Source organism: Triticum dicoccoides, chromosome 7A (genome assembly GCF_002162155.2).
Source record: "Triticum dicoccoides isolate Atlit2015 ecotype Zavitan chromosome 7A, WEW_v2.0, whole genome shotgun sequence".
Classification (NCBI taxonomy): Eukaryota; Viridiplantae; Streptophyta; class Magnoliopsida; order Poales; family Poaceae; genus Triticum; species Triticum dicoccoides.
Window position 1 is genome coordinate 269,185,740 of NC_041392.1, and position 72,089 is coordinate 269,257,828.

General features: G+C 45.0%; 2 protein-coding genes and 1 long non-coding RNA gene across 18 annotated transcripts; 1 reads left to right on the forward strand and 2 right to left on the reverse strand.

Moving 5' to 3' along the window:
• The first annotated feature begins 26,518 nt into the window (after window positions 1–26,518).
• On the forward strand, window positions 26,519–27,574 carry LOC119333450 (NKAP-like protein). The gene is made up of 2 exons (XM_037606337.1): window positions 26,519–26,662; window positions 27,005–27,574. Exons 1-2 carry the CDS (start codon window positions 26,519–26,521, stop codon window positions 27,437–27,439), a joined length of 579 nt encoding a protein of 192 aa, XP_037462234.1. The 3' UTR covers window positions 27,440–27,574.
• Window positions 27,575–28,978: 1,404 nt separating this feature from the next.
• LOC119328813 lies at window positions 28,979–34,708 on the reverse strand. 16 transcript variants are annotated; one of them, XR_005159160.1, is made up of 7 exons: window positions 34,585–34,708; window positions 34,353–34,480; window positions 33,850–33,993; window positions 33,236–33,371; window positions 33,059–33,137; window positions 31,464–32,950; window positions 28,979–30,808 (listed from the first exon to the last, which is right to left on the reverse strand). It is a non-coding gene; the product is annotated as an uncharacterized LOC119328813 (long non-coding RNA). The 16 variants fall into 16 exon arrangements; XR_005159163.1 differs by having other exon boundaries at window positions 31,464–32,417; window positions 32,730–32,950; window positions 34,353–34,587; XR_005159171.1 differs by having other exon boundaries at window positions 31,464–31,755; window positions 32,330–32,950; window positions 34,353–34,587.
• Window positions 34,709–42,118: 7,410 nt separating this feature from the next.
• LOC119331768 (mitochondrial import inner membrane translocase subunit TIM8-like) lies at window positions 42,119–43,930 on the reverse strand. The gene is made up of 2 exons (XM_037604937.1): window positions 43,760–43,930; window positions 42,119–42,593 (listed from the first exon to the last, which is right to left on the reverse strand). Exons 1-2 carry the CDS (start codon window positions 43,793–43,795, stop codon window positions 42,408–42,410), a joined length of 222 nt encoding a protein of 73 aa, XP_037460834.1. The 5' UTR covers window positions 43,796–43,930; the 3' UTR covers window positions 42,119–42,407.
• Between the last annotated feature and the right edge of the window lie 28,159 nt (window positions 43,931–72,089).

The following is a 72,089-nucleotide window of genomic DNA, read 5'->3' on the forward strand; positions in this document are numbered from 1 at the left end:
CACCCAAACTTGATGCCAAATGGATGATGCATCACCACGATGACCTATCGATGCTCATGATTGCGCCTCATGGTTGCGGCAGGTGGTGAAGCTGATCGATTTTCAATGAAAAACAAGTTGTCTTCCATCAGTTCTCTTTGCTTGTTACCCACAAAGATGATATCCTTCGTCAGTTCACCTTGGTTGCATTGGAGACATGATCGTCTTTCACGTTGGTGTAATTTTATCACACAATTGGCAATGAACCAAATGTTTCCTCAAAGAAGGATCGACGTTATTGCTCCACGCTATTGCTCCCCGGCAACGGCGCCAGAAAAAGGTCTTGATAACCCACAAGTATAGGGGATCGCAACAGTTTTCGATAAGTAAGAGTGTCGAACCCAACGAGGAGCTAAAGGCAGAACAAATATTCCCTCAAGTTCTATCGACCACCGATACAACTCTACGCACGCTTGATGTTCGCTTTACCTAGAACAAGTATGAAACTAGAAGTACTTTGTAGGTGTTTTTTGATAGGTTTGCAAGATAATAAAGAGCAAGTAAATAAATGGTAGGGGCTGTTGTAAGTAAAGAAGCAATAAAGTAAATATAGCGAGTGTGGAAAAGTGGTGGTAGGAGTTGTGAAGTTTCCCCTAAGCAATTGACTACTTTACTAGACCGATAGCAAGTATTATGTGGGCGAGGCCACTGCTAGCATGTCATTCCTGACTTGGAATTCTATGCACTTATGATTGGAACTATTAGCAAGCGTCCGCAACTACTAACATTCATTAAGGTAAAACCCAACCATAGCATTAAGATATATTGGTCCCCCTTCAACCCCGTATGCATCAATTTCTATGCTAGGTTGAACCTTCTGTCACTCTTGCCCTCTAATACATAGACCTATCAACATACAACTAACCCTATGGTGTGATCCACGTGCGCGCTCATATGATGGGCACCAAAGGACAGCAACATAACCACAAGCAAATTAAATCAATCATATCAATTCATCAACCACCAATAGGACAACGAAAATCTACTCAGACGTCATAGGATGGCAACACATCATTGGATAATAATATGAAGCATAAAGCATCATCTTCAAGTAGAGGGTACAGCGGGTTGCGGGAGAGTGGACCGCTGTAGATAGAGGGGGGAAGGTGATAGAGATGTTGGTGAAGATGACGGAGGTGTTGGTGTAGATCGCGGTGATGATGATGATGGCCATGGCAGCGTTCCGGCGCCACCGGAAGAGAAGGGGAGAGGGGGCCCCTTCGTCTTCTTCTTCCTTAACCTCCTCCCTAGATGGGAGAAGGGTTTCCCCTATGGTCCTTGGCCTCCATGGCATGGGAGAGCCCCTCCGAGATTCGATCTGTCTCTCTGTCTCTCTCTGTTTCTGCGTCCCCAGATTCTACCCTTTCACCGTTTCTTATATTCCCGGAGATCCGTAACTCCGATTGGGCTGAAATTTTAACACAATCTCTATCCGGATATTAGCTTTCTTGTGGAGAAAGAAGGGCACCAACCGCCTTACGGGGTGGCCACGAGGGTCAGGGGCGCGCCTGCCCCCCTGGGGCGCGCCCCCCTGCCTCGTGGCCCCCTCGGGCACCATCTCACGTGGATTTTTCTTCCCAAAAATCATATATATTCCAAAAAGATCTCCATCAGTTTTTATCCCGTTTGGACTCTGTTTGATATGGATATTCTGCGAAACAAAAAACATGCAACAAACAGGAACTGGCACTAGGCACTGGATCAATATGTTAGTCCCAAAATAGTATAAAAAGTTGCCAAAAGTATATGAAAGTTGTAGAATATTGGCATGGAACAATAAAAAATTATAGATACGACGGAGACGTATCAGCATCCCCAAGCTTAATTCTTGCTCGTCCTCGAGTAGGTAAATGGTAAAAAAGATAATTTTTGATGTGGAATGCTACCTAGCATAATCTTGATCACATATCTAATCATGGCATGAATATTAAGACACGAGTGATTCAAAGCAATAGTCTATCATTTGACATAAAAACAATAATACTTCAAGCCTACTAATAAAGCAATCATGTCTTTTCTAAATAATATGGCCAAAGAAAGTTATCCCTACAAAATCATATAGTCTGGCTATGCTCCATCTTCACCACACAAAATATTCACATCATGCACAACCCCGATGACAAGCCAAGCAATTGTTTCATACTTTTGATGTTCTCAAACCTTTTCAACTTTCACGCAATACATGAGCGTGAGCCATGGACATAGCACTATAGGTGGAATAGAATGGTGGTTGTGGAGAAGACAAGAAGGAGAAGATAGTCTCACATCAACTAGGCGTATCAAGGGGCTATGGAGATGCCCATCAATAGATATCAATGTGAGTGAGTAGGGATTGCCATGCAACGGATGCACTAGAGCTATAAGTGTATGAAAGCTCAAACTGAAACTAAGTGGGTGTGCATCCAACTTGCTTGCTCATGAAGACCTCGGGCATTTGAGGAAGCCCATCATTGGAATATACAAGCCAAGTTCTATAATGAAAATTCCCACTAGTATATGAAAGTGATAACTCAAGAGACTCTCTATATGAAGAACATGGTGCTACTTTGAAGCACAAGTGTGGTAAAAGGATAGTAACATTGCCCCTTCTCTATTTTTCTCTCAGATTTTTGGGCCTTCTCTTTTTTTGGCCTCTCTCTTTTTTTATTTTTTTTATTTTTTCGTCCGGAGTCTTATCCCAACTTGTGGGGGAATCATAGTCTCCATCATCCTTTCCTCACTGGGGCAATGTTCTAATAATGATGATCATCACACTTTTATTTACTTGCAACTCGATATTACAAGTCGATACTAGAACAAAGATATGACTCTATATGAATGCCTCCGGCAGTGTACCGGGATGTGCAATGGTCTAGTGTAGCAATGACATCAAAAAACGGACAAGCCATGAAAACATCATGCTAGCTATCTTACGATCATGCAAAGCAATATGAAATGAATGCTCAAGTCATGTATATGACGATGATGGAAGTTGCATGGCAGTATATCTCGGAATGGCTATGGAAATGCCATGATAGGTAGGTATCGTGGCTGTTTTGAGGAAGGTATATGGTGGGTTTATGGTACCGGCGCAAGTTGTGCGATACTAGAGAGGCTAGCAACGGTGGAAGGGTGAGAGTGCGTATAATCCATGGACTCAACATTAGTCATAAAGAACTCACATACTTATTGCAAAAATCTATTAGTCATCGAAACAAAGTACTACGTGCATGCTCCTAGGGGGATATATTGGTAGGAAAAGACCATCACTCGTCCCCGACCGCCACTCATAAGGAAGACAATCAATAAATAAATCATGCTCCGACTTCGTTACATAACGGTTCACCATACGTGCATGCTACGGGAATCACAAACCTCAAAACAAGTATTTCTACAATCCACAACTACCCACTAGCATGACTCTAATATCACCAGCTTTATATCGCAAAACTATTGCAACGAATCAAACATATCATATTCAGTGATCTACAAGTTTTATGTAGGATTTTATGACTAACCATGTGAATGACCAGTTCCTGTCATCTCTCTAAATAGATATAAGTGAAGCAAGAGAGTTTAATTCTTTCTACAAAAGATATGCCCACGCTCTAACAAATATAAGTGAAGCAAAAGAGCATTCTACAAATGGCGGTTTTCTATGTGAAGAGAAACAGGCAATCCAAACTTCAAATGATATAAGTGAAGCACATGAAGCATTCTATAAAGCCATACTCAAAAGACATAAGTGAAGTGCATAGAGCATTCTACAAATCAACCAAGGAATACCTCATACCAGCATGGTGAATAAAAGAAAAATGAAAACTAAAAGCAAAAGACGCTCCAAGATTGCACATATCGCATGACAAAACGAATCCGAAAACATACCGATACTTGTTGAAGAAAGAGGGGATGCCTTCCGGGGCATCCCCAAGATTAGACGCTTGAGTCTCCTTGAATATTTACTTGGGGTGCCTCGGGCATCCCCAAGCTTGAGCTCTTGCCCCTCTTCCTTCTTCTCACATCGAGACCTTCTCGATCATCGAACACTTCATCCACACAAAACTTCAACAGAAAACTCGGTAAGATCCGTTAGTATAATAAAGCAAATCACTACTCTAAGTACTATTGAAAACAAATTAATATTTTGTTTTTGAATTGTGTCTACTGTAATATAACTTTTTCATGGCTTAATCCACTAATATAAATTGATAGTTTCATCAAAACAAGCAAACTATGCATCAAAAACAGAATCTGTGTAAAACAGAACAGTCTGTAAAAATCTGAACATTAACCAAACTTATGATACTTGAAAAATTCTACCAAAATTAGGAAAAATAAAAAAATTATAGAAAGACAGTGCAAAAAGAATCAGAACCATTTGACATTCCAGCTAAAAATGTAAAATCGCGCACTACAGCAAAAGTTTCTGTCCTGCACCATACAAACCATCAAGCAAATGTAAACATCCTAAAGGCAAACCTTGCACATTATTTTTATAATACAATGGAATTGTACAAGGGGATAATTATTTTTATTGAAAAGTTTCTGTAATCAAGATTCACAAAGTTGTCATGAGCATGAACAAAGTTCAAGGAGCTCTCCCACTTCAACAATGCTTGTCTTTCTCACTTTCACTCTCCTTTTTTGAAAAAGTTTTGGGTTCCCCTCTTTATTTTTGTTGTTTTTAAAATATATGAAAGCACTCAACAGAAATAAATGACTCTCTAAAACTTCCGGGTTGTCTCCCTGGCAGCGCTTTCTTTAAAGCCATTAAGCTAGGCATATAGTGCTCAAGTAATGGATCCACCCGGATCCCAAGGTATATCAAAGCCAATTTTAATTAACAATGATTTGTAATTTAGTAGTGAGCACAAAGTAACATATATCATGCAACAACGAAGTCTAACTCTCTTCCTATGCATCGGCATGTCATAAAAGAACAATTCATGCACACAAAGTAAAGTCCAATGCATAGTATAAACAGTTTCTTGCAATTTTATCATGTGGAAAACATAGAGAGGTGGAGATATAGTTCCTCTCTCATAATAATTGCAAGTAGGAGCAGCAAGCACATGCATATTATATTCATCAAAATCATCATGTGTAATGGTAAAAGGCAACCCATCAATATAATCCTTAATAAGTGCAAACTTCTCCGATATAGTGTAGTCAGGAGAATTCAAAAAGATAATAGGACTATCATGCGTGGGTGCAATAGCAACAATTTCATGTTTAACATAAGGAACTATAGCAAGTTCATCTCCATAAGCATAATTCATATTGGCATCTTGGCCACAAGCATAGCAAGCATCATCAAAAAGGGATATTTCAAAAGAATCAACGGAATCATAGCAATTATCATAGTATTCATCCTTCGGTAAGCATGAAGGGGAATTAAACAATGTATGAGTTGAAGAGTTACTCTTATTAGAAGGTGGGCATGGGTGATCAATCCACTCTTCCTCCTTCTGTTCTTCGCTCTCCTCCTCATCTATTTCATCCAATGAGCTCACAGTTTCATCAATTTCTTCTTCCATAGGTTCCTGCAAAATATTAGTCTCTTCTTGCACATCGGAGACTTTCTTAATAAGCGCATTAATATAGGAATTATATTCATAATTATCATAGCAATATTTTAGAATAGCTAAATTTTCAGGCCTATAAACATCATCATCAAAAGCTTCATACTTTTCAAACAAAGATTCAATTTCATAAGCACCCTTAAAAGCAACAAATTCTTCTATTTGTTCCACATCATAGTAATCATATATAACATTAGCATAAGAAGCTAAGGTTTCATTATCATTAAATTCACATGAAAAGGGAAGGTGTGGAGCCTTCATCCTAGAGCAACAAGTATAATCATATCTCAAGCATAGTTGCCTAGCATACCTATACAATATATAAATTTGATCCCATAATAGTTCCCCTTTTTGTGTCAAGCGATAATCCCTAAAGTATTCCCGTTGATCCAACGTTACTCCCATTACCATATTGAATGAGGTTTTCTCAGGATTATCAAAGTGGTACATAATATTTTTCACATATTGAGCATCGAGGGTTTTAGGAGGTTCCCCATCTCCATGAGTAGCAGGTACACCTAATTTTTTTGGTATTTTGTGTTCCATATCCATAACTAAATATAGTGAACAACTAAGAACAACAAATAAAAATTACTTAGTGATAAAGCAAACAAGCACACATGAGAATATTCACCCCACGCTATTGCTCCCCGGCAATGGCGGCAAAAAAAGGTCTTGATAACCCACAAGTATAGGGGATCGCAACAGTTTTCGATAAGTAAGAGTGTCGAACCCAACAAGGAGCTAAAGGCAGAACAAATATTCCCTCAAGTTCTATCGACCACCGATACAACTCTACGCACGCTTGATGTTCGCTTTACCTAGAACAAGTATGAAACTAGAAGTACTTTGTAGGTGTTTTTGGATAGGTTTGGAAGATAATAAAGAGCAAGTAAATAAAAGGTAGGGGCTGTTGTAAGTAAAGAAGCAATAAAGTAAATATAGCGAGTGTGAAAAAGTGGTGGTAGGAGTTGTGAAATTGCCCCTGAGCAATTGACTACTTTACTAGACCGATAGCAAGTATTATGTGGGAGAGGCCACTGCTAGTATTTCATCCCTGACTTGGAATTCTATGCACTTATGATTGGAACTATTAGCAAGCGTCCGCAACTACTAACGTTCATGAAGGTAAAACACAACCATAGCATTAAGATATATTGGTCCCCTTTCAATCCTGTATGCATCAATTTCTATGCTAGGTTGAAGCTTCTGTCACTCTTGCCCTCCAATACATAGTCCTATCAACATACAACTAACCCTATGGTGTGATCCACGCGCGCGCTCATATGATGGGCACCAAAGGACAGCAACATAACCACAAGAAAATTAAATCAATCATAGCAATTCATCAACCATCGATAGGACAACAAAAATCTACTCAGACATCATAGGATGGCAACACATCATTGGATAATAATATGAAGCATAAAGCACCATGTTCAAGTAGAGGGTACAGCGGGTTGCAGAAGAGTGGACCGCTATAGATAGAGGGGGGAAGGTGATGGAGATGTTGGTGAAGATGGCGGAGGTGTTGGTGTAGATCGCGGTGATGATGATGATGGCCACGGTAGCGTTCCAGCGCCACCGGAAGAGAAGGGGAGAGGGGGGCCTTCGTCTTCTTCTTCCTTGACCTCCTCCCTAGATGGGAAAAGGGTTTCCCCTCTGGTCCTTGGCCTCCATGGCATGGGAGGGGCGAGAGCCCCTCCGAGATTGGATCTGTCTCTCTCTGTTTCTGCGTTCCCAGATTCTACCCTTTCACCGTTTCTTATATTCCTGGAGATCCGTAACTCCGATTGGGCTGAAATTATAACACAATCTCTATCCGGATATTAGTTTTCTTGCGGCGAAAGAAGGGCACCAACCGCCTTACAGGGTGGCCACGAGGGTCAGGGGCGTGCCTGCCCCCTGGGGCACGCCCCCCTGCCTCGTGGCCCCCTCGGGCACCATCTCGCGTGGATTTTTCTTCCCAAAAATCATTTATATTCCAAAAAAATCTCCGTCAGTTTTTATCCCGTTTGGACTCCGTTTGATATGGATATTCTGCGAAACAAAAAAACATGCAACAAACAGGAACTGGCACTGGGCACTGGATCAGTATGTTAATCCCAAAAATAGTATAAAAAGTTGCCAAAGTATATGAAAGTTATAGAATATTTGCATGGAACAATCAAAAATTATAGATACGACGGAGACATATCACCCCCTTTATAAGTAGATGGAAGCACATGGTGTTGTTGCGCCCACTCGCCCCTGGGACTGTTTATGCTTTTTCTTAATCTAATGCTGATGGTAAAACTAAGCAATGCCACTCCAAGAATTAACTACTAAACTATTTTAAGATAATTTCTCCGTTAATATGAATCAATGCAACCATTTTAAAAATGCTACTGTCCTATACTTTGTTTTCCATCAAGATAAGGTAGATGCTTCTTTTTGTGGCCGCATGATTCATCCTCCTTTATTGGCAGTAATTGTTTCCTTTTTAGCCTCTGTTAAATCAGGAATATCTATTCAACGTGTTGCTATAGCAAACTTAAATGTCACACCGGTGACTTTACTTGATTTTAGTGCAACTGCACAAAACGATATTGGATTTCCTATTCGTGTTGGCAGATTTGTACGTGATCTTGTGTGCATCATGACAGGTTTGGTACTTGCCTTCATCCACATGATCGTGCAGTGTGTTTTGAGATGTTGTGCTACTTGTATTGGTACTGTTTTAAATAAATGTTGAATTGAAGCTATTGTATTTTTTCTTTTCCCATTAAGTAGTGAACAAAAATGGGACCAACCCAGACATTATGCTTGTTGCTTTGTTACAACAAACTCTTCATCACCCCCTTTATAAGTAGATGCAAGCACATGTTTTTGTTGCGCCCACTCTCCCCTGGAACTATTTATGCCTTTTGTTAATCTAATGCCGCTGCTAAAATTAAGCAATGCCACTCTCAGAATTAACTATCGAATCTTATTTCAAAACTACAACACTTGTTAGGGATTGGCGGGATTACCATTTTTGTGGCCACATGTTGCATCCTCCTTTATTGGCCAGTAATTGATTCCTTTTTTGCCTTTGTTAAAACAGGGATATCTATTCAACTTGTTGCTATTGCGACATTTTGCTTCGCTTAATTTTGGTGGAACTGCACAAAATGAGATCGGATTTCCATATATGTGTTGAGATCTCTTTTAGATCTTCCTTAGGAGTTGTTTTGAATCTTGGTCTTGAAAGGTCAGTACTTTCCTCAGAATTAACTACTTAATCTTAGTTCAAAACTGCAACACTTGTTAGGGATCGACGGGAGTACCATTTCTGTTAGGGATCAGCCGGAGTACATGTTTAAGAAATGTATTGTTTAGATAATGTCTCTGTTATTATATATCAGTTACAGTGTTTTACAAATGGTACTATCCTGCTTTGTAGTTCTTTCTACATGTTTAACCAAGGTATTGTTAAGATAATGTCTCTGTTAAAATGAATCAGTCGCATTGTTTTAGGAATGATACTTTTCTGCTTTGTCGTTCTTTATACATGTTGAAACAAGGCATTGTTAAGATAATGTCTCAGTTAATATGAATGAATCACACTGATTGAGAATTGCTACTCTCCTGATTTGTTTCCCATTAAGATAAGGTAGATCAGTAGATGTTTTTCTTCTGGGAGTACAAATCATCAACCATTATTTCTCAGTAATTGTTTCCCTTATTCCTATTGTTGCTTACAGGGATATCAAAATTAAAGGTCGGTTTTATTCCGACTTTGATTTTAGTTGAACTGCACAAAAGGAGCCAATGTGTCTAAGGCAAACTGCTGCATTAGTGGGTCCAGTTGGTCTTACCACTTTGTAGAAAGAAGCAGTCACTGTTTGCGCTACATTACACAAGGAATAATCGAGAAGCTTTACAGAGTATTAGTAGATGCTGGTGACATGACTAGTCTGCAGAGAGCATAGGAAACTCTACAACACGTGGAGTGCACTGGGCAAAAAGTGCCCAAACAAGTACAGGAAGCCAGGACAGGACTCTAAATATGTCAATGTCATTCTAAGAAACAATGATGGGGCATCTGGGTATGGTAATCTGTTTGCCGTACTTTCAGTTTGTTAGTCCACCAATTGGTGGGTTAATGCTGGGGCCAATATTCATGTGTGTCCTACTGTGTCTTTGTTTTCTTCCAGCATATAAATACGATATCCACGGGGATGCTCAGCTTGATTTTAGTGGAACTGCACAAAATGTCCAGATGGTTTGTGTCCTCCATAATACTTCATCATGCACAATACATCGAATGGTTTTCTAATCATTCGTCTTCACCTTGAGCCACCGGACTATATGTTTGAATGATGCTGCCAGCGTCGGCCATTAAGAAGGGTAAGAAGAAAGACAAAAAGAGAGATGGCTGCTTTACTTCTGGTTCGGAGGAACACTTGGCAAACAAGTGCCCAAGCAAGTACCAAGAAGCCAGGACAGGACTCCAAGTTTGTCGATGTCACTCTAAGCAACAATGATGGGGCATCTGGGTATGGTAATATGTTTACCGTACTTTCAATTTGTTAGTCCATCGATTGGTGGGTTGACACTGGGGCCAATATTCATGTGTGTGCTGATGTGTCTTTGTTTTCTAGCAGCATATAAATACGAAATTCACAGGGATGCTCAGCTTGATTTTAGTGGAACTGCATAAAATGTTCAGATGGTTCGTGTCCTCCATAATACTTCATCATGCACAATACATCGAATGGTTCTCTAATCATTCGTCGTCACCTTGAGCCACCAGACTATCAGATGACAAACTGATGACAAACCCTGCCCGTTCCACAATCATAGGCATTACATATTTTGAATGTGAAAAGCTTGTCAAAGTTGACATTAGTTTAATATATTGGAATTGGAAAACCTTGTCAATTTTTGCTCATTGATGTTAGCCAGAAGACATGTATTTGATATTTTGAGTGGGACGCCCTTTGCTGTGAGCAACGTCGATCGTTTTTTCCTATTCCTGTCTTCAGTTCAGAAGTAAATATATACTCTGTTGAGATGCATAGTCACATGAATGTTGACTTATGTAAGATATTTTAAGAGTTTGTTCTAAATATTGTCTATGTAATGTCAGGCCTTGTGTTTGATTGCAAAGTTGAGCTTGGAATGTTGTAGCATGCGGCATCACGAGCTGTTCATCGTGCCTTCTGAGAATAATGCTTCGTATTGTTTTGCATGTCGATCTAATGCCAGTGATTTGCTTGTTAAGAAGATCATCCTCTTTTGTTGTTTCCGTGCTTAAGAAGTTCATCGTCTTATGTTTCATTCATAGCGTATACGACAAGTCGGGTAGGTTAGACGTGAAACCATATGATCTTCCGACCAACTCATCATCTTAGGCCGTGATTGGATCGTCGTTTTCCAACCAAAACCACTTGTAAAACTGACGCTTGTAAATAAAAGCAGATGGTCTCAGGCGAAGCGCTTGGTTGGTCGATTTCGACTAGTAAAATGTACACCAGTCTCTCAAATTACACGCGTAACCCGCCGGTTTTACTTATAGACCTCGGACCCTCGGTTTCATTACGCCTGTATTTTATGCGTTATTTCCGATGACGAGTAAATTACACTTGTATCTTAATACATGTGTGAAATAAACCAGAGCTCCCAAGCGCGGCCTTACCGTTTCATGCCGTCTCAATCTCTCGAAGGTGCTCATAGGTGTCCGATGATCCTGGCTTCCTGAATGAGCAGCGGGCATTGTATTAGACCATCCATAGGGCCCGCGAGGCCCTCTCCATCGTCCTTAGAGTTATTGCGCTCGCCGTGGCGCCGAGCATTGTTAACATGGTCATTGAACATGAGGATTCAGGAGATGACTTTATTTAGACTGGATGACAGTAGGGACCCACTAGGGCCATAGCCGTACGTACGCAAGTGCCTCCTTATTATGTACAACTATTTTTTTGCTTCCTCCTAGTTTCCTGACATCACGGTCCCACACCATTGTCAACCTATGTAGTCAATATAAACAAGAGAATTGCACAAGGTGCGGCCGACAGCTGGGACCAAGCAGCTCGAGCAATATTTGTGTTTTTGAGGCGTGAGCACTGCAGAGTTTTTATTTGCGATGTTTTTGTTGTTGTTCAGAGGAGAGCAGGGTATTAACTGGGCGGGCTGTGGCCCATCTAGCCCAGGACAGATATCCAGCCCAGATATTAATTTTTTCAAGATGAAAATTGCTAGCCCGGCTATATGTTTTTTTGAGGAATACCCAGGCATGGTCAACTTGTTATTCTCCACCACGCTGGGCTGCAAATCTTTCCTAGGAGGGATGCATTAGGCTTAACAGGAAAATGGGCTTTAAAAATAATAAATGGGATGTAATTATAAAAACTGGGCAGTAACTATAAAAAAATGCACCAAACACGAAATTAGTTTATAAAATATTATTTATGGATTTTGAAAATCTTAATTTTTAATTGTTGTGTGTGCAATGTTTCATTGGATTTTTACGTAATACAAATTTATATTTAATCTGACTAGAAATTTCGGGATAAAAATATTTCGGATCCCATCAAAATGTGGGAAATTTTATTGAATTCTGTCTTGAACGGTTGGTTGGAATTATTAATCATTGTCCTAGCTAGAAAATGGGTTGTACTTTTAACAAACTATAAATGGCTGTAGTAAATTCCATTAGAATTTGAAAATGGGATGTACATTCTTACAAATCGCAAATGGGCTATAAGTTCTCTGCCACACACTTGTGGGCTTACTAAGTTGATGCGTCCCCTAAAAAAAGAAGTTGACGCATATGCAAGGCTTTGTCAACTTATTATAGTCAACACACGGTTCTAGCAGCAGTGGCCATTGGATGTCTATCCAACGGATGTCGTGCTTCTTCTTCAATCTCAGATATTCTAGCTTCGGCCGCCCAAAAAATGATTCCTCCCGCTGACATCTGGGGCGCACCGTTTTGGAGGCTGACCTGTGGGCCTACTAAGTTCACGCGTACCAAGGGCTTTATCAACTTAGTCAATATAAACGATTCTAGCTGCAGTGACCGTACGATGTCCATCCAACGGCCGTAGTGCTTCTTCAACCTCTGGTCTTCTTGCTCCAGCCACCCAAAGCAGCGCTGGTCGTGCCGCCTGCTCCTGCCTCCCGTGGCTGGCTGTGCTGCCGCAGAGGCCTCACCGCCCCCTACTACTCCCACCGCTGGCCAGGCCATCCCTCCACTCACCCACACCCCCTGTTATTCTGCGGCGATGGCAGCCTCACACCATAGTCGAACCAGTGAACCCTCGTACTCCTCTCCGCCCGGGCTTCCATTGTCGCGTCTTCCCCGGCTCCGCATCGTCCCCTTCCTAGGCCTCGCCGTCGTCCACCGTCCTGGTGCTCTCGGCGCGGCGTGGTCAACATGGTCAAGGAACGACTTCCATCGGAAGAGTAATATACGTGGAGAGACTGACAGCTGGGTCCATGGCGGCCGCAAGGAAGTGCCTCCTTATTACGCGCAAAATAATTATTCCTCCACCTGACAGTAGGGACCCACCAGATGGACCATCGTATTTCACAAAAAAATGTTTCCCCCTGACTGCTGGGACCCACCAGCTACATCTTCGCACGCAAGGAAGTGCGTCCGGGCAAAAAAACGATTCGCCCCCCAGACTGTTGGGACCCACCAGCTACATCTTCGCACGCAAGGAAGTGCCTGACAGTCGGGACCCACCTGGTCGAAGCGTACGTAGCATTGTCATTCTGGTCGCGAACGTGTACATATATACTGGTCCATGTAGAGGCGTGCACGTGTCGTAGTAGAGGCGCGCATGTAGCATGTACACGTACGTACAGGGGCCAGTGTGCAACAAAGAAAATACGGCCACATACGTACATACGGGCATGGTCTCGAACTCCTACTCGCGCATACGTACGGCCAGGGCTCATGTACATGGTTGGGTCAGAACAGAGAAACAACGTCATCGTCGTGTTCATGGGGAGTCAACCGGCTGGGTCGGAATGGAATGCGTCATCGTGTTCATCAGGGGGTCTTGGACTGAACAGCCGATGGAAACGAGGCCTGGCGTACCGCACAACGGAGGAAACGGCCTTGTGTTCGACTGGACACATTCGAAACAGGATCATGTTCATCGGGAGGGGTCTGGTGTACTACAAAACGGAGGAAACGGGCCTCCTACAGTCGAAATGGGGTCATGTTGATCGGGAGGAGTGTGGTGTACCGCAAAACGGAGGAAACGGACTTGTGTTGGAGCGCTACGGTCGAAACGGGGGTCCTGTTCATTAGGAGGGGTGTGGCGTACCGCAAAATGGGACTCCATAGGATACTGTTCATCTCCACCGTCAACCCCCTCCAGCCTCCACGGGCTACTATTCATCCACCATTGACCTCCTCCAGGCTCCACCTGCGACTGTTCATCCACGGGCTCCTGTTCATCCAGCCTCCACCATGCGCTACTCTACCGGCTATTGTTCAACCAGCCCTCTCCACGGGCTCCTGTTCAACCACCCCTCCACGGGCTACTATTAATCTAGCCCTCCACGGGGTGGTCCTGTTCATCCAGCCCTCCACGAGGTCCTGTTCATCCAGCCCCAACCGGCTCGATCGATCGGGGTCCTGTTCATCCAGAGGCAACACCACGGGGTCCTTTTCATCCACCCTCACCGGGAACTATTCATCCAAACCCCCCCCCCCCAGCAACACTCACTTTTCATCCAGAGGCAGCATCGATCGGCTTCAGTTAGCAGCAATAGCGAAGGAATCACTCGGGTTCAGTAACGTAGCTAGTGCAATCGATCGGGTTCAGTTGGAGCCCAACGCCTCGCTCGGGTTCAGTTAGAGCCCAACGCCTTGCACACGTGCGTACGTGTATGAGAAACGTGCATGCACGCTCGGCCCCCGACCACCCACCGTAACCAGGAACTCCCTGAAATTTTCCTTGCCCTCGCTTCTACCACGGTTTTTTCCGTCATGGACGGCCCAAAGAATGTCATGCAGCTGCGTCTCCGGCCCGCCCAGGACGAAAAGCCCATTTTCTATCATGATTTTTTGTCATACAAGTAGGAGCCCACCACATCTATGATGATACCGGGTTTTGTCACAATTATCGTCATAGAAGTGTCATAAGTATGACAGAAAAAATTTCGTTCGGCCCAAAATGTCACGGATGTGTCTTTTTTTGTAGTGTATTGCGTCGCACACAGTTTTGTCGAATGGTCTCTGATCGTGGTGTCGCGTTAGCAGCATCCTGCAGTAGTGAATCGATGAGCTCGCTTTCCTATTTGCTGTCAAGCTTAGCCCCTATGACAGCGTGCCTCTCTGGGTGCTCCGAGTCCAAGGGGATCTTCTTTGTTTCTTTGGCCGGCTGGAAGGAACCCTGGGGCTCTGACTCCTTGGGATCTGGCGACAGGTCAGACTGCTTGCTGGCCATGGCCACAACCCGGTCCAGGAGCTTCTTCTCGGCAGCAATCACAAGGGCTCGGCTAGCCGGCTGCTAGTAGTAGCACAGGCGGCTGACTTCTTGTTGTCGCCGGCTATAGTGATAATGCCCTTGGAACCCGGCATCTTCATTTTGAGGTAGGCATAGTGTGGCACCGCCATGAACTTGGTTAGAGGCGGTCGGCCTAGGAGTGCGTGGTAAGGGCTCTCCAGGTCAACCACCTCAAACCAAATTGGCTCGCAGCGGAACTGATCTTTGTCTCTGAAGAGGACATCTATCTTGATCTTGCCGATTGGTGAGCAGGAAAGGCCAGGTACAATGCCATGGAAGACAGTCCGACTGGGCTAGAGTTTTCTCTCTTTGATGCACAGCTTCTCCAAGGTGTCGCGGTAGAGGATGTTGATGCTGCTACCGCCGTCTATCAGGACTCGGGAGAAGCGAGCAACTCGCGTATCTGTTGAAAAGGTGGCATCCAGCAGCAGGGCATAGGAACCCGGAGAAGGCATCACCTCTGGGTGGTCAGCGCGGCTCCAGCTGATGGGCCCTTTGGACCAGTGCATGAAGTCTGCGGCTTCGGAAGTGACAGCATTCACCTCACAGTGTTGCTGACGCCGGCTGTGCATGTCGTCGGCCACACTGGTGAAGACGACATAGGCTCCGTGTTCTTCGAGGAACTCATCTTGGATGGCGGCAACAGGTCGGACCACCGGCTGCTGAGAGGCGGAGCCAGCTGGCCGGCGGGTGGAGGCGGCTGTCCTTCGCCCTTGGCAATTCGGGTGAGCCAGTGACACTTTCGGGTGGTGTGGTTGGATGGCTTCGCGCCGCTGTGGAACTTGCAGGGAGCATCAAGGGTTTGCTCATAGGAGCAGGCGGGCAAGCAAGCGGGCTTGCCGCCCTTCTAACTCTTGGGGTTGGGCTGACCCTCCGGCTGCTGATCTTCAACTGTTGCCACTTGCCGGCTGGTGGAAGCCGGCTGCTCGGCCTTGCGCTTGTTGTCGTTCTGTTGCTGTCACCGGCTATTGTCACCGACCGGCGTTTGAGGAGCCGGAGGGAGCACTTTCCCAGATGCATCCACTCGGAGCTCCGACTTCATGGAAGAGTCGGCAGTGGCGTACTTGTCTGCTATGATCAGTAGTTCGTCAAGTGTAGTCGGCTCGTCGCAGAGGAGTCGGTGCTTGAGCAGGGTGCCCTCTCGGCACCCGGCAGTGAAGTACTCTATGGCTTGCACCTCGTGCACCCCTTCGCAGGAGTTGCGCAGTTCGGCCTACCACATCAAGTACTCGCGGGTGGACTCGGTCGGGCCTTGGACGCACGGAGAGAGCTGGTGGGGCTTGGGCGGACGCTTGTAGGTGCTGGTGAAGTTGCGGATGAAGACTTCGGTGAATTCCAGCCAGGTGTTGACGCTATAGGGCTTGAGGCTGTTCAGCCATGTCCGGGTCGTTCCCTGGAGCATGAGCGGAACATACTTCACGGCAATGCGCTTGTTACCATTTGCTATGTTGAAGGCAGTGGAGTAGTCAACCAACCAATCTCCCGGCTTCACGGAGCCGTTGTACTTGGGAGTGTCTCGAGGGAGCGAGAACCCTTTGGTAAAGGGCTCGTCATGAATGCGGGGGCCGAAACAAGGCGGGATGATTGCATATTCTTCTTCTATCGCCAGGGATCAAGCCAGTTGGTCAATCCGATGGCGGGCATTGTTTTCTCCGACTCCTTCATGAGGGCCTAGCCGGTCTCTGAGAGTCGGGTGCTCAACAGCCGGTGCGGAGACGCTTCTCTCCTTGAGCGGGGGAGGCCCCGCTGTTCGACTGCTCGAGGGCAGCCTTCTTGGTCGCGTTCGATGGTGATGCGTGTCCGGCTGCGGCTAGCAGCCGGCTCTTGGTCTCTTTGGTCACGGGCGCCGCCTGTTGGCGTCCGGGAGGTCGTGCCGTGTTCTCAGCGGGGAGGAGGTTCCCGGCATGCAGGCTGGGTTCTGCCACACGGCGGCCAGCTTCTTGCTGTGCGGCCGCGTCGAGGAGCTGCTGGACGTGCTCCATCATGCAGCGTCGCTCGTCACCCTCCAGGTGATCTAGTTCGTCTACTGCCGCCTGGGCAGCACGCAGATTCTCCAAAGGCGTGGCGTAGACGGGGCGGTCGGCTCCCAGCATGCTGGTGACGGTTGCGCCACGCTGCCGAACGGTGCCCATCCAGCTCGGCTCGCCAGCAGCCGGTGTGCCGTAGACGGCGTAGTCGATCTCACGCTGGTAGGCTTCGCTAAGGCATCTCATGTCTGCAAGCTTTTGGGCGCTTTCCAGGAGCGAGACGCGGAAGGCTTCCAACGCCGCTCCATCCGCGTTCTCCGCAATGGGCGCGAATAAGCCCCGCACTGCCACCTGCAGCGGGTCACGAGCAGCCCCATCGGAGGCTCCATCGTGGCTAATGACCAGCACCTCCATGACGGTGCTGGTGCTGGCGTCGCTGGTCGCAGGAGGGAGCGGGTCATCGATGACCACCACGTTGGCGGGGAAGGAATCGGGAGATGTCACGTCAAAGTCGATGAGCATCGGGTCGATGGAGCCAATAGACTCTATGTCTAAGGCGGGCTCGTTAGCAATGTCGATCTTGCCAAGGAGGTCGACGAGGCAGCTTTCGGAGCAGGCTGCTCCGAGGTCGGGCGCAGGCTCGTTGGAGAGACGGATCCCGCCGATGAGGTCGGCGAGACTGCTCGCGGTGCAAGTGGCTTCTGCGCCGCGCAGCGTGTCGACACAGACGCCATCGGGCGTGCCGGGCTGGCTGTGTTCGCTGGGAAGGAAAAGGGTTCCCGTCCATAATGTGTTTCCGTACGATGGTGCACCTTGCCCCATGGTGGGCGCCAAATGTCGGGGTTGTGGAGCTAATCATCAAGATGGACAAGAGTACGTCACTAGGCTCTAGAAGCGGGAGTGAGCGAGACCGCATACGCCTCTGAATCTTACCAAGGTTCGGGGATCTCCTAGGAGATAACACCCCTAGTCCTGCTCTGCGGGGTCTCCGCATGATCACTATCTCAACAAGGTAGCTACAAGCTTGCTCCTTGAGCTGTTTGGCTAGAGGAGGAAGAAGAACAAGGCTAGCCCTACTTCGCTCTCTCTATCTGGGTGTCTGTGTTCCAAGGTTTTGAACCCTTTCCATGGGTGACCTGGGGGTTTATATAGTCCTACCCCCCAGGGGTACAATGGTAATCTGGTCGGGTGTGGGACCCGGCCGTCAGTCTCTCTAGACGCCGGCTTCTCTGTCGGCTGCTGGGGCCCACCGCTTGGTGGGTCCCGCCGGATGTTGTGTACTCAGCCGATAGGCCGTGTCTGCCGCTTGCGGGTCTGGTTAATCACTCTGCACTGTAGCCTTGCTACTGATGATGGATGCTTTGTCGGGGGAAGCATGGCCACAGTACCGCCGCCTTGTGGGTGTTCACTGTAGCCATTCCCTGCCTCTTCTGGTTAATGGCGCACAGACTTTGAGGGGGGAGGGGGCCGCCTGCTAGGAGGCGGCCTGCCCTCGTTGCCGCTTGCTGGGGTTTTGCTGCCTTCTAGGGCTCGCCGATAGGTAGGGCCCGCCGTTAGCGGGCCGTGCCGATAGGCCATCATGGGAGCGCAACTCCCTATGTAGTAGGTGATGTCATGGGCCGCATGGCTATAGTACCCCGCTGGGTGGGGGCGTCCGCCAGGTACGCCCGTATTGTAGCCGCGCTCAGCCCTGGATTCGGGGGCGGCATGTTGCACTGTAGCCACGCCCCGTCCCATCGCGGCTATGTGGGTGCAAACTTTGAGGGCACGAGGGGTCGCCTGCTAGAAGCCGGCCGCCTCGTGGCCGCCTTCTGGTATTCTGCCGCCTTCTAGCAGCCGGCCCAAGAAGGCAGTCGTTCGTCCGGGAGGTGTGAGGGGTGCAGTCGGCCCCGATGTCTTGAAATACCATGGGGGGCTGATGAGGCTACCCGTGGTCATTTACTCTGACACTCACATAAAATATAAGATTGAAACATAACGGGAGCATCATGAAGCATGTGACAAGCACATTTAAGTCTAACCCACTTCCTATGCATATGGATTTTGTGAGCAAACAACTTATGGGAACAAGAATCGACTTGCATAGGAAGGTAAAGCAAGCAAAACTTCAAGATTTTCAACATGTACAGAGGAAACTTGATATTATTGAGATACGTAGAAGCATATGTTCCTCTCTCATAAAAAATTTCAGTAGCATCATGAATGAATTAAACAATATAACCATCACACAAAGCATTATTTTCATGATCCACAAGCATAGAAAATTTACTACTCTCCACATAAGCAAAATTCTTCTTATTCATAATAGTGGAAGCAAATTCAACAAAATAACTATCATGCGAGGCATAACAAATTGAAAATTAAAATCATGATAACAAGTTTCATGGTTATCATTATTCTTTATAGCATACATGTCATCACAATAATCATCATAGATAGCTTTGTTCTCATAATCAATTGGAACCTCTTCCGGAATAGTGGATTCATCACTAAATAAAGTCATGATCTCTCCAAATCCACTTTCATAAATATTATAAGATTCAACACCCTCCAAAATAGTGGGATCATTACTTCCTAAAGTTGACACTCTTCAAAACCCACTTTCATCAATATAATCATCATAAATAGGAGGCATGCTATTATCATAATAAATATTCTCATCAAAACTAGGGGGACTAAAAATATCATATTCATCAAACATAGCATCCCCAAGCTTATGGCTTTGCATATCATTAGCATCATGGATATTCAAAGAATTCATACTAACAACATTGCAATCATGCTCATCATTCAAATATTTAGTGCCAAGCATATGAGGCAACCTCAATTCCATTTTTTGTAGTTTTCTTTTATAGACTAAACTAGTGATAAAATAAGAAACTAAAAAGATTCAATTGCAAGATCTAAAGATATACCTTCAAGCACTAACCTCCCCGGCAACGGCGCCAAAAAAGTGCTTGATGTCTACTACGCAACCTTCTTCTTGTAGACTCGTGTTGGGCCTCCAAGTGTAGATTTTTGTAGGACAGTAGCAATTTTCCCTCAAGTGGATGACCTAAGGTTTATCAATCCGTGGGAGGCATAGGACGAAGATGGTATCTCTCAAACAACCCTGCAACCAAATAACAAAGAGTCTCTTGTGTCCCTAACACACCAAATACAATGGTAAATTGTATAGGTGCACTAGTTCGGCGAAGAGATGGTGATACAGGTGCAATATGGATGGTAGATATAGGTTTTTGTAATCTGAAAATATAAAAAACAGCAAGGTAGCAAGTGCTAAAAGTGAGCGAAAATGGTATTGCAATGCTAGGAAACAAGGCCTAGGGTTCATACTTTCACTAGTGCAAGTTCTCTCAACAATGATAACATAATTAAATCATATGGCAATCCCTCAACGTGCGATAAAAGTCACTCCAAAGTTCCTATCGTGGAGAACATAAGATGAAATTGCTTGTAGGGTATGAAGCCACCTCAAAGTTATTCTTTCCGATCAATCCATTGAGCTATTCCTATAAGTGTCACAAACAGCCCTAGAGTTCATAGTAAAATAACACCATATGACACACATCAATCAACCCTAATGTCACCTAGATACTCCAATGTCACCACAAGTATCTGTGGGTCAATTATTCGATATGCATCAAACAACTTTAGATTCATAATATTCAATCCAACACAAAAAATCTCAAAGAGTGCCCCAAGATTCCTGTCGGAGAAACAAGGACGAAAACGTGCATCAACCCCTATGCATAGATTACCCCAATGTCACCTCAGGAATTCGCAAGTTGAGTGCCAAAACATACATCAAGTGAATCAATAGAACACCCCATTTTCACCACGGGTATCCCACGCAAGACATACATCAAGTGTTCTCAAATCTAATACAAGTATTCAATCCAATAATAGTGAAACCTCAAAGGTAAAACTCAATTCATCACAAGAAGATAGAGAGGGAGAAACACCATATGATCCAACTATAGTAGCAAAGCTCACGGTACATCAAGATCGTTCCAAATCAAGAACATGAGAGAGAGAGAGATCAAACACATAGCTACTAGTACATACCCTTAGCCTCGAGGGTGAAATACTCCCTCCTTGTCATGGAGAGCGCCGGGATGATGAAGATGGCCACCGGTGATGGTTTTCCCCTCCGGCAGGGTGCCAGAACAGGCTCCCAATTGGTTTTTGGTAGCTACAGAGGCTTGCAGCGGCGGAACTCCCGATATAGGTTTATTTCTGAGGTTTTTGGGATTTATAGAAGGTGTTGGCATCGGGGACAAGTCAAGGGGGCCCACGAGGCGACGACAGGGCAGGGGGCGTGCCCCCCACCCTTGTGGTTGCCTAGGGACTCCTCTCCGATATCTTTTCATTCCAGTATTTTTTATATTTTCCAAAAATATTCTCCGTAAATTTTCAGCTCGTTCCGAGAACTTTTAGTTCTGCACACAAAAAAACATCACCCCGGTAGTTCTGCTGAAAATGGCATCGGTACGGGTTAGTTCTAATCAAATCATTCCAAAATCATATAAAATTATTTTAAACATGGCATGAATACTTCATAAATTATAGATATGTTGGAGACGTATCACGCCAGAACCTGAGAGCACTATTGTCATCCTCAAGCATTGTGTGTAGCTAATGTTGAGTGCATCATGACTGGATCTTTTCTACCATGAATTACAATGTTTAGTCGCTGCTTGAACTTTGGAGGTGCTCTGCATTTATGTTTTGCGATCTCAGAAAGGGCTAGCGAGATACCACTATTGTCATATTATATCATGGTTGTTTTGACAAAGTGTTGTTGTTTGTGATATCTTATTATTGCTCGCTAGTTGATTATGTCATTGATATGAGCTAATATAGTTTTTAAGATTTATTGTTGACATGGTTAGTTATAATCTTGACTGAAAACCTGGGTGTTGTTTAAGCTTATTTATGTAAACAAGAGCAAAAGAGTTCTTAAAAGTTTTCTTTTTTCACTTTCAGTTTATCAACTAAATTGCTTGAGGACAAGCAAAGGTTTAAGCTTGGGGGAGTTGATACGTCTCCGTCGTATCTACTTCTCCGAACGCTCTTCCTCTTGTTTTTGACTCTAATTTGCATGATTTGAATGAAACTAACCTGGACTGACGATGTTTTCAGCAGAACTACCATGGTGTTGTTTTTGTGCAGAAATAAAAGTTCTCGGGTTGGAACAAAACTTTGCGAGGATTTTTTATACAATAAATAAGAATTTCTGGAGCCAAGAACCACCGGAGGGGGGCACCTGTGTGGGCACAACCCACCAGGGCGCCCAAGTGGGTTGTCCCCACCTAGTGGCCCCGCAGACCTTAACCCTGATACGATAAAATCACATCTTTGGAGAAAAAAATCAGGGAGAAAGAATTATCATGTTTCACGAGACGGAGCCGCCGCCACCTCCTTTTCTTCATCACGAGGCCAGATCTGGAGTCCGTTTGGGGCTTCGGAGAGGGCGATCTTCGATCTTCGTCATCACCAACCCTTCTCCATCGCCAATTCCATGATGCTCCCCACCGGGAGTGAGTAATTCCTTCGTAGGCTCGCTGGTCGGTGAGGAGTTGGATGAGATCTATCATGTAATCGAGTTAGTTTTGTTAGAGCTTGATCCCTAGTATCCATTCTGTTCTGAGATTGATGTTTCTATGACTTTGCCATGCTTAATGCTTGTCACGTTGGGCCCGGGTGCCATGATTTCAGATCTGAACCGTTTATGTTATCACCATTATATCTATGTTCTAGATCTGATCTTGCTAGTTATAGTCACTTACTACATGTTATGATCCGGCAACCTCGGAGTGAAAATAGTCGAGACACTTCTGAGTGATGATCGTAGTTTGAGGAGTTAATGTATTCACTATATGTTAATGATTTGTTCCGGTTCTCTATTAAAAGGAGGCCTTAATATCCCTTAGTTTCCAATAGGACCCCGCTGCCACGGGAGGGTAGGACAAAAGATGGCATGCAAGTTCTTTCCATAAGCACGTATGACTATTTAAGGAGTACATGCCTACATTATATTTATGAATTGGAGCTAGTGCCGTATCGCCCTAGGTTATGACTATTATATGATGAATATCGTCCAACGAAAATCACCAATCCAATGCCTACGAATTTCTCTCATATCGTTCTTGCTAAGTTACTACTACTACTGTTGTTGTTATACTTGCTACAAAATCATTGCTATCACTGTTACTGTTACTATTGCTATTGCTACTATTATCAAAACTATCATACTACTTCGCTACATATCACTTTGTTGCAGATAATTAATCTCCAGGTGTGGTTGAATTGACAACTCAGTAGCTCCCCTTGTGTCGAATCAATAAATTTGGGTTGAATACACTACCCTCGGAAACTGTTGCGATCCCCTATACTCGTGGGTTATCTGGATTCCCAAGGCACCCAAGGGCAATATTCAAGGAAGACCCAAGCGTATAAGCTTGGGGATGTCCCGAAAGGCATCCCCTCTTTCGTCCTCAATACTATCGGTAACCTCACTTGGAGCTACATTAAGCCCTTTCTCTATGTTTTATGGATGATATTTGTTCTAAAAATATGCTTTGAGTACTAGCAATCATAGAAGAATGAATGATAATTGAGTATGTGGAGCTCTTACTTAGACTTTGTTGAAGATAAGTTGAATTGCAATTGTTTGGTGACTAAGGACATAGGTTGTTAAGTTTCAAGAGAATGCATTGTTTGAACCATAACATGTGAATTGATTGCTACTTTACCTTGATAATTTTTATAAGAAAGAGTTGTTATGATGCTAGGAAAAGTGATTGAAATTATCATTGATCAAACTTATGCACTATGCTAGCATTCACACTTCATAAATTATTTCTTTTATCATTTACCTACTCGAGAACGAGCAGGAATTAAGCTTGGGGATGTTGATACGTCTCCAACGTATCTATAATTTATGAAGTATTCATGCATGTTTATTATAAGTTTTGTACGATTTTGGTGCACTTTTATATGGCTTTTATATGACTTTCATGGACTAACCTATTGACCTAGTGCCCAGTGCCAGTTGTTGTTTTCTACTTGTTTTTTGTTTCCAGAAAATCCATATCAAACGAAGTCCAAATGCAGCGGAACTTTTTGAATATTTTTTCTAAAAGGAAAGGGACCCAGGAAATTCGGGAGAGTATCAGAAGACCCGCAGGGGCACCATAAGCCACCAGGGCACGCCCTGGTGCCTTGTGGGCCCCAGTGGCACCTCTACATGTGATTCCAGCGCAAAAATTCATATAAATACAGAAAACCCCAGAACTTCGACCTCTCCTCCGCAAGCCTCTGTATCAAGGAGATCCATCTGGAGCTCTCTTTTGGCACCCTGCCGGATGGGGAAATTATCACTGGAGGCCATCTTCATCATCCCGGCGGACTCCATGACGAGGAGGGAGTAGTTCACCCTCAAGGTTGAGGGTATGTACTAGTAGCTATGTGTTTGATCTCTCTCTTTTCCTCTCTCTCTCGTGTTCTTGATTTGGCACGATCTTTGATGTACCACGAGCTTTGTTAATATAGTTGGATCATATGGTGTTTCTCCCTCTCTATCTTGTTGTGATGAATTGATTTTTTACCATTGAGGTTTCACTATAATCAGATTGAATACTTTTATGGATTGGAGAACACTTGATGTATGTCTTGCACGTGGATACCCGTGGTGACAATGGGGTGTTCTATTGATTCACTCGATGTATGTTTTGGCACTCAACTCGTAGATTTCCAAGGTGACATTGGGTAATTTATGCATAGGGGGTTGATGCACGCTTTCATCATACTTTCTTCGTTTGATAAGAACTTTGATGTGATTCTTTGTCGCACATTAAGGGATTGTTATATGATTCAATTATGTTAGCACTGTTGAGAGATTGCACCAGTGAAAGTATGAACCCTAGGCCTTGTTATCAAGCATTGCAATACCGTTTGTGCTCCGTTTTATCACTTGCTATCTTACTGTTTTTATATTTTTCATATTACAAATACCTATATCTACTATACATACTACACTTGTATCACCATCTCGTCGCCGAACTAGTGCACCTATACAATTTCACATTGTATTTGGTGTATTGGGGACACAAGAGATTTTTGTATTTGATTGCAAGGTTATTTGAGAGAGACCATCTTCATCCTATGCCTCCCACGGATTGATAAATCTTAGGCCATCCACTTGTGAGAAAATTGCTACTGTCCTACAAAACTCTGCGCTTGGAGGCCTAACACGAGTCTACAAGAATAATTGTGTAGTAGACATCAGAGGGCAAGAGCAAGAGGATTGATAAATTTTAGGCCATCCACTTATGGAAAAATTGCTATTGTCCTACAAAACTTTGCGCTTGGAGGCCTAACACGAGTCTACAAGAATAATTGTGTAGTAGACATCAAAGGGCAAGAGCAAAAGACAACCGTCACGCCTCTCGAAAATCACTACGACTGATATCTATGCTTGTGCTAAAATTACGACATAAGTTCAGTAGCTCCTAAATACAAAAAAAAGAGTGTGTCCATCCTTTGGGGGTGAGCCTTGGATTTAGAACATTAAATAAGAGAAGTGGTTTACTTATTCAGAGTTAACAAAATCACAAAATAGTATATCTAAATTAATTATTTAATTAATGCAATATGATGTTGATGCTATGATTATGTGATGCATATGACGCACAAATAATATAATGTGCAAATATATCTAGTGTTTTATTCTTGGGTTGTTACCCCCACCCTCGAACATGAACTCGTGGATACCACCCAACACCCCAAATCCTGCCCCAGCCCTCGTCAACATCTCCAAAATATACTGTCATGTCTACCTCTCTCGCATGCAAATGGAAAATAGCAGATCCAACACACCGCGGGGATGTAGCTGTGGATTTTGAGAAGCTTACGTGTTGTTTTGCAACCTCGATTCCATGGTTTTGCATGCCGAGTACCGACTTGTGATCGCGTGCGCCAAATATGCTTAGCCCCATGCTTCTCCTCCGCTCTGGCCTCCTGCGGATGGCGCACATACCCAACTTCTCCCTCCGCTCCTCCGTCGCTCTAGCCCATGGGAGGATGGCTCACTAGCCCCGTCTTCAGCCTTACTCCTCAGCTTAGAGCGCGCGGCACGGTTAACCGTCACGCCTCCTGAAAATCATCACCCCCCACCCCTGTGTGCGTGGACGGGGTGGAGTGAGACGCTGCTCTGACATGATTTCATATCAAACGGTTGTAATTATTGGTGTACGCCGGGAAGTGCCAATTAGTGCACCTGCACTAATTAGCATTTTGGAAAGGAAAAAAATACTTTTGTTCGCTCAGAGAAACAAATAACTCCGAGAAACTCGACCCTGCCTTAACCATAGCCTGTACAGATCGCAACGCCAACCGCCGACCCGAGAGGCCGATCTCCGCCTCCCCCTAAACCGAAAGAAAAACAATGTCCGCCATGCCGCGCCTGGAGACGCAGACGAAGCCCGGCGTCCCTTCGGTAGCTGGCTGCGGCGCGGCCGCCTCCCGCGGCCGACGTCGCCACCGATCTCCTAGTCCCCCTCTCCATCGCCACAACGAAGCTGATGGCGCAGACCATGGGGTATCAAATTTAAGCGAATCGGAGGGTTCCATGACCGACAGCAGGCACCGACGCCGCCGTAAGGGTCGTGGACGCAGCAGAAGTGGCAAGAGAAGCCGCTGCCGTCGCGGTCGATCGCGTGGCAGCAGTAGCGATAGCGATGTTGACTCGGAGACCTCCTGCGAGAGCAGGAAGAGATCAAGGAGAAGCAGTCACAATCGCTCGAGTGGGAAGAAAAGCAAGGGATCCGATTTCTGCGGCTCCGGTAAACACGATCGCGCCGCCAAGGGCAATGTCAAGGCCGGCGATGAGAAGAAGGACGCGATCGAGTTTAAGAATATGTCCGCGTCGACGAAGCAGTAGCCGGCTCCGGACGACGGCCCGGGGCCGCTGGTCGGGCCACTGCCGCTGCCGCTGCCCCACGTCGATGTCCAGGTCAAGTACGGCGGCGCGCTCCGGCCGGGGGAGGGCGACGCCATGGCGCAGTTCGTGCAGCAGGGGAAGCGGATCCCGCGGCGCGGCGAGGTGGGCCTGTCCGCCGAGGAGATCCAGAGGTTCGAGGAGGCCGGGTACGTGATGAGCGGGAGCAGGCACTCGAGGATCACCGCCGTGCGCCTCCGGAAGGAGAACCAGGTGTACAGCGCCGAGGAGAAGCGCGCGCTCGCGACCTTCAACTACGAGCAGAGGGCGATGCGGGAGAGCAAGGTCAGGGACGATCTCAGGCGCCTCGTGGACAGGACGCTCGGCAAACTCGCCGAGACAGAGCATGACCCGTTCGCCATGCCTCCTTCACGTTAGGTAGCGATCGAGTAGCAACAATTTGATTGACTTCAATCAATCAAATTCAAAAATAATGACAGTTTGATTGGCTTCGCTGCACATCTTGCCCTCAAACGTAGTATCTGTAAAGTCTGCATTATGTCATCCATACTTTCAGTGTCTGCATAAATCATCGTCAGGTATTGAGCATCTTAACTGTCCCTGTTTCATTGTTTGGTACATATAGCCTCACGTTCGTTGGTTGGTGAATTAGTAGCATTTTGTGCTTGGCCTTCAGTACATGCAACATTCAGGTCAGAATCAGCACGTGATGTTTCTAGACCTACGTATTGAAGCATTACTGCACAAATGCTTCTTTACATTCATCACTCGATTCCTGTCAAAAGTTATCAGTCCAGCCGTCCAGGAGATATGAGATTTGTCAAAAGTTACCCATGGTTGCACTGAAGAAAGCTACGAAAGGATCGGAAATATGTTGGCTCTTGCTTTATTATGACAAGTTCTCTGTGAGTCTTTTGTTTCTGACAGATGTCTGTATTTGGGCTTCTATTAGCTTCCAGCTGGATGGCCCAGCGTACATGAACTTTATGCCGCATCTAGCTGCATGTCTTCTAGTTCTAGCTGGGCTACACGGTGTACAAAATTCGTGTCAAATGCATGCCTGAAATCGTAAATTTCAAACGATCGCTTCTTCATCTTAGAAGAGGACGGTTGCTATCATATCCTTCAAAGGTTAACTAACGGTGATATCGCTCAATCGATGGACGACAAGTCTGTTCAACCCCGCCAACTGCATGTATACATCACAGTCGTCCATCTCAGTGAGTCACGACCGATGTTGGACACCTCAGTAGCACAAACCATGACTCCGAGGCAGTCCCTATTACCCTCCCCAGCCAGTGAACGACGGGGCTCTGTCAGATTTGGGGAAGGTGTTGGTGATGACAGACATTGCACCTGCGGAGGCACACACACTTATCAATGGGCTAGCACTCAGAGCATCTACAGCCGGACTTAAACGAATCTAACCCCCTAAACGCTCGCGGGCCTGCCCGGTTAGTGACTGGAATGTTCATTTTAAGCCCCTACTAATCCGTACATGCAACCACGGTCCTCATATTCTTCATCATATATCCGGTTATTTGCAGGTGATTGATGAAGATGAAGAAAGAAAGAAAAGAATGAATAAAGAAAAAGAAAAGGATGGTCAAGGATGGGCCGCGTCCTACATAGCGGACAGGCCGGGCGCGTTCGCGAGCCCTTATATTCTCTCTACATTTATCCTCAACTAGATGACCCGTTGCGCCAATGGCGCAAAGGCCGAGAGCAATGCAAGTATTGAAAGAGTGTACATAAATATATTTAAGGACTGATTGGAACACATGGATTATTCATGATACATAGTGTTGTAAGAAGCTTACGATAGATTATTTACAATGCTATTAGGAAGGAAGGTTGATAGGCAGAGATACATCTTGTGCTCACTAATTTAGTCTCAGAAGAGTAAAGTAAATGAATGTATGTTCATAGAGAAGGTACTGAAAAGAAGAACCACAGTGGGCAAAAGCAAAGATGCAACATAGATAAATAAGCTCAACGCATCAACATGGATTTCATACTTATACATGACCATAGTGCAGTTCAAAAAGGAAAAAAAATCTAAGGCAAAGCTATAAACAAAGAGCTTCGCATCTTATTCAGCCAGCATAGGAGAATAAACACAACAGCCACAGAACCAAGTCGTAATGGTGAAGCTATACATATACAGCTTCACATGGCATCAGACAGCTTAGCAGGCTGAATATGATGCTCATGGGGATCGGACATAGTGACCGTAGTCGTCGTCCATGTCTTGATGACAATCATCAGCTGAATCTTCATCAGAATGCCCCTATAGAATGGATCAGGCACTTCATCATCTGAGTACATGCCTTTTTCCTCTAGGAACTGAGATGTTGTGGTTGCAGTGTTTTGAAGTGCGACCACTACATCGTGAATCTCCATGAGAGCCTGCTTCAGATTAGAAACAGACATTGAGGCAGCAGGGTCCAAGGCTAATGCCAGCAAGGCCATGAATTTTGTTTGATGTAGCACACACTTCCTCCACATAGTTGTATGCTTCTTTAGTTATCTTGTAGCTTATTTACATTGTTTTTAACAAGCAAGACACATAGGTAGAGATGCATCATATAGACACCTTTGAATTTGCTATATATAATTGGTAGTGTCATGACGAATATGTAGTAGTACCAATACAACTGAGGGGATACATCAATATTAGTAAGTCCCTGATTACATTTAGTATACGCGGCAATGAAAAGATGCGTATAACATAGATGCTTACTATAGTCTAAGGCCCGTGCATGTCTTAATCTTCAGAGCAAGAACAAAAGGGTTAAGAAATCACTAAAACTAAATCTGGACTACGCTGCAGATGAAACAATGGTATTTGCTTTAGTGGTCACATAGGCATGGCAGTTAGGTTAGATGCAGCAAAGGTAATTAGAATTTAGAAACAGTCTTTCATTCTTTCTAGGCGTTGTTCTACTTACCATAAACAAAAAGGTTGGAAATATAGATTGATTACATAGGCAAGCAGTGAGCTGGCGCTGACGGGTACCCTCCTTAGCTACAGCTGCAATCACCACAAAGTGGGGCTTCATGAGGGCAAATGTTCTCCTTAAAACCCGGTACCAAAGCTCTAAGGAAGACTGCTTTGCACCCTGTCAGCACCATCTGAGGTGGTGGATCTGTAAGAGAATCAACAATATGACAGGAAATGCTATCAATTGCAAGATCAACATATGTCTTAATTTGCTTACGATCTAATAGAGTAATCAAATAAAATCTCAGGTAACCACCTACAGAAAACAAAGGGCATTTAAATCCTGAAACCTGAAGATGTTAGATATACATGGTGTTCTGCCACATATACCATGAAGGAAAATAATAGCACAGAAGTAGAAGTTATATTCTAATGCAATACATGTACTTTATGTGTCCTGAAAATATAAATAGAAAAACAACATGGCTGAGAAATATACACCGTGCACGTTCAGATATTCATGCTTAAAGGAAGTGCAAGGTATACTATGGAATCACACAGCCTAAATCCATCTTCGTCTAGAAGACTGCATCAATAACCATACATCAAGAAATTAATGGAAAGGGGGGTTTGCCCGGACGACAAAAAATTGTGTGACAGGCGGCATTGAGTTTTTATATTTCCAAGCCAAAATATATTACAAACAAAAACATTAGAGACAATCGCCATGAAGAACTAAGCATCTATATGGAGTGGGGTGAGAGATGGACCCTTCAACATTTCATTGCCCACAGTTATCCCTGAATGACATGCATTCATTCTTCATCCTGGAAGCACCGCTGCTGCACCAAGTTGTCAAACGTCAATGATAAATCAAATACATATTTATAAATAAGACTGTTTAGATATGTTGATCCGGCAAAATAATTAAATGGATGGTCATTATTAGGAATGCTTCTTGGGGCCTGCTAATGAATGGAAAGCTATAGTACATAGGAGTCTAAATGCTACAAAAGATTCTTTCTCTGGGAACATCAGATTGCCACAAATGTATACTTTTTTCCTTCAGCCTGCTTATGTTCTGGTATTCATGACAAGCAAGTGACCTGCATTTTCACCCCTAGTGTGGTACCATTTTTTATCAGCTATATTAAAAATGAACTATGTGGTTAGGCTCATGATTGCCAAGAACAATTACTACCTTGCTAGTGTGACTATCGACCTATGACAGACCAAACTATACTTTAGTTGTTTCTGTTTATCTAGGAACTTTAGGTATTGCATTTGCGATAGACAGGTATTAATAACCACATAAGATTGACAAACAAATATAATATCTTGGCTGTATCATACATTTTAAAGGTTAGGTACCTAGCAGCATTCTAATGGGGAGTGCTGATTTTGATCCATTATCAGGTGATTCAAGAGATTCCTAAAGAACCAAGACCATACAGTTTGAGACCAACAAAGCAGTACAAAAGAACAAACAGAAGGTACCTCTCGTGGTAATGTCTTGGTATGCCGTCGATTGGTGGCACTCGAGTTCGAACAATTCCATCTCTCTGCATAATTGAATACATCATTTCAGCTAAACTGAGCATGTTTCAGAAGCCCAGGATGCTGTCACCAAGAGCATCCTTTTGCAGTTCACGTCATCGACAAAATATCAATATTCCTTTCTCTTTCAATGTATCGTCAGGTAACCTATCTTATTTCCCCAAACTAAGATTGTCTGACTACCTTGCTATCGCCTACTAAAGGCACTGTTATGTGGATTTAAACGAACTGCCTGCAGTACATAAAAGTTATATCAACTCACATACAAAAAAACTTAAATATCTATTTCATGAATACATTAATATTTCCCTGGAGTAAAAAACCTAAATAACCAGTTCTAAATTTAGCTGAAACTTAAACTGAGTTACTGAGTCACTCATTGTTCTGTTCATAGCTTTTAAACCACTTAACCGATCTCAGTAAATAAACTATTTTAAGATACCCATAGAGAATTTCCTACAACTTTATTTAAGGTGATTGGGACTGAAACTGTCTCTAACTTGGTTGAACATAGGTAAATAGATCTTCTCACAGCCTCGCTATTACTAAACAGTAGCACCTTTTCTGGCCTAACTCCTAAACTACCAATCAAATTTCAGTGAAACCAGCACCATTGGAAACATAAAAACAAGAGCTACAACTGTTGTTTTAGGAGTAAATTGAAATTCCGCACAGATTATGCCCATAATTTAAAAGAAACTTAGTGCTAAAATATACTACCTAGCAGCTACGAATCTGAATATAATTCTGCCTTATCTCAGCACCTGCTTGTGTTTGCCACAGGAGAAAAGAAACAAAATACGGACATCATCTGCAGCTTGCTGTGAGCAGATGCCAACTCCAACGGGGCTGAACCCGGGCTTCGTCTTCCTCCTTGCTGGTCTGTGATGCAAGCTTACATAGGCAAGCATCTAAGTGTTACAAATATACTTGTGTATTTCTACAGGGAGGCAGACCTAAAGTTTTTGTAGACATGCACATAATTAAGGGAGGTTTATGGCTGATTCAGTTCAAGCAAGTCGCCTTTTTCCATACTTGTTTAGAAGTGTAAATACTTGTTTAAACGTTACTACAATCCTCAGGGGAAATTAGCTATGCAAACCAAAAAGATGACAAATTTAGAAGTTTGTAGTTATTACCAAAGCAATCACCAGAAAGATCAATTTGTATGTACTGACAATTTTAGAAGTGTGTAGTTATCCTTACTCGGATGTACAGACAAGAACAACTGAAAGGCATCGCTATCCCATGAGAACCAATCAGTGTGCTTTGTATGATAAAAATGAAAGACTGCAACTTTCATGACTAATGTCCGATATGACAAAAACCAGTCTGGAATTTGGTTGTTCGTGGGCTCCCCTGTTTTTTTTGTCGACCTCAGCCACGGATCAGTCCCCACGACACACCCCATGGCACAGAGATGATACCTGCATATGGCAAAGCGAACGAATCAGCACATGGCATAGGCTAGTAGCTGCAAAAGCCAATTGCTAAAGGAACCCACATTGGGCTCCCCTGATGTGCAGCTTCACTACCTGGTGCAGTCCATTACTGATGTTTGCCGCATTTCTTATAAAAGCATCTTGGATGAAAAATCCACTGGTTTGAGCGCATCTACAAAGAGAAACACAATAATAAAATAACCATGAGTGGATGGTGTGGGCTAGTTCTAGTTTCTTGATCAAACTAAGATAACGGTGATGGAATCATACCTCTTATTCTGCTATGATAACATATACGCTAGATCAGTTGTTAGAATCCACACGTAAAACATCATGGAAGTTTCTTCAATATGCAAGTAGTTGGTTTGGCCTGGTACAGAAAAGTCTTTCGATTTGTGTCGTGCTCCTAAGAAAAGACAGAATATGATTAAGCATATAACAAAGTCCTATGTATTTATTTTTTTTGTGGACAAGTACTCTACTTATTCACTGACTCAAAAAATAGGACAGTATGCTTCTCAACATTTCCTTGTGTAAAGCAAAACTAACCAAATCCTCTTTTTACTTTCTTAATTGACTACAAATTCAAATGGTACATTTAAAATGTTGTTGAACCATTTCCTTTTGGCAGGCGTATGCTGAAAAAAAGTATTTGAATGTATATTTTTTGTGCACACTAATCACCACTCAGAGAATATGTTAAAAAGGCCCATATAAATTAGGGAAATTGGGACATGGTACACCAAGTAACTGCCCAGTTCTTGCTGCTTGACCTCACTCACAGGTCATACAATAAGGGAAATAAGTAGATACAGTCAAACACTACTCCTTAACCACCATATTTCACTTTGCTTAAGATTTATAATTAAGTAGAATAAACTTACAGCAAAGCAACATATCAATGAAGCTAATTAGAGCCTCTTCTTGGTAGTGGCCCATAGTCACTCATGGCATTATCATGTGATCATGTACGGAAACCCACATCCGAATAGAACAAAAAAAATCCTCCACCACCAGAGGAACCAAACCTATGAATGTATTAACAAAGAATAGGTACACATCAGATTGACCTCAAACTTTAGCTCAAAGCAAACACGACATAAAACGCAATAAAACATGGAGGCATCGTCCAATGGTCACTCATGGCATGATCACGTCTACAGAATTCCACATCCAAACAGCAGAAAAAAACATCCACATCCAGAAAGCCCAAATCTATGAATGAAGTCACACTGAATTATAGATCAGATCAACCTCAAACTTTGTCTCACAGCCTAAAGCACATTAAAACATGGTTGCATCATCCAGGCAAGCCATCTGATGGAACATGGGAAGACCTCCACATCCAAAAGAGTAATTAGCTATGAGGAAAGGGGATTGAGCTGACCTGGGTCATGGGTGCAGAGGGACTGAGAAGGTGTTGATAACCTGTTGATCCTGCAAGATGTGTGGGAATCCCACAAGAATCAAATGCCACAGGGATCTCCTCCTACTGGATCCAGTGCCAGCAAATCCCTGAGATGATGAACACCATAGGGATAGTAGGCAAAGGGAAATACAGAACAGATTAAGCGGCCGGTGTTACATGTTTACAAACAGATTGAAGAACAGGGAAATACAACAATGGCGCTATATCTCAGCAGCGCGTGACGTAGTAGTGTCGCCGCCGGCGACGGCCTCCCTTGTTTCCGTCAGGTCGTCGATAAGCCTGCACAGATCACAGGACGACGACCCGCCTTTCGACACGGCCGCACGAGCCTTCACTGGGAGCTCCTGCGCTCGGTCCCTCGCCGTCTCCCCCGTTCCGCCTGGTTCCAAGAACCTCGCCACCACCTCGGCCGGCACCATCTCCTTCTCCTCCTTCGTGCTCCGCGCCCCGCCCCACACCTTCTCGCCGATCTTGAGAACGTCTGTGACCAGCCTCTCCTCGATGAACTGGTCGAACACCATCGGCCATGTCTGCATCGGCGCGCCGGCCGCCGCCGCCGCCTCCAGCAGCGAGCTCGACCCACAGTGCGCCAAATTTCCCGAAGATATAAGATGCTAATATAAGATGGAAGCATCCAAGCAAAACTTTCATTCACCAAATGAAGTGTCTTAACTTTGGTTGCTCAGGCAAAATTTCTTGTCAGCTGTTGCATGTTCAACTGGTGTCACCAACCTTGCATATTCGTTGTCCTTTATGTTTTGCCCAGAATGCTCAATTCCATTATTGCATGATGCCACAGCTGAAGAGCTTGGCATTCTTGCGACCGTCTTACCGCCTCTGTTTACAAGCCAAGAAATATTAGGAAAGAAAATTGATAAGGCACAAAAGCAAATCTTATTTATTTGTGTCACATTTGTAGGATTAAGGTTGACATATGACTACCCTTGTCTAAATTAGAGTTGCACATGCCCAACTCCATATTATTTCCGTTACAGCTATTTACACACATAACTGAACTCGCACTCAAATGCACTGGTTTGGTGGCATGGTGTAGTGTAACAAGCAGTCGCTCAATCGTAATATTCATAGTAGCTTGGATGTGAAATTGGATACATCATTAGATTCTTCTCAAAGCAAAATTTTGAGTAATGCTACTCATATCCTAGCTAATCAAATTAGGAATGGAGATCGGTGCTACAAGGATTCCTAAATGAATCCTAGTCTCATGAAACACCTGTTATCTTCATGAAACACATGTTATCTTTAAAACCATGATACTTGGCCACAGGGAACCAAAGCAACGATCCAAAGGAAATAAAATTATGTAATCTGAAGCCAATATCAGAATGTAACATACTCATAAGCTGCCTGAATCGTTCTTGAATCTCATTCACCTTTCTACACTCTTGAATCAACATCCAACCATTTTGATCACAAATCCCAACCTCACGCCACATATCAAACTAAAAACTGCAGACATATGTTTGCTAAGGAAACTGAGATTTACGTAAAGCTCAGACTTTACTAAGAATTTCAAAAAGATCTCTTCTCTTTGTTGTCATTCCTCCTAAATTCAGAATGCATGGGTCATAGAAGAACACTCATCCTTTTAGCACAAACTCATGGGAAAAACTGGATGTGGCTTGAGGAGATGCCTCACCTTGAACCGGCGCACAGATCGCCACCGCCTAGCACGAGTGCCTTGTCCAGGGAGGAGGCCTGAGCCTCTGACGATGACATCGCCAAGCAGTCGCTCAATCATAATATTCATAGTAGCTTGGATGTGAAATTGGATACATCATTAGATTCTTCTCAAAGCAAAATTTTGAGTAATGCTACTCATATCCTAGTAAAAGTTAATAAAATAAGCAAATGTAAAAGCAGCAAATTATTCTTCATATGAGCTATAATAGGAAATCGTAATTACAGTAAAGTTTCATAACACGTTGCAGCCCAGATATATTGTTACTATGCTTTTCACACCGCATGGCTTCCTCGACCACCTTATTTGTTGATACTAAGAAATGTAAGAAGAAGCTAGAGTAGTGAAGGTTTAGATGTTGTACTGGTCAGCGAATCTACACTACACTATTTGGAAGAGAGTCGGACGGATCCAGCCATTTCTGACCAGAGACGCACCAAAGTCTGACCTAACAACCCCTCTTTTCTTCTCTCGCCTCCTCACATATTAAAAATATTGCGTATTAAATTTCTTTAGAAAAGGAAAGCTCCATGAGAATTGAATAACTTGGAATACATAAGCGACAATTAAATGCGGCATTCAACCAAGGCAAAAAATTAATGTTTTGTATGCCTTCTTTTTACTGTCGGCAAAGCCGAGAACACATCCCCAGTCACCACGGACAAAATAAAACAAGACACATTACTGAGATTAAACACCATGGCAGAGTACCATTCAGTCTTATGTGGGATTTATGCAAGTGTGCTACTGTAGTAAGAAAATAAATAAAGAGATTAATATGCAAATTGGCCTATAGTTTAAAGAATCAAACTCAAAACATAACTTCCAACCATATCTTCAGTGAAGAAATTTAACTTGAGCATAAGAGGGGAATTTATTGCTACACCTATATTCTTTTGATCCTTGCACAGTTAGTGCAGGACAGTCACTGCTTTGATTTCTTCCCTGGCCCAACTCGCTTTGAACCACCGGAGTTTCTTAATTTCAAGATGTGTATATAGACAATTTGAATGACTATATGAATTGGAAGTACATAGATAAACATATAAGAGAAGATGCAGCACCAGCACCTGTTGTTCTTGGGCGTCTGAATCTGATCATCCTTTTCTTCAGCATCAAGCGAAGAAGCATCAGCCTGAGCATCAGGGGTGGCCTGAATCGCAAAACAAAACGGATCAGAATGCAAAGATGTGTATATACAGCTAGGCTGCTGGAGCACAGGTTTACTCTGGTGCAGCAGTTTTGTTGGCCTCACCTGCTTTGTCAAAACCTAAGAAAAAAAAACCAAATCTTCTCTTCTAACTTCAAGTCGCCAATAAGAGAGGAAGCAGTTGGTACAGAATAACTGCTGCAACTACGAAAAGAAAAACTGGAAATTTTACTTATGCACAGTATAGTGCCTAGCCATCAATTGAATATAGGTGTAGTACAACAGCTCTTACAGACATTAGCACAAACAATTTGCAGGCAAACTTATACCTGGCAGAACACAACCTAAGAGAAGGCAAAATTCCACCCCATAAACATAGGCAGAATGCATATGTAAGTGCAAATCGCCATGGTTATTGGTCTATCAACCAACAACAGTTCAGAGAGACAAATGCTAGCAAGGGATTGCCTAGAATTTTCCCATATGCTCTTTTTTTTGTCCAAATAACTTCATATTTGGTGCTAAAGTTACTAATTCGTCTTGGAAGAAGGAATCCATCATGAGATGGAAAGGAGAGAATAAAATCACTGACTATCAACTGAGAGAGGGGAGAAAGGGAGTCGAGCTTACCTCGATGTTGTGTATCGTGGCGTCGAGCAAGAGTCGCTGGTGGTGCCGTCATGGAAGGAGGTGCTCCATCGACGAGCCACCACTGGTGCCATGGCATCAGAAGAGGTGCAGCCAGGGATGAGACGAGGATACACCGCTAGACTCCTTCTTCCTCTTCCCCTGTGAGATCCTTCTTTCACTCCCTCGATTCACATCTTCCCCTGCTCCCTCTCACTTGCTGCCCTCCATCCTCGGCGGATCCACGGAGCTGGAAGCTGGTGGGGCGAGGTGGCCGAAGGAGGAGGCGTGTGGATCTGGGCCGGCCGGATCAGCAACCCCGGCTCCTCCTGTTGAGCACGGAGGTCCTCATTTTCTCTTTCTCCCGCAGGGACCGATCCATGGCTGGATCGATTCGAGCGTCGCCCTTCCCTTGCAGGTCGCTGCCGCGCCCGCACGCCTCGGGTCCGGTGTGATCCGGGATGACGAGGGGGGATGGGATGCGTGAGGGGAAGGTCGCCGCTGCGCCACCATCTCCCCCCTCCTCCTCCGCCACCATCTCCCCCCTCCTCCTCCGCCACCAGAGGGCGCCGCCGCCACCATTGTCGAGGGAGTGGAGGGGATGAGGAGATTGGGAAGGCGGCTGTAGGGGGAAAAGATTTAGGGTTGGAGACTGAGGGAACGGGAGGAGAAAGCGGACGGGCGCGGGGCTCACCACGGCGCAGTGGTTTTTCCCTTCACGTGGTGCGCTGCACCCTCACGCGCGGGCGCGGTGTGGTGGTTTTTTCGCGGTGCGGTGCGTTTTTACGCCTCGCGTGTTACGGTGCGCTCGAGCGATGGTTGTGACTACCACCCCTTTCATCCTTTATAAGTTAGATATAAAGGTTTGCGGACAGCCCAGACGTATAGAGAATATATAAGGGGTCTGGTTGGGTCACTTTTTCTTTCTCTCTCATGTTCAGTCACCGAACAGACGCATCCACAAGTGTTTGAGGAAGATTTGATGATGCCGGCCGTAGATGCTTTTAAACACCACCACCAGGGCTTGTCGGTGAGACTAGGGACGCCAACAACTACAGTTGTCATCATGAGAGCTTTTCCTATTTTGACCCGTTGTTATCCCTTTTGGAAGAAGTAATATTTGTCATGTTTGCTAGACCTCTCCCCTCACTAAATCTCTAGAGTCCAGACCATATGAACGCCTTTGCCACCAACATCTTCTTCGTTGCTGCAACACTATAGGGGGCCTTTTCCCACAACTTGGATATGTTGGCATTATGCTTTTGATATTCATACCTCGGAATTTTTTGATAAAGGAAAATTTTTATTGGTTTAAAAAGCAGCATCAAGATGATATATAACACAGTGAGCACGGACCCGGTCTCTGCATAGTTAGAATTCACACATCCAACATAACTCACACATACGTGAGAACACGCCAGCAACTAGCAAAGTCATATAAGACCAAAGCTATGCGTAGGCGAGGAAAAACCCGCAAAGCGATCAGATCTACGATCGGCAAATTACAACAATGACCATATGTGTATCAACCATCTCATGACACCACATGAATGACGAGGTTCTTCAACATTAATGTCTTCGAAAAGAGACCGACACTCGGGCGCCGCCATCACGGGATCCAACCACAAGGCCAGAATCTAGGTATTCACCATGAGGAATCAATCCAAGCATACCCAAACAATACCTTCAACAAAGTAAACATGAGGAAAACATCATCATCGCCAGATATAACCACTCGGGTCTAACCTAGGCTTTCGCCCTGGAGCTCGAGACCGGGTGCTCAAGTAGCAACACAATCGAAGTCGTTCATGTGTTGTCACCACCATTTTTCCGTCATCCCAGCAACTACATGTGATGCAATCACTGCCATTACACAACCATCCATCTGCGCCAAACCGTCATCCATAATTTGCATCTTACCCTCGTAGTCAACCATCGGGTCAAAAGAGATGAACCCTCCTGAATACCTTTTGATGACCACGGCCGTCGTGGAACCGTAGAAAGTCATTGCAGTACAATTTGTTTTTTTAGGTGTCGTTGCAGTACAATTTGTAGTCACCACCGTCTAGCTGATCGGATCAGAATCATCACCACCAAGCCGTGGACTAAAGCACCACCGGTCAGCCACCGCACGCGCGGAAGGCCAGGCCTCACTCTGTGCATTTAAAAACCGAACCGAAAATAAACCGAACCGAACCAATTTTATGGTTTTTGGTTTCGGTATGGTATGAACTTTTCATACCGATTTGAACTTGATTTTTATGGTATATACCAGAAAACCGAACGGTTAAACGAATAAACCAAAGTAAAAAATAAATTTATATTTCTTGAGATGAACAACCATACAAGTTATCATTTTTTTTGTACATGAGTCAAATGCACTACTAAGTACGTAATTTTTTTCTTGTAACATAGTCATTTTTCTATTTTTAAAATGCTAAGCACGTCCATAACCATCAACAGATGAATCAATGCATGCATATATACTTATATATATATATAGTCATATACTATTTGTGTAGAATAGTATGTGTTTTGAGTCATAAATTTGCTAATTATTATTACGTCATTTCCAAATTCGCGTCAACTTTGGTTTTTATGGTATATACCGAAACCAAACTGTATTTTAATTTCATACCATATTTATCGAAGTATTAATACCGTACAAACTGAAAAACCGTATAAATCGAACCATGTAAACCGAATAAACCAAACGCACAGGGTGAGCCAGGCCAGCACCTGGACGACGTGGTCCACATCCAGCAGAGAGCCCGACCCCTGGTGCCACGTCCAATCGAATTTGTAGAAGACCACTTAGGTCGCCACGCATCACCACCCAACCCTCCATGGCTCCACATACACGCCACCACACCCACCCATCAGCTCCAAGCAGCCGCCATGTGCCTCCGCCGGGAGTAGCTGCCATGCCACCACCCAGCCCTCCACGGCTCCACACCTGCCCCGCGCTACCTGACCTCCATGAGAGCAAGTCTAGTAGAGCCCTCAAACCCTTAAACCCCTAAAAATAACTGTCTTTTTTTACAATTTTCGTCGAAAAAAAACCGTAGACTAAAACCTCTCAACCCTCAAACCCTCAATTTTTTTTAAAGGTCCAACCCTCAAACGCTCTCCCAATCCTCAAAAGGGTTGGGGAGCAAAATCTACCCCAACCCTCATTTAGCGGTTATCCTCGCGCGGGAGGGAAAAATCCTCCCAACTCCCGCGCCCACGCCCGGGACCGCCGCTGCTAGTCGCCCCCGTCGCCGGCGGCCGCCCCGTCGACCTCCCGCGCGCAACGACAACGTCGTTTATGGAAATATTCCGTTATAAGGGTTGGGTTTGAGGGTTCTAATCTTTGCCCCTGTTTTTCAACCCGTAAAAGTGCACAAAATAATTATTTTTGAACCCTTAAAACGCTAGTGAGGGTTTGAGGATTCTACTAGTAATGCTCTTAGTCCGGCGGCATCAGAGGGGAGGAGCGGCGGTACTGGTGGGGTTTGTGTGCCTCCCGTGCAGGGGCTGTTGCACCAATTAGGGATTCATATGTTGGATAGTGGTGGTATTCACAATAATCATAAACATAGTCTCTCGAGGATATGGAGTGCCCATTCTCCTGAGAAGCCGTCATCTTCAGGGCTTTGTTCGGTTTTCTTCCAGTTCGATATGTTACAACCAACTTATGTTTTTTCTCAAAAAAAAAAAACCTTATGTTATAGCTTCTCATGGTATAAAGTGGTAGGTCCCTTGTGGTGCTCTGGCTGTCTGTGTTTGGTGCGGCAGCAAATGTTCTTCCCAATTTTATTAACCCTGTACAGACCCAATCATTTTTTTTCCTGTCTTCTCTTAATTATGTGGCGGGCTTATGATGAGACTACCTTATCAACCACTGTACATGTCCTTAGTGCAGAAATTATGAAGTTCCCAGCCAACAATGATAATCATATTCGACATATGTTAATTGTCCTGTACCACACCTACTGAAAATAAGATGAATTAGGGGCTGTTTGATTTCAGCCACACCTTGCCACGCGTAACCTTAGACAAGTTTGATCAAGTTAGATAGGTGTTTGGTTCTACCCACATCTAAGGCAAGGATTTTTTTATAAGCAGTGAACCCCACATGTCATAAACACAAAAAGTGTGGCAAGGTTCCCTTAGGCAAGCCAAAGTGTGACTAACAATTTAAGCAACTCAACTAAGGCAAGTGTGGCAAGTGTGACAAAAATCATGTGACAATATATGGCAAAGATAGTCACAATCCAAACAACCCCTTAATTTCATGACTTGTTGCCAGACTTCATATAGATTGACTTGAAACGAAACCAACTAAGTGATCAGAGAATCAAATGACAGTAGCTTCACAAGAAAGCTAAACACATCAAGGTTCACCACAGATACAACTATTAACCAAGCGTTTACGACGGAAGATTCAATATTTTCACTGTTAAAACTCGCCATTGTTGGCATGTTCAAAGGAAGCTTGGAGTTTGGAAACTTTTTGATGACGCAACAACCGGCTGAAGTTGGAGACGCCCTACTGCATCTCAAACCTCTTCGCAATTATCACGCTCATGTCAAGGTACCTCTGAGCGCAATTGGTCAGGCAGGTACTTTCACCGGAGCTGAACTTGCTTCCTGGAGTGCTGGTTATGCATTTGTCCCAGCACACATTCGTCAGCTTGGTTACCATCTCACTCATCATCATCTTGTGCTTCTCTTGCTGCAGAATTAAAGAAATTCACATGAGTCCTGTTTTACCCAGTTACAAAAGATAACCAACACAGCACACTAGAACAACTCAAAATCCTACATAGTTTTCATAGGTAGAATAAGTCATCAGCTGTAAAAGCATGAACATATAGTTGTGGGCTTGTATAGTGGCATGGGGCAAACTTACGGATGCTAAAAGAAAATGAAATGGACACGGATGAAAATCTCGAACGAGGGTATGTAGTTATAAAGCATGATCTACTGGACAAGCTCAGGAATTTGTGTTACTCTTATAAAAATCAAAAGTACTAGGAAGTAGATTACAGCACCAATTGCTACTTTGACACAAAGGATGATCGCCTTGCATATTTGGATGCAAACATGTGATCAATATGTGCAATGGGATTTTCCATTAACATGTGAAAGCTAACAAGAAACAATTAAGCATGCTAAGTGAAAATATAAGTTCTTACTTCAATGAGCCCCAGAACATATATGAACCGTAAAGGCTGACTTCCTCAGAACACATGTTAGCCTATTTATTTTATAGCCATAATACACTAAAAGCCAATAAATCATAGCAGTTGTGGTATCTGCAGCAATAAGAGGGCCAAAGATCAGACGATGACAAACAAATCCGAAAATAGTCTGGCACATAACGCAACAGTTCCTTGCAAACTAACAGCTTCACTAGCAAATAGTTCCAATGCACCGGGACCTTAACCGTTGAACTATTTTACCTCTGATTAACAATGCAAACCTGCATCTAGCTTCATAATACAAGCAGTTGCAACATAGCCGAACCGAACGATCCAAAACTTAACAAGCATCACCAATCGAATCATGAACACATCCTCAATCCAAATTTGACCACAGCCTTCCACCCACATCACACCGCCCGCATGCTTACTCTAAGAGAAATTTCAGATCCACTCCACCACCAATCCCACTGACAGAGACCAGAACCCGTACGAACTAACCCGCGTCCTCCTCCGCTGTCCACGGATCCGCAACACATACAAGAGAAAATACACAGATGCAGCAGACCCTAAGCAACCGGCGCCCGCGTTCAACAATTACATTACATACGCGCACGCCCAAATATACCACGAGTAGTAGCGACACACAAACCCCAAATACCAGATTGCAATCAACATAAACGAGCTCCCATCTTACCTCCAGGAACTGTTGCAGCTCGGGGGAGGCGTCCATGGCTGTTCTCGCCGACCCGCTCGTTCTAGAACCCTAAAACCCTTGTGATTTTTGCTTGGAGAAGGAGGAGAACTGCCGAATTGGGGGACCGGAGATGCGGCCGCCGGGTTATGTATGGAGCGGGTAAGGTTAGGCTGTCCTGGTTGGGTCGCACTTTGGGTAAACTTGGACCGGGAGTAAGGATCGGACTACATCTCGGGACTTCCATCAAACTGGGCCACCTTGCCCTGGATCGGGAGCAAGGATCCAGAAATTCCTATTTGCCGCTCGTTACCGCAAGTAGTCGACGCGGATAGGCCGGCCCGTTCAAACCTTTGTGCGAATCCGGTTTGGGGGGAGGGGGGAGGGGGGTTTGGGAGAGCCTCGCAATGATCAGCACCACTTGACGCGCTCTCAGTCATTCGCCACGTATCGCGCTCTGGGCGTTCCCTCCGGATTTTTTTTCCACACGCGTTTTCGGTTTTTAAATGGTTTTTTTTCTGTTTTTTCGACGTTTTGGTTTTTCACCAGTCTTCCTTAGCTTTTCAATCAAAAAACATTGAAAAAAACTATTTTGCGCAAAAAGACATGTTTTCTTTTTTTCCCTTTCATGAGAGTCACGGTTTTGCTTCCGCGAGAAGCACGGTTTTGCTTTCGCGAGAGCCACGGCCGTGCCTCTCGAAAACGAAAAAAAAACGTATTTTCTGTTTTTTTTCCTTTCACGAGAGTCATGATTTTGCTTCCGCGAGAGGCACGGGTGTGTTTTCTCGAGAGTCGCGATCGTGCCTCTCGGAAACGAAAAAAAACGTATTTTTTGTTTTTTTTTCTTTCGCGAGAGTCACGGTTTTGCTTCCGCGAGAAGTATGGTTGTGCTTTCGTGAGAGTCACGGTCGTGCCTCTTGGAAAGGGAAAAAACGTGTTTTTTGTTTTTTCCTTTCACGAGAGTCACGGTTTTGCTTCCGCAAGAGTTACGGTTGTACTTTCACGAGAGTCACGGCTGTGCCTACTCGGAAACGAAAAAATGCGTTTTTCTTTTTTTTTTTCTTCCGCGAGAGTCACGGTTTTGCTTCCGCGAGAGGCACGGTTGTGACTTCGTGAGAGGCATGAGCGTGTCTCTTTCGGAAAGGGAAAAAACCCGTGCTCGCGGTTCGGTTTTTTCGTCTGGTTTTTTTGTGAAAAAAAAGTTCGTCAAAACCTATCAACATGGGATCTAGTTTTGAAAATCTCGACGCGAAGAATCCAACGACGAAAGCGGTTCAAGATTTGGACGCACGATTTGAGAGATAAAATGTTTTGAGTAAACGGATCTATGAAAAAAAAGGAAAACTCCCAGGTTGCGACAAGTGGCGCGCTGCATGTGCACCACTTTTCGCAACTAGGGGAATTGGAGTGATCTTTGCAACGAGTACTCCTCAATTAGTGATTTCGGGTTTTGGGAATCTTCTAGGCGGTTCCCAGCCCGTTTTTTTTTCTGCTTTGGAATCATCTAGGAGGTTCCTGAACCGGTTTTTATATTCCCCCCTTTTTTCCTTTTTCTTTCTTTCCTTTTTCTTTTTCTATCTCTTTTTTCTTTTTTGTTTGTTTTTTGTTTTCTTTTCTTTTCTTTGCTCTTTCATTTTTCCTTTTTCATATTTATTTTGTTTGAGAATTTCAAATATTTATTCAGAATTTTATAACATGTTCTTGTTTTCAAAATTTGCTCTAAATTTCAAAAAATGTTCAGGAATTTCATAAACGTCCATGTTTTCAAATTTTGTTCAAGATTTCAAAAAATGTTCTTGTTTTCAAATATTTTTCAAAATTTCAAAAAATGTTAGTGTTTCAAAAACTCTTTAGGGAATCTCAAAAAACGTTCTTGTTTTAAAAAAATTCACATTTCAATAAATGTTCGTGTTTTAAAAAATGTTCGTGGTTACGTTCATGTTTTGAAAAAAAATTCAGGAATTTCATAGAATGTTCCCATTTTGAACTTTTGTTCACAATTTCAAAAATTGTTCGCGTTTCAAAAAGTCTTTCAGGAATTTCACAAAATATTCTTGTTTTAGATTTTGTTCAAAATTTCGAAAAATGTTCCTATTTTGAAAAAAGTTCAGTAAATTCAAAAATTGTTCTCATTTTAAAATATTTTGTACATTCATGTTTTGAAAAAATATTCAGTAATTTCATAAAATGTTCCCATTTCAAATATTGTTCACAATTTTAAAAAATGTTTGTGTTTCAAAAAGTCTTTTAGGAATTTCAAAAAATGTTCTTTTTAAAATTTGGGTCACAATTTCATAAATGTTCATGTTTTGAAAAAAGTTCAGTAAATTCAAAAAAATGTTCCCGTTTTCAAATAATTGGTACATTCATGTTTTGATAAAATCTTCAGGAATTTCATAAAATGTTCCAATTTTCAACTTTTGTTCACAATTTCCAAAAAAAGTTCGTGTTTCAAAAAGTCTTTCAGGAATTCCAAAAAATGTTGTTTAAATTTGCATGTTTCTAAAAAATGTTCTCTATATCAAAATATGTTCTATATGTAATTCATAAAGTGTTTATGTTTCAAAAAATGTACAGGAATTTCCAAATATGTTCTCATTTCCAAAATTTGCTCACAATTTCAGAAAAATGTTTGTGCTTCAAAATATGTTCAAGAATTTCCGAAAGTGTTTCTTATTTTCAAAAAAAATCACAATGTCATAAAAGTTTCTATTTTCCCAAAATTCTTCACGTTTTAGAAAACTGTTAGGTTTTGCGAAAAAATGTCCGTGCTTTTTCTAAATTTGGATTACAAAAATTGTAACATTTTTTTTAGAAAAAGAGCTTAGAATATCAAAAAATATTTGCGGCATTTCGAATTGTTCGAAATTTTCAAGAAATATTTCTAAAATGTTGTTTTCTAAAATCTCAACCCTGCTGATAGTTGTTATAGTGTTTTGCGCTTAAATATTGAGTAGCATCTTTGTGGTGGAGTGGCTAGCTGGTCGTGGTGTACTCTTTGTTGTGAGCGGGATCGGATCCACACGTAGGCTACCTGTTTTTCTGGGGGGTTTTAGGCTTTTTAGGCAATCTCGCAAAGCTTTATTATGTCATCACAATGTTTACAGGGACGAATGCAATTCCATCTGGCTGGCCTAATCAAACATGGCGGCCAGCTCCCAAACTCAACTCATGCTTTGCTATGTTGTGAGCATCAAAATTTGAGCTCCTAAACTGATGAACTAAATTACAAGAATTAAAAGAAGACATTTGTAGCTTGATCTCTCTGATTATTGGGCCATAAACCGCATCACTTCCTCCTTCTACTTCCTGTACCACCCCTTTGTTGACTGTAGCAGCATAAACCCTTGCAACATTTAGATCAGTAGCAAGATCAAGGCCCTCTCTGACCGCCAAAGCTTCAAGTGTGGTTGGATCAGAAATATGCTTGAAGATAATTGCTGACGCCCCTACAAACCTTCCATCTTGCTCTCTGCAGATCGCCGCAACGGCTCCATAGCTCCCTCCTCTGCCTACCGCAGCATCAACGTTCAGTTTAGTGAAGCCGTCTGGAGGGGCGATCCATCCAGCGTGACGGCGTTCACCCCCTCTCATACCTTCCCTTGATGGCATTAAGATTTGAACTTCGGACAGGTAAGAATTGATAAAATCATGCCTTGTTTGCGGGGTCTTGAATATGCCTTCATAGATTACTTTTCTTCTCGCCCCCAAATGGCCCATAGTGACACTGCAAACGTGACAAAATCATCCACCGATAGTGCGCTCTGCATTGCAAAAAGCCACTGCTTGGGGCATTCATGTTGGTGAATACTCAGTTGATCCAAAATCGCCTCAGAGGAAAGCGCCCATGTGCTGCGAGACATTGGGCAGTTCAACAAAGCATGCCGCCAAGAGTCATTCACTCCGCACAAATTACAAGCCCCAGTTGTAGCCATATTTCATCGTTGCAGAACCTTCCCGGAGGGTATCTATTGTCTAGCCAAACGCCATAAGAAAACCCTGATTTTTGATGGTACACATGTTCTCCAAATTGCCTTCCACTCCTCCTTGTTTCCCTCGCTGCTTGATAGTGTCTCCCTACCCTCAAGCCATCCTTCTCTGTCATATTTGGTACGCACTAACATGCAGTATGCCGAGCCAACAGAGAAATTCCCTCGAGGTTCTTCACTCCACGCCCAATAATCATCAACCCGTCTAGTGCATAGAGGTATTTGAAGAATGGCTTCAACATCAAAAGCTGTGAACGCAGATCGAATGAGCTCCTCCCTCCAGGAAGCCGTGGCCGTTTCAATCAAGTCTGACACCATATGTGGAGGTGCTTGAAGCAGTGAAGTAATCGGCTGTTTAAAACTTGCACGTGGTATCCAATTGTGATCCCATATTCTGGTAGTGGCTCCATCCCCAATTCTTCTTATTATTCCTTGCGCCAGCACATCTCTACCATCTATAATGGCTCTCCAAATCTGAGATGGGTGAGACCCCAGTTCAGAGAAGCAACAGGCTGTCATCTGCACCCTCCACACTAGCTTTGAAAAGCAACAGGCTGCCATCTGCAAATACAAGGTGGTTCACGACCGGGGCCGTAGGCGCCACTTTAATACCTATCAGTGAAGATGACCGAGAACTGGATTTCAGGAGGCACGAAAAGGCCCTCTGCTGCAATAAAAAATAGGTAGGGTGAGATAGGATCTCCCTACCGAATCCCTCTGGATGGATAGAAACGTTCAAGTCTTTCTCCATTGAACATCACCGAAAAAGATACTGAAGAAACCGTGGCCATAACTGTATCAATCCAACTTGCTGCAAACCCCAATTTCTGTATTATAGCCTTGAGGTAGGGCCACTCCAGCCTATCATAGGCTTTCATCATATTGAGTTTCAGGGCACAAAAGCTGTTATTTTTTGACCTATTTCTCTTCATAAAATGTAAACATTCGTAAGCACAAATGATGTTATCTGTTATCAGTATACCCGGCACAAATGCAGATTGCTCTTCTGAAATGATCTCTGGTAGAACAAGCTTAAGTCTATTTGCAACAACCTTCGATGCAATCTTATAAGGCACATTGCACAAACTGGTCGGTCTGAACTGAGAGAGGAGGTTGGGATTAGTTATATTCGGAATCTGTACTAATATTGTCTCATTAATACACTCTGGGCTCTCTTCCCATTTGACTATCCTTAGTACAATTTTCGTCACATCTTCTCCACATACGTCCCAATGCTTCTGATAGAACAAAGCTGGAAAGCCATCGGGTCCCAGAGCTTTAGTAGGAAACATTTGTAAAAGTGCATTTTTGACCTCAGTACTTGTATATGGCGCGCACAGGGCTACATTCATGGCCTCGGTGACCTTGCGAGGTACATGGTCTATGACCTCCTGGATGCCCTGCACTCCTTATGTAGTGTATAAATTTTGGTAAAAAGCATTAGCCATAGACCTCAACTCAGCCGGATCTTGCACCAATATGCCCAGAGAATTTTCTAGGGCCCGGATCATATTCTTCTTCCTCCTTAGGCTGGCACGGAGGTGAATTTTTTTTGTATTTTTGTCCCCCGAGGACAACCAATCAATCCTTGCCCATTGTCTCCACATAATTTCTTCCCAGTGATAAAGCTCTATGAATCTCTCATTGGTTTTCATCTCAATATGTGTTGGTGCAACCCGGAGTGGATCAGCCCTGAGTTCTTCCAATCTCATCTTAAGCTCCTTTATCTCCTTTCTTACACTCCCAAAGGTCTCTTTGCTCCACTTTGATAGACCTGTAGAAACACGCATTAGCTTGTTGTGAAGATCTTGAGCATTATTGCATGTACCCGCAGCTTCCCATTCTGACTGAACTGTTCCTTTTAGCGACTCATGCTTCTCCCACATTGCTTCATACCGGAAAGTGCATCTATGGGAGGCTCTTGCCCGCGCCCAAGGTCAAAAAGCAGCGGACTGTGGTCTGACGTCGCCGCCGTTAAGTGCTCGACGCTGGCTGATGGGAACCGAGCTAGCCATTGTGCACTTACCAGCGCACGGTTGAGTCTGCATCGAGTATAAGTTCCTCCAACCACTCTCTTCTCGAACGTCCATGGTTGTCCTTTGTAACCAATATCGAGCAGCTTGCATACGTCCACTGTTTCTCTAAATGCTTTTATCTGCGAGTTACTCCGCATCCCAACTCCAACATGCTCATTTGCACGCAACACTTCATTAAAGTCATCGATGCATAACCATGGGAGAGAGCTAGATGTGCTAATATTTTTTTAAACCTCCCACGTCTGGTGTCTCAAGTGGGTTTGAGCCTCACCATAAACACATGTCAATCTCCATGCATCATGGCCTTCTTCCTCTATCGATACATCCAAATGATAACAAGAATAACCCCAAATCTCAACTTTTATTTCATTGTTCCAAAAAAGACCAATTCCTCCACTCCTACCTTGCCTATCAACTGCATAAGCATTCTCATAGCCCAATGTACCAGCTAGATTTTCTACCCCAGGTCCATGTATCCGAGTCTCAACAATGCATAATAGGGGTAGGGGCAACCTTCCTCGCGAAATTGCGAAGTTCTTGGACTGTCGCGGCGTTGCCCACGCCACGACAGTTCCAACAGAACATACTCATTGGGCCCGGCGGCGCTCCTCGAAGGAGCCCGCCAAATTCTTCACTGGAATGCTTGAACTATCCCTTTCATCATCTTCTTTCCTGGTGCGCTTCGGGTCTCTGCTCGGACGTGGACTGACAATGCTTGAGCCCATAGGAACAATCGCAAGTACATCGCTCTTTGGGTTCCCCTTTTCCTGTTCCTTGAGAAAGTTAACTTTGCCCAACTCATCTCTTTCAGCCCTCTTCCTACTTGACTCATCCACACTCATGTTCTCCGTGCCCGTGTGCTGCTCTTCTTCATCCTCTTCATCTCTATCATACTCTCCCGAATACTCTTTGTCTGCACCTCTATTTCCCTGTCCACGACCCCCTCTACGGCCTCCACGACGTCCTCTCTCTCCTCCTGCACCTCGTCCTCGCCTCAGCGTCCATGTAGCTCACAGATCCTTAAACACCAGGGCGGATTTAGGATGGATGCCATCTGTGACGCCCCGAGACCGATGCTCCAGAAGACTTTCTTAGATTTCGTGATCACCTTGTGTTTCTTTGATGCTGGCTCTATTTATTTATTTTGCATCGCATCATGTCATCATGCCATCATGTCTTTTATTTTTTATTTTAAAGCTCTACTAAGCAAATTGCATAGATCTTTTGATCTATTTAAACCGAGGGGACTCACATGGTGATTGCTCTTTATAACATATGCTCCCAATATTAGGGAGCTATATTAAATATTTCATTAATTTGGAATTCACCATAACACACTTGCAAAATATCACAATGCCTTTGTTATCTTAATTCTCGGTCTCCAACCTTGCCATATATTCTTTCATCATATTCCGGAGATCCTCCTCACCGTGCGCCCGAGGTCCATGGCACCTCCATCCTCCAGGAGCTTCGCCTCCCTTGCTCCACGCCAAGGGCGATGGTAGCCACTCCGTCCTGCTGCTGCTCTTCCTGTGCCGCGCCGCCGCTGACCTCCTGTTGCCGCAGGACCATCGCCTCGCTACCCTCGTGCGCCTCCACCTCTGTTGCCTCCGATTGTGGCTGTTTCGTTTTGGGCTTTGTGGGAAAGTCCTCTCCGACAAGTGTACGAGTACACAATGTCGCGTCTAGTACCTCTACCGGCGTCTCCAGAATCGCCAAGGCCTGCAAGTCCACCAAGACCTTGACCACAGTACATGTACGACTACAACATGAACGAGTACCATGACGACCCTCGAAGAGCTCTGATCCGTCAAGTTCCACTACCGCCGACTAGTACGACTACCGTCGCAAAAACGAGACCGTCAAGACTGGACCAACAAGTACCCCGACGACCTTGTAACACTATCATGGCAATACTGCGAGTACCCCTACCGACAGCCCCGAACATCTACGGAAGTGTACGACTATCATTGCCCAAAGAACTGTGGATCTGACATGACCAAGTGTACAACTATCGTCGACCGTGGATTCGTCTATCCGAAACGAACATGTACCACTACTTCCATGACTGTCGTGAGAACGTCTACTTCCCCTACACCGCTTTGAACTTGGTCCGCCTAAAAACGCATGCTTCGAAGGTATAACCGCCGAGAACGACCGCCCGTGGACGAATGCATATGTTGTATGAAATGCTCGCGTTTGCACCGTGCCCAACGTGTTTCTTGCATGTTCCCCATTGCCATGCCGTCATCTCGTGGGAACCCGGTAACCGGGATCACCCCACCGTTCATCGCATGACACACTCCCGTCACACTTTCTTTTGCATCGGCATCTCAACCGAGTTACCGGAACCGGAATGTTGCCGTGGCACCATTCCCGTTGTCGTTGTCGTGGCACCCCTTTCGTTTCCGCCACGATGACAAGCGCTTCATAACATGCCCATGTCAACATTTTCATAAAAATGCTTAAAACTTGTACATGTCATTCGCATCATGATAACAACATCAAGAATGTTTAAATTGTTGTTTGCTTCAATTGCTAAATGACATGAGGGTTTACCAGAACTGTTATTTGTTATTTCCGGCCACATTTAAACTTGCCTAGATAGGTAGTTTTCATATGCTTCACCTCTTGCCATGTTTAACAACATTTAATATTGTTGAGTACATAAACGGGAGAGAACTAAACAATCGAATGTGGTGTTTTGTCAATATGCATCCCCTTGCATATTGAGCTCCACTTAACTTGTAGTTTTGTTTGTGCACTTTTCCATGCCATGCTTCATTAAATCGGACATGCATCATACTTGGTTGTGCATCATGCCATGTTTATGTGATGGTTTTTTACTATGTTGCTTGCTTCTTTCCGGGTTGCTTCTCTCGTTAGCTTCGGTTTCGGTCCGGAGTTGTGAGGATTCATTCAACTACATACATTTGTCTTCTTCATGGACTCGTTCTTCTTCCTTGCGGGATCTCATGCAAGATGACCATACCCTCGAAATCACTTCTATCTTTGCTTTCTAGTTGTTCTCTCTATTGTTATATCGCGCTACCTACCACTTGTTATATCATGCCTTCCATATTGCCATGTCAAGCCTCTAACCCTCCTTCCTAGCAAACCACTGTTTGGCTAAATTACCGCTTTTGCTCAGCCCCTCTTATAGCGTTGCTAGTTGCAGGTGAAGTTGAAGTTTGTTCCATGTTGGAACATGGATATGTTGGGATATCACAATATCTCTTATTTAATTAATGCATTTATATACTTGGTAAAGGGTGGAAGGCTCGGCCTTATGCCTGGTGTTTTGTTCCACTCTTGTCGCCCTAGTTTCCATCATACCGGTGTTATGTTCCTTGATTTTGCGTTCCTTACGCGGTTGGGTGTTATGGGAACCCTTTGACAGTTTGCTTTGAATAAAACTCCTCCAGCAAGGCCCAACCTTGGTTTTACATTTGCCTAACAACCTAAGCCTTTTTCCCTTGGGTTTCCGGAGCCCGAGGGTCATCTTTATTTTACCCCCTATCGGTGTCAAAACCGGCGGATCTCGGGTAGGGGGTCCCGAACTGTGCGTCTAAGGCGGATGGTAACAGGAGGCACGGGACACGATGTTTTACCCAGGTTTGGGCCCTCTTGATGGAGGTAAAACCCTACGTCCTGCTTGATTTATTCTTGATGATATGGGTATTACAAGAGTTGATCTACCACGAGATCGGAGAGGCTAAACCCTAGAAGCTAGCCTATGGAATGATTGTATGTTGTCCTACGGACTAAAACCCTCCGGTTTATATAGACACAGGAGGGGGCTAGGGTTACACAAGGTCGGTTACAAAGGAGGAGATATACATATCCGTATTGCCTAGCTTGCCTTCCACGCCAAGTAGAGTCCCATCCGAACACGAGACAAAGTCTTCAATCTTGTATCTTCATAGTCTAACAGTCCGACCAAAGGATATAGTCCGGCTGTCCGGAGACCCCCTAATCCAGGACTCCCTTACCCCCCCGGGCCAGTGCTCCTCCGAGTATTGGTCCAACTTGGGCGATGTTCGGCGCCCCCTGGGCAACCAGGGTCTATGCCAACCCGACGTCTGGCCCATCCAGTGTGCCCTGAGAATGAGATATGTGCAGCTCCTATCAGGATTTGTCGGCACAGCGGGCGGTCTTGCTGGTCTTGTTTTACCATTGTCGAAATGTCTTGTAACCGGGATTCCGAGACTGATCGGGTCTTTCTGGGAGAAGGAATATCCTTCGTTGACCGTGAGAGCTTGTGATGGGCTAAGTTGGAACACCCCTGCAGGGTATAAACTTTCGAGAGCCGTGCCCGCGGTTATGTGGCAGATGGGAATTTGTTAATGTCCGGTTATAGAGAACTTAACATTTGACTTAATTAAAATGAATCAACTGCGTGTGTAGACGTGATGGTCTCTTTTCGGCGGAGTCCGGGAAGTGAACACGGTTTGGGTTATGTATGAACGTAAGTAGTTTCAGGATCACTTCTTGATCACTTCTAGCTTTTTGACTGTTGTGTTGCTCTCTTCTTGCTCTTATTTGCGTATGTTAGCCACCATATTTGCTTAGCGCTTGCTGCAGCTCCACCTCATTACCCTATCCTACCCATAAGCTTAAATAGTCTTGATCCCATGGGTGTGAGATTGCTGAGTCCCCGTGACTCATGGATACTTCCAAACAGTTGCAGGTGCCGATGATACCAGTGCAGGTGACGCAACCCAGCTCAAGTGGGAGCTCTATGAAGATCTTGATCGTTGTTTTGTGTCTTTTCTGGTTGATCAGTAGTGGTGCCTAGTTGGAACGATCAGGGATCTAGCATTTGGGGTTGTCTTCTTTTATTTTGGTTCCGTAGTCGGACCTTGATTGTACTCTGGATGATGTATGTTTAACTTGTTATTTATGTGAAGTGGCGATTGTAAGCCAACTCTTTATCCCTTTCTTATTCAGTACATGAGATTGTGTGAAGATTACCCCTCTTGCGACAAAACCACAATGCGGTTATGCCTCTAAGTCATGCCTCGACACATGGGAGATATAGCCGCATCGTGGGTGTTACACTATCCCCGTGTTCCTTAAAAGTATGGCCCAAATGCCCACAGACTGCACACCAATCCGGCAGCCGTTCGTATTTAACCCTGTAAATTATCTGCCTTTTGGAATCTCTCACCAACGACACAACATTCTTCAGCGGCTTATGCACATTGATCTTAACCCATACACGGTAAAAATTCCCCGTGAAGTCATGTGAAACAGGTTCAGTGAACAAGACCTCACCCACTTTGGCCGCTAAAGAAGGCACCGGATGTGCATATAACGTAGGGACATCATGTATCTAGATCCAAATATCCGATCAGTCTCGGAATCCCGGTTACCCCATCATAGGGAGTAATGATCGCCGCATGACCTCTGAAGTTCCATGGCCCCTCTTGCATCACTCTTTCCCAATCGCCAAAGCAGCGAAACTAAAGTGTATACAAGTTCGGCTCTAGCGGCTTGAAATTCACTTCTTGCGCAAGATCCCAAGCAGCTCTCATGTTTCGAAAAAACCAGCCCTGACTATAGGGTTTATCAATGTGAACCTTAGACACAGCCATCCACCTGGCCGCATCCCTGGGTATAGCACCCTCGTCGACCACGACATCGTCCATGTCAGCCTCGCGCAGCCCTAGCTCCGCCATCATCTTCTCTATCTCTGACTCAGATGAAGAGGTACCGGCCGCCGCCGATCCCTGACCCATCTGCGCCGCCATACTGCCAAACCCTAGCCTGCGAAAGAGAAATGCCAGGCTTTCAAGAACCAGTGGAACCCTACACCGAGCCGCCTCCCAGGAGAGGGGCGCCAGGAACCAAAGGCCCCTGACACGCCTCGTGGGCATATCAGCGAGAGGGAACAAGGTAGGTACTCAATGGCGGCGGCGGCGCCTCCGAGAGCAGGAGAACCCTAACAAGAGGGAAAAAGCCTATGAATTGTCTAGCAATCGCACAGAGCAGCGCAGCTGGGTTTTTTTAGTTCGCGCGCGATACAGGTAACATAAGTGACTTTCGCGTTGATGGGCTGGCCCAGTCGTGCGTCGCCAGTGTGCGTCGACCTTCTGTTTGACGCAGGATGCGTCGTATAGGAGGTCCCTTCCGACTACATATATAACTAGGGCCTTCCATCATAACGGGCCACCTTGCCCCATTTTTTGCGAGACGTGGGATTTGATCCCGCGACAACCTGGCTAGTATAAGACGTGACAACCATCAAACCATTTCTAGTCTTGTGGTTACATACATGTTTTGCCTTTTTTTCTTCTTTCTCCTTTCTTTTTTCCTTTTTTCTGTTTTTTTTTCTAATTCGAGAAAATTTCTTTTTTTTATGATTTTTTTCTGCAAAATTGATGAATGTTTTTCAATTTTTGATGAGCTTTGTCAAATTCAATGAACTGTTTTTAAACTCGGTGAACATTTTTCAAATCTGATGAACTTTTTTCAAATTTTGATGGATGTTTTACAAATTTCATGAACTTTTTTCAATATTTATGAACTTTTTTTCAAATTTGATGAACTTTTTTCAAATTCCATGAACTTTTATTGAAATTCGATGAATTTTTTCAAATTGAATGAACTTTTTTTTTCAATTTTGGGTGTTTTTTTTTCAAATTTCATGAACTTTTATTGAAATTCGATGAACTTTTTTCAAACTCGATGAACTTTCATAATTGATGAACTTTTTCATTTTTGTGAAATGTGTTTCAAAATGGATGAACATTTTTCATGATTGATGAACTTTTTCAAATTCGTAATTTTTACAATCAATGTTTTTCAGATTTGTGAACGACGGGACGAACACGAAAAAAACAAAAGGGACGAATGACGCACCTCCGTCAAACCGAAGGGAAAGAGCGAGCGCGCTAGCTAGGCCGGCCTGTGCGAGGCTGCTACGAGCGCCAGAGAAGGGAAGCGGCGCCTAAGGCGCTGACGATGAGGTCTCTTGTTTTATGTTGTTCCCCTAAAATAATTGTTTTATGTTGTCGAGGTGCATAGTCTTGCTAAACACACTCTAGGATTTTCTTTAGGACGCAAAGTGTGGCTCTTTGGTACTCTAGACACCACGTGTGGCCAATGTTTAGTGGCATGGAGCTCTATTTGCAGACTGCTTACTTATGGTGGACTCAGAGTGAAGAATTTGAGCGTACAAGCTCTACCCGTCAGAGTGAGATGGGAATGGCTCAGGCGTACGAACTCGCATTGGCCTGGGCAAGACCTTCAGATGTTGGTGGATGATGATGTCCGACAAGTGTTCGATAGTCTGGTGAAGATAACTGTTGGTAAAGGGGACACAGTACTATTCAGGACATTGCGCCTTCGCTGCTACAAGGAGTGGATACCAAGAGATGGAATGTGAGACGGTCGCCTAGGCTCTGAGCAAAGAATGTTGGGTACATGAGCTGTAGCCCCAACTCATGTTTGGAGTGTTACTACAGGTGATGCACCTTAGGCACGCGATCGCTACGATGCCGAGAGATGAGCAGGCAGAGCATATATTCACTTGGCCACACGATCGCTCTGGTGAGTACTCCGCGAAGTCCACTTACACCCAACTTTGCCAGGGGAGATGATCCCCCACGGCCATCAGGATTTGGCGAAGTTGGGCCTCGCTCAAGTGTAAAATCTTCACATGGCTAGCGGTGCAACACAGATCTGTGGACCTCAGATAGGAGGGTGCGACATGGTTTGTAGGAGGTGCCCTCAGCGTGCTACACTTGTATGCAGGACGAGGAAAATGCCGAGTGCAATGTGTCTATGCGCGGGAGGTCTGGCACACGTGTTTCAACACATTGCAACTCAATGTCATGACCCCAAGCAGAAATGACACATTCGCAGAGTGGTAGCTAAGCGCGAGGAGAGGTTTTCATGGCAAAGACATGAGGGGATTCCACTCACTCGTCATTGGAGCGGCTCGGTCACTTTGGAAGCAAAGAAACGAGAGCGTTCAACCGACCGGAGCAACACAAAGCGCCAGGAGAGCTAGGCAGATGGATCCTAGAGGAGATTTTAGAATGGAAACGACCTCGTGTGGGTGTAGGAGGCCTAGATAGATTTATGAGAATTTGATGTAATGTGCATTGTAAGGTGTAGGTGCTCCGGGGATTGATGTTCGCATCAATTATAGGATTCTTGTAATTATTTCTTCTCACTTCTATACAAATATGGTACGCCTTTGGCGTACTCTCGAAAAAAGTTGTATCCCATGACTTTGTTTATAATGATCAATAACATGGAGTGTGTTTAGACTAATTTTTTTTGTTTTATGTTGTCTAAAAAAGATATGTTTTATTTTGCGAAATCACTAATTAAAGTGTACCCCTTGCAAAGGTAACTCTCGCCTTATCTGGTGGTGACAAGTGGAGCATTACATGTGTGACACTTGTCACAACCTGGATTTTTGTGTGATCCTTCTCCTACTCGACCGGTCTGCAGCGGCGCAGGCGCCGCGCTTTGGCAAGGGCGTCTCGCTGTGGTGCCAACGTGGCTAGACGGTGGCTCTGCGAAAGTTGCAGGGCGGCGGTGCGGCTCCTCTTCTCATGTCATCCCTGACTCTATCTCCCTCGAGCTCCTGTGTGGCCTTACTGGTCGGGCTCCAGATCCGGCCTTCCGACGACCGGTGGTGCCGGCTATGCCCACACCAGGCCATGGGGCTCGGTGGTGCATCGTCTTGGTTCCGTGCCCTTGCGGGGGCGCATCTGCCTTGGAGGTCGTGGCCATGATTGTGGGACCTGCGGCCACTGCCTCCTTCATCGTCTGATTGTTGGGGTACCTGATACGTCGCCAATGTATCTAATTTTCCTAATGCTTTTCCTCTTATTTTAGACTCTAATTTGGATGATTTGAATGAAACTAACCCCGGACTGACGCTGTTTTCAGCAGAACTACCATGCTGTTGTTTTTGTGCAGAAATAAAAGTTCTCGGAATGGAACGAAACTTTGCAAGGAATTTTTATACAATAAATAAGAATTTCTCGAGCCAAGACCTACCGAAGAGGGGCACCTGGGTGGGCACAACCCACCAGGGCGCGCCCCCCTCTCCTGGCACGCTCAGGTGGGTTGTCCCCACCTAGTGGCCCCGCAGACCCTGAAACCGACGCTATAAAATCCTATTTTTCCAGAAAAAATAGGGAGAAAGAATTATTGCGATCCACGAGACGGAGCCGCCATCACCTCTTGTTCTTCATCGGGAGGCCAGATCTGGAGTCCATTTGGGGCTCCGGAGAGGGGGATCTTCGTTCTTCGTCATCACCAACCCTTCTCAATCGCCAATTCCATGATGCTCCCCACTGGGAGTGAGTAATTCCTTTGTAGGCTCGCTAGTCGGTGAAGAGTTGGATGAGATTCATCATGTAATCGAGTTAGTTTTGCTAGGGCTTGATCCCTAGTATCCACTATGTTCTAAGATTGATGTTGCTATGACTTTGCCATGCTTAATGCTTGTCAGTTTGGGCCTTGGTGACATGATTTCAGATCTGAACCGTTTATGTTATCACCATTATATCCATGTTCTAGATCCGATCTTGCAAGTTATAGTCACCTACTACGTGTTATGATCTGGCAACCCCGGAGTGACAGAAACCAGGACTTCTCCTGGTGATGACCGTAGTTTGAGGAGTTCATGTATTCACTATGTGTTAATGCTTTGTTCCGGTTCTCTATTAAAAGGAGGCCTTAATATCCCTTAGTTTCCAATATGGACCCCACTGCCACAGGAGGGTAGGACAAAATATGTCATACAAGTTCTTTCCATAAGCACGTATGACTACTTACGGAATACATGCCTACATTATATTGACGAACTGGAGCTAGTGACGTATCGCCCTAGGTTATAACTGTTTCATGATGAATATCATCCAACAAGTCACCGATCCAATACCCACGAATTTATCCTATATTGTTCTTGCTAAGTTACTACTGCTATCATCACTGTTACACTTTCTACAAATTACTGATATCACTGTTACATTACCGTTACCGTTACCGTTGTTGCTGTTACTATTATCAAAACTATCATACTACTTTGCTACTGATCACTTTGCTGTAGATAATTAATCTCCAGGTGTGGTTGAATTGACAACTCAGCTGCTAATACCTTCAAATATTCTTTGGCTCCCCTTGTGTCGAATCTATAAATTGGGGTTGAATACTCTACCCTCGAAAACAGTTGTGATCCCCTATACTTGTGGATTATTAGTACCGTCGGGGTGGAACCCCGTGGTCATCGTGGCATGGTGGAGGCAGATGTGGAGGGTTGCTCCCAGTCGGATCTAGTCTCGATTGACCAATTTGAGTTCGCTGGCTGCCGCCACAAGTGGTTGTGGCACTAGCGTGGGAGCATTGTTGGCCATGGTGTGCCGTCAGACTGGAAAGGAGGGGGCTTTTCATCTCGCCGTCGGTGAGTGCAGTGCTTGGGTTTTGGAGTAGGTGTACGGGAGTGAGGTGGGGAACCTGGATGCTGGGGCGGCGGCCTCGGGTAGTGGTCCGTCAGATTGGCTCTTCAACAGGAATCTTGGCGGGGGCGGCGACATCTTTTGGTTGTGCAGGCGGCAAAGGATGTTGCACGGGGTGATCCTGGTGTCGGTGGTTCCGTGGTAGTGGCGATTCCCTGATCGTGCTATGGAGGTCTTACTTGGTGGCGGCATGTCCTCCCTCAAGCTGCGTTCGGTTGAGAGGGATTTGAAAGGGTTTGCCAGGGATTGAAGAGGATTTAATCCCCTACAAGTCAACCCCCCAATCCCTCCAATCCTCTTGTGGAGGGGTGCAACCGAACAAGGCCTCAATGTGGGCAGGTGCTTGGAGTTCCTCAGTGTGGCATGGGTGAGAGGCTCCAGGAAAAAGTCTTGTGCTCCAACACCAGCGGCCGTGAGGCCCGTGGGTGCCACTTCCCCCTTGGGGGTGCCGCCGTGGTCCCTCTTGCCAAGCCAGGGTTTTGGATGAAAACTCTTAATCTTTCCCTCGGTCTCGACGGCGGCAACTTGACGCGTCATCTTCCTCTTGAGGACGTCGTCGTGGAGCCTAGGTTGCCTCCAATGCACCGTGTTGGAGTAAATGACCACAGGTAGCCTCATCGGCTCCCTATGGTATTTGAAGACATCGGGCTAGCTGCGCCCCTCACACCTCCTGGATGAACAACCGGCTTCTTGGGCCGGCTGGTCTAGGAGGCCGGCTGCTAGAAGGCGGCTATGAGGAGGCCGACTCCTAGCAGGCGGCCCCTCGTGCCCTCAAAGTTTGCACCCACATAACTGCGACAGGACGGGGCGTGGCTACAATGCGACCTTCCACCCCCGAATCTAGGGCTGAGCGCGGCTACAATACGGGCGTACCCAGCGGACGCCCCTCACCTGACGGGGTACTGTAGCCGCACTGCCCGTGACATCACCTACTACATAGGGAGCTACGCTCCCACGATGGCCAGTCGGTACGGCCCGCAGGCGGAGGGCCCTACCTGTCGGCGAGCCCCAGAAGGCGGCGAATCCCCAGCAGGCGGCAACTGGGGCGGGTGCTACCTCTTGAGCACTGCATTGGATTTCCCCGAAGAGGAGAGGATGATGCAGCAAAGTAGCGTAAGTATTTCCCTCAGTTTTTGAGAACCAAGGTATCAATCCAGTAGGAGGCTACGCGCGAGTCCCTCGTACCTACACAAAAACAATAGCTCAATGCAACCAACACGCTTAGGGGTTGTCAATCCCTTCACGGTCACTTACGAAAGTGAGATCTGATAGAGATGATAAATAATATTTTTGGTATTTTTGGTATAGAGATGCAAAGTGAAAATTAAAAGGCAAAGTAAAAAAGCAAAGCAATAATAAAGTGATGGAGATTGATATGATGAGAAAGAGACCCGGGGGCCATAGGTTTCACTAGTGGCTTCTCTCAAGAGCATAAGTATTCTACGGTGGGTGAACAAATTACTGTTGAGCAATTGACAGAATTGAGCATAGTTATGAGAATATCTAGGTATGATCATGTATATAGGCATCACGTCCGAGACAAGTAGACCGACTCCTACCTGCATCTACTACTATTACTCCGCTCATCGACCGCTATCCAGCATGCATCTAGAGTATTAAGTTAAAAACAGAGTAACACCTTAAGCAAGATGACATGATGTAGAGGGATAGTTTCATGCAATATGATGAAAACCCCATCTTGTTATCCTCGATGGCAACAATACAATACGTGCCTTGCTGCCCCTTCTGTCACTGGGAAAGGACACCGCAAGATCGAACCCAAAGCTAAGCACTTCTCCCATGGCAAGAAAAACCAATCTAGTAGGCCAAACGAAACTGATAATTCGAAGAGACTTGCAAAGATAGCCAATCATACATAAAAGAATTCAGAGAAGATTCAAAATATTATTCATAGATAGATTGGATCATAAACCCACAATTCATCGGTCTCAACAAACACACCGCAAAAAGAAGATTACATCGAATAGATCTACACGAGAGACGGGGAGAACATTGTATTGAGATCCAAAAAGAGAGAAGAAGCCATCTAGCTACTAACTATGGACCCATAGGTCTGAAGTAAACTACTCACACTTCATCGGAGGGGCTTGGATGATGATGTAGAAGCCCTCCGTGATCGATGCACCCTCCGGTGAAGCTCTGGAACAGGCCCCAAGATGGGATCTCGTGGATACAGAAAGTTGCGGCGGTGGAATTAGGTTTTTGGCTCCGTATCTGATCGTTTGGGGGTACATAGGTATATATAGGAGGAAGGAGTACGTCGGTGGAGCTTTGAGGGGCCCACGAGGCAGGGGGCATGCCCTGGGGGGGCGTCCTCCACCCTCGTGACCGCCTCGTGGATTTCTTGACGGAGGGTCCAAGTCTCCTGGGTCTTATCTGATGAGAAAATCATGTTCCCGAAGGTTTCATTCCGTTTGGACTCCGTTTGATATTCTGTTTCTCCGAAACACTGAAATAGGCAAAAAACAACAATTCTGGGCTGGGCCTCCGGTTAATAGGTTAGTCCCAAAAATAATATAAAAGTGGAAAATAAAGCCCAATATAGTCCAAAACAGTAGGTAATATAACATGGAGCAATCAAAAATTATAGATACGTTGGAGACGTATCAAGCATCCCCAAGCTTAATTCCTGCTCGTCCTCGAGTAGGTAAATGATAAAAACAGAATTTTTGATGCGAAGTGCTACTTGGCATAATTTCAATGTAAATCTTCTTAATTGTGGTATGAATATTCAGATTCAAAAGATTCAAGACAAAAGTTCATGTCGACATAAAAATAATAATACTTCAAGCATACTAACAAAGCAATTATGTCTTCTCAAAATAACATGGCCAAAGAAAGCTATCCCTACAAAATCATATAGTCTGGCTATGCTCTATCTTCACCACACAAAGTATTTAAATCATGCACAACCCCGATGACAAGCCAAGCAATTGTTTCATACTTTTGACATTTTCAAAACTTTTTCAATCTTCACACAATACATGAGCGCGAGCCATGGATATAGCACTATATATGGAATAGAATGGTGGTTGTGGAGAAGACAAAAAGAGGGGAAGATAGTCTCACATCAACTAGGCGTATCAACGAGCTATGGAGATGCCCATCAATAGATATCAATGTGAGTGAGTAGGGATTGCCATGCAACGGATGCACTAGAGCTATAAATATATGAAAGCTCAACAAAAGAAACTAAGTGGGTGTGCATCCAAATCGCTTGCTCACGAAGACCTAGGGCATTTTGAGGAAGCCCATCATTGGAATATACAAGCCAAGTTCTATAATGAAAAATTCCCACTAGTATATGAAAGTGACGGAATGAGAGACTCTCTATCATGAAGATTATGGTGCTACTTTGAAGCACAAGTGTGGCAAAGGATAGTAGCATTGTCCCTTCTCTCTTTTTCTCTCTTTTTTTGTTTGGGCCTTCTCTTTTTTATGGCCTCTTTTTTTTCTTCCGGAGTCTCATCCCGACTTGTGGGGGAATCATAGTCTCCATCATCCTTTCCTCACTTGGGACAATGCTCTAAAAATGATGATCATCACACTTTTTATTTTTCTTACAACTCAACAATTACAACTCAATACTTAGAACAAAATATGACTCTATATGAATGCCTCCGGCGGTGTACCGGGATATGCAATGAATCAAGAGTGCATGTATGAAAGAATTATGAACGGTGGCTTTGCCACAAATACGATGTCAACTACATGATCATGCTAGAAATATGACAATGATGGAGCATGTCATAATGAACGGAACGGTGGAAAGTTGCATGGCAATATACCTTGGAATGGCTATGGAACTGCCATGATAGGTAGGTATGTTGGCTGTTTTGAGGAAGGTATTTGATGGGTGTATGATACCGGCGAAAAGTGCGCGGTATTAGAGAGGCTAGCAATCGTGGAAGGAAGGAAAGTGCGTATAATCCATGGACTCAACATTAGTAAAAAAGAACTCATATACTTATTGCAAAAATCTAGAAGTTATCAAAGCAAAGTATTACGCGCATGCTCCTAGGGGGATAGATTGGTAGGAAAAGACCATCGCTCATCCCCGGCCGCCACTCATAAGGAAGACAATCAATAAATAAATCATGCTCCGACTTCATCACATAACGGTTCACCATACGTGCATGTTACGGGAATCACAAACTTTAACACAAGCATTTCTCAAATTCACAACTACTCAACTAGCATGACTCTAATACCACCATCCTCATATCTCAAAACAATTATCAAGCATCGATTTTTTTCTTAGTATTCAACGCACTCAAAAGAAAGTTTTACAAATCTTGAATACCAAGCATATTATTATTAAGCAAATTACCATGCTATTAAAACTCTCAAAATAATCTAAGTGAAGCATGAGAGATCAATAGTTTCTCTAAAACAAATCCACCACCATGCTCTAAAAGATATAAGTGAAGCACTAGAGAAAATCTATAAAACTCAAAAGATATAAGTGAAGCACTAGAGTAAAACTATAGAGCTCAAAAGATATAAGTGAAGCACATAGAGTACTCTATTAAATTCCAAATTATGTATGGCTCTCTCAAAAGGTGTGTACAGCAAGGATGATTGTGGTAGACTAACAAGCAAAGACTCAAATCATAAAAGACGCTCCAAGCAAAACACATATCATGCGGTGAAGAAAAATATAGCTCCAAATAAAGTTACCGATAGAAGTAGACGAAAGAGGGGATGCCTTCCGGGGCATCCCCAAGCTTTGGCTTTTAGGTGTCCTTAGATTATCTTGGGGGTGCGATGGGCATCCCCAAGCTTAGGCTCTTTGTCGGTGTCAAAACCGGCGGATCTCGGGTAGGGGGTCCCGAACTGTGCGCCTAAGGCGGATGGTAACAGGAGGCAGGGGACACAATGTTTTACCCAGGTTCGGGCCCTCTTGATGGAGGTAAAACCCTACGTCCTGCTTGATTAATATTGATGATATGGGTAGTACAACAGTAGATCTACCACGAGATCAGAGAGGCTAAACCCTAGAAGCTAGCCTATGGTATGATTGTATGTTGTATTTGTTGTGTCCTACGGACTAAAACCCTCCGGTTTATATAGACACCGGAGAGGGTTAGGGTTACACAAGGTCGGTTACAAAAGAGGAGATATCCATATCCGTACTGCCTAGCTTGCCTTCCACGCCAAGTAGAGTCCCATCCGGACACGAGACGAAGTCTTCAATCTTGTATCTTCATAGTCTAACAGTCCGGCCAATGGAGATAGTCTGGCTGTCCGAAGACCCCCTAATCCAGGACTCCCACAGTAGCCCCTGAACCAGGCTTTCAATGACGATGAGTCTGGTGCACAGTATTGTCTTCGGCATTGCAAGGCGGGTTCCTCCTCCGAATATACCACGGAAGAATTTGAACATAAGTATTGTATCCGACCCTGCAAAGTAAGTTCCACATACCACCGTAGAGAGAATAATATTTCCACAAATCTAATTTGCTGGCTTGTTTTGGCAGCACGACATTACGGCCCAGTGATTATTCGAACCGTTTCCTTTAACTAGCCCCGCACATAATGCGAGGCAGTTTTTTGACACATCTTGTCAAAGCAGAGATCGTGTCCCCTTTATCACGGGATTCTCATCAGTATGGGTGTGGGTAACCCAACCGTGTCTAGGACTCCTAGATTATAGGCAAGTCCCAAACGGCTACGGAGAGGACGCTTGATATTCACCCTCTTTGTAAAGGGACAAGGCTTTTACTTTTTCCCCTCCCGTGCTCAATTGAATCCTTCCCCCGCCTTGAGTTCTAACACCCAAAGCCCAGGTCAGGTGCTCCGGACCTTCAATCATGTCCGGATCTAGCCTTCAAGGCCGATGGATGCCCTCCTCCGTTACGGAAGAAGACATCAAGAAGTTGAGGGAGGCCAGATACCTGACCGCCGAGGTTTCGCATCGGCTGCCTGCCCGAGGGCAGGTCGTCCCTACTCCTGAACCCAACGAAGATGTTGTGTTCATCTCCCACTTCCTCCGAGGTCTAGGCCTCACCCTGGATCCCTTTGTTAGGGGTTTGATGTTCTATTACGGGCTAGATTTCCACGATCTAGCCCCGGACTCCTTTCTCCACATCTCGACATTCATTGTCGTGTGTGAGGCCTTCCTCCGCATTACCCCTCACTTTGGCCTGTGGCTCAAGACCTTTGACGTGAAGCCGAAGATGGTTGAGGGGCAGTATGCAGCGTGTAGAGGCGCATTAATAAGCAAGATAGCAGGAGCTCTGTGGCCCAAAGGTTCCTTTCCAGAGGTATCCGGATTATGGCAACAGGAGTGGTTGTACATCACAGCTCCTAGAAGTGCCAAGTGGGTGGCTGCCTCTGCTTTCCGCTCGGGCCCTCCACCATAATTGATGTCATGGATTAGCAGAGGACTGAGCTGGGGTCCAGCCAAGGACATGCCTATACTGCAGAGCCACATTCGCGATCTCTTTGAAGGAGATTTCAGTCTGGTTATGGTGGCGCAAGTCATGCTGGTTCATCGAGTCCAGCCTTGCAAACGCCGGCCCCTCCGCATGTGGGAGTTCAACCCAGAAGGGCCGCGTACTATTCAGAATTTCCTGGGCCTGACGCACGAGGAGATGTACAAATCATTCTTCGTACCCCAAATAGAGTGTCCGGATACTACTGAGGACGTGGGCCTGAGCAGCAACCGTACCGCCGACCAAGTAAGTAATCCTTTAGCCGAACACACCGTCTTTTATTTACCATGACGTCATTCTAAGAAATCGCTCTTTGACCAGGACTGGCTAACAAAGGCGAAGATGATTCGGTGTTCGGCCCCCCTTCCTGAGGGTTTGGAGAATCCGGTACTGGAAAAGATGCTCGAGCTAGCTCCTTGCCCGGAGCCCTCAAAGGAAGATAAAGGGGGGAATAATGAGGTCAAAAGCGGGCCCCCATCGCTACCAATTCCAACCGAGGGAATGAGCACCTCCGTGAAGGAGGATAACCAAGGAGAAGAATCCGACCTTCTCTCGCTTCGGGAAGGAAGAGGACTGCCTCTGAGGATCCGGAAACCGACGCTTCCAAACAGGAGAAGAAGTCTCCACTAGAGGGTCCTGCCTTGGAGGGTGCTTTTGCCGCACAAAGTCCGCGCGAGGATCAGCCCTCCAACGAGCTGTAAGTAATCAGAAAGTACTTTAACAGTGGAGATATACTACCTTACCTCTGAGGAAAATAACCGAAGCCTTTATCTTGTAGTTCGGACCTTATCCCTTCTCAGCAGAGCTCGTCTTCGGGGGATCTTCTTCCGGAGATGATGGAGAGCGAAATGCCTCCCTCCGACTCCTCCGCTCAAGAAGCGGACGACCTCAAAGTGTCGTCACGGAGGGCCTCCCTGGATCCGGTGAGGCCAGAAGATAATCCTATAGTCACCCGAAGTCCTCAGCACCTGGCTCTTGAAGAGAGCAAACAAAAGAGTCCGGCACCGTCTGGTATGCGGTCGGATGTACTGAGGGAGCTGTTGGAGTGAGCAGCCATCTCATAAGAACACCGTACATTGATGGGTACGGTGATGGAAAGGATTTCATCCACCGAAAGCGGGTTGCATGATGCCTTTGTGAGTCTACTGACGGGCTTTGAGGTCGTAAAATGATGTACATTTGTGATGGTACCGCGCATTTTTAGGTGTGCCCTGTGTAGATAGTAGCCCCCGAGACTCTGGTTGTCGCCGAGGACGGCGGCAAACAGAGGATCGTAGTCCCAGGCAATAACCATACCGCTTTAATGTGCAGGTAGTGGGAGCTCCGGTGGCTAGCCGGACTCATGAGTTTGCCGAACTAAAGCGGCAACTAGATGCGGCAGACGCCGACATCGAGCTTGTTAACAAGCGGCTTGACGAGTCACAGGGTAAGTAATGTTTTCCTGGTGAATGTCACATAATAAGAGCGGCATGATGCCAGTATCTTTAATATGTTGTGACTGCAGACGGAGCTGCCACCATGGAGACCCTTCGGGCGGAACTTGCCCGAGCCAAGGAACAAGCAAGAGTCAGTAATGCAGCTGCTTTGAAGGCAGTCGAAGAGTTAAGAGCCGAGAAGGCCGCGCATTGCGAAAGCAAAGAGAAGATGGCCAAGATGGCCGTTGAATTAAAAGACACTGCCGACCGTTGCCGGTTCCTTGAAAAATAGAACCGAGTGAAGGCAGCGGACCTTGAAAAGGCCACAATGGTGACCAAAGACACTCGCTCTTCTATGAGGGTGAAGAAGGAGGAGCTGCGTGAAGCTCGGGATATTGCGGCTGGGAAGCCCTTTCTGCTGCAGAGGAAGTTCGGGGATCCGTGATATGCCCCTCTGGTTCGGCTGTGGAGTTCGGCAGACGCATATATGGACTTGGCGGCAAGCGCTGTCGATGCGGTCGAATACTTCCGAGATCAGATAGATCGTGAAGTGGACAAGCTGTTCTGGTCGCAGTTTAACGTTCCAGAGCGTCCGCTTCCCTTGACTGATCAGCTAGCCGAATGGGCCGAACTTAATAGGTTGTCCGGACTTGTCATGAGGTCCGTCGTAGATCATTTGTGGCCGGAGAAGCCGAAGCCGAACAACTATTTTAGCTTAGTGCAGCAGTTCCTTGGTGCGGTGCCGCGCATCAATGCGATGAATAGGTCGGCGTGTATAGAAGATACGCGGATGGACTTTGCCCGTGTCAAGGCATACTGGGCGGAGATGGATGCTACCACTGTTGCAGCGCAAGGTTCGGCCATAGGCCGAGTAGCTGCCGAGCACTATTTTGAAGAGGTTCTCGAGGGTGCTCGTTTGATAGAGGCCCAGTGCTCGAAGAATATTATGTTTGAGTGACATGTATTCCCATTGTAAACACAATGTTTTTATGAAATTTATTAAGGTTGTGTTTATACTTTTGCCTGAAAGTAATATGGTGCCTCCTGTGCGGCCGTTTATGTATACATGTGTATAACCTGAAAGATTGTAGTCGTCGGCTTCAGCCCCCACGCATATAATGTGGAGGTGTTCGCAGAAGATGCGTGTTCACACTTAACCCAACGTCTTGGTCCTATTAAGGAGGTGATAGCGCAGCGAACGAGGCAACCGGACTATAATGCTTTAACACTTTCACTTAGCCATAGGAGTTTGACGGTGGGGCTACTATATAGCCCCTGCTGGCTCCGCACTCTCCCGGATTCAGGGTGCGTACATGTCTGGCCGGGAAACGGCCCTTCGTTAAGGCGGAGGAATTCTAACATTCCGATAGGTCATCGAGTGGTTGACCAGTCTCACGCTATATCATGACAGTCAGTTTTCGGCTTTCTCTACTGAGGTGCTCGTCCGGATGACCCGGGGCACATTCGCAGTAGTTCTCCTAGTGCTACCTTAACCGATAGAGCGGAACATAGGGTACCAAAACATAGGAGCCGGGAAAACCCAACATTTGACCAAAGACATGATTCAGAGCTAATGCATATAAGGCCAAACTTGCGACGTCGAACACTCCCTAAGGTATTCGGTCTTTATGGTATAAACCGAGACTAAATAGTGCCCTTTGTAAGAAGCCCCTGGTGTCCAGGTACGTGCGTTATTCTGACGTGGCCACATGCCAAGACGCCAGCATCCTTCTCAATTGTACTGAGAATCCAAGGGTTGTGTATCAACAAGAGACAGTAAAAAAGGTTGATGCAGGGTCTTAATCTAAAAAGAATCCTTGGGACGGGTCCCTGCTGCACGTCTGCGCCTGTGTCTCCGTTGTGCCGTATCCTGGACGGGTGTAGCACGGTGGTCATCTGTAAAAGAGAGGAACTTAGGTGAAAAGTTGTCGTGCAAAAAGGTAGGTTTTAAAGAAACCATGTAAATTCAAGATGAGGAAAAATTGCCACTTGTCTGCATGCGTTGAGCCCCTTGTGTTTGTGATAGGGGTGTGGCCATCAAACCTGTACGAATTTCATATAGCTATGCCGGACTCGTCTAACTGTGTCCGTGGTCTTGACGACCTATCGAATACTTTAGCTGGTGAGGCCGTTTTTAGTGTGCGGCAGCCAAGGCAGTCGCACTCTCTTCGGTGCGTAGGGATCTCTTAATATTTCCATTCACTGTAATGATGCCGCGTGGACCGAGCATCTTAAGCGTAAGGGAAGCGTAATGCGGTATTGCATTAAAGCGAGCGAAAGCTTCGCGTCCAAGTAGTGCTTGATAGCCACTTTGGAACAGAGCAATGTGGAATGTTAAATTTTTGCTATGGAAGTTATCAGGGAAGTCGAATATAACCTCTAGTAGCAGGGAGCCCGTGCAATGAGCCCCTGGGCCTGGCGTTACTCCTTTAATGGTAGTATTGCTGTGGCAAATTTTCGTTGGGTCTATCCCCATTTTGCGGATTGTATCCCGGTATATCAGGTTTAAACTGCTGCCACCGTCCATCAGGACTCGTGTAAAGTGGTATCCGTCAATTATTGGGTCTAATACCAGGGCAGCCCCATCCTGCATGCCGGATACTTCCTAAGTAATCACGATGGTCGAAAGTGATCGGTTGAGACGACCAGTGGCAGGACTCCGCGGTGATAGGACCTTGGGCATATTTTTCTGGGAGTGCCACTTTGTTTCTCCCCTTGATCACATGTAACACGTTGACTGTTTTGACTTCTGGTGGAAACTTCTTTTGTTCCCCAGTGTCTTGCTTGGGAGGCTCATCCTTGTCTTCGCTTGGTGTATCCTCCCCCTTGTGTATGGCGTTGAGCTTGCCGGACTGCTTGAAGATCCAACATTCTATGTGGGTATGATTAGCGAGTTTACCAGGGGTGCTATGGATCTGACATATTTGGTCCAGAATTTTGTTGAGGCTGAACAGTTCATCTTTGGCGCCTTTAGAGGGCGGCTTTTGCTGACTTGGCCGAGAGCTTTTGAATCCGGCGTTTACTGCCGTGCTCTTCATGTTGTCTTCTTTATTTCGACGTTTGTTATTGTTGTTGCGCCGTGATTTCCCGTTTCCATCTCTAACTTTGGATGTACTGGGGTCGCTGGTGCCGCATCTGGCTAGCCAGCTATCCTCACCCATGCAAAAGCGGGTCATGAGGCTTGTTAATGCTGCCATTGTTCTCGGCTTTTCTTGGCCGAGGTGTCTGGCGAGCCATTCGTCACGGACGCTATGCTTAAAAGCTGCTAAGGCTTCGGCGTCCGGACAGTCGACTATTTGGTTCTTTTTAGTAAGAAACATGTTCCAAAGCTTTCAGGCTGACTCTCAGGGCTGTTGAGTTATATGACTCAAATTGTCCGTGTCCGGAGGTCGGACATAAGTCCCTTGAAAATTTGCCCGAAAAGCGTCTTCAAGCTCTTCCCAGCTTCCAATGGAGCTTTCGGGGAGGCTTTTAAGCCAGTGCCGAGCTGGCCCTTTGAGCTTGAGGGGTAAATATTTGATGGCGTGGAGATCATCTCCTCGAGCCATATGGATATGGAGGATATAGTCCTCAATCCAGACTTCGGGGTCTGTTGTTCTGTCGTATGCCTCTATGTTTACGGGTTTGAATCCCTCTAGAAATTCATGGTCCAGCACCTCATCGGTGAAACATAGGGGGTGTGCGGCACCCCTGTATCTGGGTGTACCGTGTTATTTGGATGTTTGTTGTGTTGCATCGTATGCTGGAGAGCGCTTGCGTGGTCCATAGATGGATCTGGTTGCGCCGTCCTTTTGATGCGAGTCCTCGCGTTGATCGCGTATTGGCTTATGTGTGGCATTGTTTGCCGCTCTATGTTGGCCGTGAGGTCGTCTATCCGGCCAGGTGGCCATTTTGATTTTTGGTTGCGGGGGATCTAAGGCCTCCTCATCGAATTCGGGCAGTAACTTCAGC

Coding starts and splice junctions, on each gene's coding strand:
- LOC119333450 (XM_037606337.1), top strand. CDS start 26,519: ATGCCGCGCCTGGAGACGCAGACGAAGCCCGGCGTCCCTTCGGTAGCT. Junction 26,663..27,004: donor CTGATGGCGCAGACCATGGG/GTATCAAATTTA, acceptor ACGAAGCAGTAG/CCGGCTCCGGACGACGGCCC.
- LOC119331768 (XM_037604937.1), bottom strand. CDS start 43,795: ATGGACGCCTCCCCCGAGCTGCAACAGTTCCTGGAG. Junction 42,594..43,759: donor AGCTGCAACAGTTCCTGGAG/GTAAGATGGGAG, acceptor TTAATTCTGCAG/CAAGAGAAGCACAAGATGAT.